At 47.3% G+C, this 71,525-nt stretch overlaps 2 protein-coding genes across 2 annotated transcripts; one reads left to right on the top strand and one right to left on the bottom strand.

The window, feature by feature from the left end:
* Nucleotides 1-13,721: 13,721 nt before the first annotated feature.
* On the top strand, nt 13,722-36,675 carry TM4SF19 (transmembrane 4 L six family member 19). The gene is made up of 6 exons (XM_045031219.1): nt 13,722-13,848; nt 20,109-20,305; nt 22,442-22,519; nt 32,517-32,686; nt 33,486-33,675; nt 35,814-36,675. The coding sequence occupies exons 2-5, from the start codon at nt 20,129-20,131 to the stop codon at nt 33,673-33,675; spliced, it is 615 nt and encodes a 204-aa protein (XP_044887154.1). The 5' UTR covers nt 13,722-13,848; nt 20,109-20,128; the 3' UTR covers nt 35,814-36,675.
* A 6,628-nt stretch (nt 36,676-43,303) lies between these two features.
* Nucleotides 43,304-46,211, bottom strand: NEU4 (neuraminidase 4). The gene is made up of 3 exons (XM_045030606.1): nt 46,011-46,211; nt 45,171-45,426; nt 43,304-44,391 (listed from the first exon to the last, which is right to left on the bottom strand). Exons 1-3 carry the CDS (start codon nt 46,209-46,211, stop codon nt 43,304-43,306), a joined length of 1,545 nt encoding a protein of 514 aa, XP_044886541.1.
* Nucleotides 46,212-71,525: the final 25,314 nt, after the last annotated feature.

Below are 71,525 nucleotides of genomic sequence, written 5' to 3'. Positions count from 1 at the left end.
CCCAGATGCTTGTCTTCTTAATAATGGCCCTTAACACATTTGAAGACTGTTATCAGATCCTCCTAAGTCTTCTTTTCTCAAGACTGAACCTGCCCAGTTTTTTTAACCTTTCCTCACAGGTCAGGTTTTTGAAACCTTTGATCATTTTTGTTGCTGTCCTCCACTTTCTCCAGTTTATCTACGTTTCCTAAAGTGTGGTGCCCAGAATTGGACATAGCACTCTAGCTAAGGCCTAATCAGTGCCACATAGAGCAGGACAATTAGTGACAATTACACTTCTGTTAATACACCCCAGGATGATGTATTTTTTTGCAACTGCATCACATTTTGACTTGTATTCAATTTGTAATCCACCATAACCCCAGATCCTTTTCAGCAGTACTGTTGCCTAGCCAATTATTCCCCATTTTGTAGTTGTACATTTTGATTTTTCCTTCCTAAGTGAAGTACTTCATACTTGTCTTTATTGAATTTCATTTTGTTGATTTCATACCAGTTCTCCAATGTGTCAAGCTCATTTTAAATTCTTATTCTGTCCTTCAAAGTGCTTGTAACCCCTCCCAACTTTGTGTCATCTGCAGACTTTATAAACATACTGTCCCCTTCATTATCCATGTCATTAATGAGAATATTGAATCATTCCAGACCACGGTGTGATCCCACTAGAGCCAGCCTCTCAGTTTGAAAGCAAACCATTGATAACTTCTTTTTTAGTCCAATTTTTCAACCAGTTGTGCACCCAGTTTATAGTAATTTAATCTAGATCACTTCCCCTGATTTGCATACGAGACTGTCACGTGGGACTGTGTCAAAAACCTTATTAAAATCAAAATATATCATGTCTACAGATTCCACCCATCCACCATGGTAGTAACTCTGTCAAAGAAGGAAATTTGGTTGGTTTGACATGCTTTGTTCTTAACAAATCCATGTTGGTTATTCCTTGTAACCTTTTACCCTCTATGTGCTTACAAATTAATAATTTATTCCAGTATCTTTCCATGTATCAAAATTAGATTGTCTGTCTCCAGTTCCCTTCCCCCCTTAAAAGGCTGATTCTGTGTTTGCCCTTATCCAGTCCTCTGGGACCCTCTTACCTATTCTGCATGAGTTCTTGAAGATAATCACTAATGGTTCCAAGATTGCTTCAGCTAGTTCCTTGAGTACCCTAGGGTGAGTTTCATCAGGCAACTTGTATCCATCTAATTATTCTTTAACCTATTCTTTCCCTATTTTGGCTTGTGTTCCTTCTTTCTTGTTTTGAATATTAATTGTATTATTTGCCCACACAACCTTTTTTGTGATGACTGAAGCAAAATAATCACTAAATGCCACAGTCTTCTTGGTGTCATCCATTATTACCTCTCCTTCCTCACTAAGTAAAGGACCTACACTTTCTTTTGGCTTTCTCTTGCTCCTAAAGTATTATAGAACGTCTTTCTGTTGACCTATGTCAACAGAATGTCCCTCGCTAGGTGTAAATCATTTCAACTCTGTGAAGCACAGCATTTAGATTGTGCTGTGACAAAGCTACACTGAAGTATCTTGATACAAATATGTGGCCATGGCATCTGACTTCCATCCCCATGCTGGTGATATATTAACCTCTGCCAAAAGGTATGCAGATTTCCTAGATTTAAGTGGCCACCAGCTTTTCAGCAGCTATTATACAACACTCAAGCTATGTTAACAGTGGAGAGAAAAAAATGAATGAAAACATCTTGCCACATCTGAGTAATTTGTAACTGTATATTGAGCTGTTCATCCAGACCTGATTATATTGGTGCTTTCACAACTGGAATTAATGTGAAAGGTGAACATTTCACTTCTTATTAAGAAAGATGTTGCCCTCCCATATAATTCTAAAAATACTTGTCTGTGTCCCTACATGAGGGAGGGTAAGAATGCTACAGACTTGTGAAGAAAAACTATTTCCGATGTTTCATACTGTGTGGTTTGCTTTGAGCCACAGCTGATCAGACCATTGGTGTAGCAATGCAGGCTGCTCACGCTGGTTTGACGTATCAAGGACACAAGATGAAATTGCAACACTTTTCCAGTGGAAAAAATCACTTCCTCTTCCTTCTGTAAAAAGAAACTCCTCGTGTTACTCTCCTTTGTCAGCTGTTTTAATACCATGAATTTTTTAAGGGAATGTTTCTTTGGTGCTGTCACCTGCCTTCTCAAGGTTAAGCTAATCACTAGGTTGAGCTGAGTAAGTCATGCTATCCGAGCATAAATGGGTATTTCCATGTTAGGGCTAATTCACATTTTCTCCTGGAGGAAGACAACTGACTCTCTGTGACGAACTGCCCATGTGGACTCCCACATTCAGGATAAGCACATTCCCCAGACCACAGGAGCTTCTAGAAAGCAAAGCAAGGTCCACTGAGAGCACTTGCCACCACCGTGCCTGTCATGCAAAGGTGTAAATAAGGAGCCCAGCACAAACCGCTCATCAGTTCCTGCTGACAACTGAAGGTGCTTAGAGCATGTTTTGTATTCTCCCTGCTTCCACTGGTGGTCACATCTAGACTGGGAAAGTTGATTATGTTTTGAAACATGTTAGCAAACACTATTTTAAATACTACTTTGCATCTAGTGTAGACAAGGCCAAGCTGTGTTTAAAATTCTCAGCTATTATGGTCAACTCTAGGCTTGCCCATTGCCTATGTTGTCTGGGGCCCTGCTGACTTGGAGGCACATTCATTAGTTCCCGTTTCCCAATGTCAGTCTTGTTCAGCCAGCTTTTCTTCATAAGTGTCCTCCCTGGCTGCAGTCAGCTCCCTAACAGATGGCCTCGCAGACATCGCTAAGCTGGCTTCAGGTCTTGTGCTTCATGCTTCAGCATGATGCCTGTTTCAGAGCCCACATTCAGTGTCTGGTGCCTGACAGAAGGTCACAAGTCAGAGAGGTGGCCCATCTGCCTCATCTCTGAACCCGTGAAGATCAGAAAGTTGTTTCAAACCCCTGCTGAACAGGAAGACTCTCCAGGCCTGAGCGACTAAGTCTAATACAGAGCATTCAGTGGCAATGCTCAGAGGCATATCTATTCCAAAGACCTACTTCCCAAAGTCTTCTTCTGTCCTGCACAAAGTGGCAGAGTCCCTGGTCTCATCCAATACCAAACATCAGGTATCGTTGACACTGAGCATCTCCACTCCAGCCTGTTCGCCCCAAGTGGCTTTTAACTCCAGCTAAAGGGGCATCAAAGTCCTGCCTCTGCTGACCAGGAGCACGAAGGTGGGTGCAGGTGCTGAACAGGCTCAGGACCCCAGTTTTGCATGGGGTGGGGGCATAGCTTGGGATCCTTCTTTGCCTGGCTGAAGGGAAAAAGAGTAGAGGCTCGGTTCTCTCAGGTCACCTCTCTGTGTTGCCCAAGGCAGAGAAATGCAGCACTCTCTGTTTCAGCAACTGAGGGGAGAGAAGTATCAATGATACCTCAGCATTTGCTCCTTCTGCTCTGGCACTGACCTCCCCTGATGGTCCCTCAGATGCTGGGAAGAGTTGAGGGAAAGTATCTCTTGTCCCAGAGAGCCCTGCATGAGGGGGGCAGGGCAACTGGGCCCAAGGTCACTGCTTTCTGGAGGTTGAGCTACTGTCCAGGGTGCAATCATCCCTGGGTGCGATCGTCTCTCTAAGAACAGCTATGATGGCAAATAACAGGTTTAATTCAGAAACCCAATTTTCCTCCTGACTGACTCTAGTCCTTGGATCTCAGCATTCCTTCTCATGCCACCAGAGAGCCTCATCTTTGAGGGAAGAGGAAAATCATCTCATTTTGCTCATTACGCCTGGAGGCATTCTGTGCCAAAAATTTAAAAATTCTGCACACAATATTTTGAATTTCTGCAAAATTCTACAAATTTTATTTGTCAAAATAACACTACATAATCATGCCAGTTTCAATTATTTTGGTAATTTATTTCAAAATACTGGTCAGCAAGTATATCTGTAACAATACAGACACAGACAAAAATCCCCCCCGGGAGTAGAGAGTTAAAGAAACTCGTATGACAACCCAATTCTTGTTTCTTGCCCTCTTCCTCCCTAGAAGGCAGCCAGGGGTCCAGACAACCACAACCCCTCCCCCCCCGAGCTCACCTGCAGGGCCCCCCCCCAGCCAATACACCCAAACCCTCTACTTCCCAGAGTCCAACCATGTCCCCACCCCGCCCAGACACCCGCCCCTCTTCTCCTGACAGCCCAGGGATCCAGAGGGAAAAACAGCCTGATGCTTAGTCCCAGGTTTGCACAGAGTTTTTTGTGCACTGCCCTCTCCTCCCCTCAGGGCATGCTGAGAACGGCAGCTGCCAGGAACCCTCTAGCTCGGGGTGGGCAAACTACAGCCGGTGGAACGCATCCAGACCTTCAGACATTTTAATCTGGCTCTCAAGCTTCCACGAGAGAGCGGGGTCCAGGGCTTGCCCGGCTCCAGGGCTCCTGGACTTGCCTCCACTCCGCATGTACCATGGCTCTGCGCAGCTCCTGGAAGCAGCAGCATGTCCCCCTCCAGTTCCTATGCCTAGGGGAAGCCAGGGGGCTCCGCACGCTGCCCCCATCCCAAGCACCTCCCCCGCAGCCGCCATTGGCCAGGAACCACAGTCAATGGGCGCTGCAGGGGTGGCGCCTGCGGACGCGGCAGCGCACAGAGCCGCCTGGCCTCACCTCCACATAGGAGATGGAGTGGGGACATGCTGTTGCTTACAGGAGCTGCTTGAGGTAAGCACTGCCCAAAGCCTGCCCCCCTGCCCCCCTCCTGCGCCCCAACCCATATCCCCCTCCTGCCCTCCTAACCCCTCGGTCTCAGCCTGGAGCACCCTCCTACACCCCCAACCCCTCATCCCCACCTCAAAGCGTGCACCTCCAGCTGGAACCCTCACACACACACACCCCTGCCCCAGCCCGGAGCCCCTTCACACACCCTGAACTCCTCATTTCTGGCCCCACCCCAGAGCTCGCACTCCCAGCTGGAGTCCTCACTCCTTCCCGCAACCCAGCCCCCAGTTTCGTGAACATTCATGGCCCTCCCATACAATTTCCATACCCAGATGTGTCCCTCGGGCCAAAAAGTTTGCCCACTCCTGCTCTAGCTCCCTCTCCCTCCTCACCAGCAGTGTCTTCTAAGGCCTGGTCTACACTAAGAAGGGGAGTCGAACTAGGGTACGCAAATTCAGCTACGTGAATAGCGTAGCTGAATTCGAAGTACCCTAGTTCGACCTACTCACCTGTCCAGATGCGGCGGGGTCGAACTCCGCGGCTCCCCCGTCGACTCCGCCACCGCCGTTTGCAGTGGTGGAGTACCAGAGTCGACCGCAGCGCTTCCGGAGTTCGAACTATTGCGTCTAGATCAGACGCGATAGTTCGAACTCCGAGAAGTCGAACTCACCGCGTTGACCCGGAAGGTAAGTGTAAACCTACCCTAAGTGTGAGCTGGGCTCTGCGGAGTCCCGTGGCCCCTAGTGGTGGCTAGCAGCACTGCAGCCCATTTCGAGCAGAGGGGGGAAGGAAATTTTTCATACACAATGTTAATTTCTGCAAAATTCTGCATTGCACAGTGGTGCAGAATTCCCCCAGGAGTAGCTCATTCAATCCTGGGCTTTTCTGACAGGTTAACGCTGTCACTTCCATTGGCCGGCATTGCTCCACAGCTGCATGTGTTTAAACCCAGAAAGGAGCATTCTCTCTAACCTTCTCGGCACTGCATGTACCTGCTGTCCTACAACTCATGGGGCTGTCCTGGTTCAGGCACTTGCTTCTGGGACAGAGAGAATACCTCTTGCTGTCTCACCTTTTTACCACCAGCCAGGACAGTAGGTGAATTTCTGGGCTTTGTTTCTGATACTTCAAGGGCCATCAGTGTAGTTCTTCCAATATTGTTCCTATGGGTGCTGTGCATCAGATGTGCATGCATTGCTTGAGCCCTTGATTGGAGCGTTCTAGTTAGCAGTGCCCGTTCAGCGCACACACATGCACTGTGCCTCCTCATAGCAGACACCGAGGCTATAAAGAGGTGTGTGGGTGAACCACCCTCAGTTCCTTGTCTACTGCCTTGGCCTTGGCCTGAGACAGAACACTAGTGTGTCTGCCTAGAGTGTACTCAGCTCTCTTTCACTCTTTTTTCTATCAAAGTGAGTTAGAGTTGTTGTTAGTGTTACGTCTAGTTAGTTAGTTTTAGGTGATAGGACCATTTCCCTCTTTTTTTCCCGGGAGACTTGTCTTTTCCTAGCAGAAGCCTGGTTCACTGGGCTTCAAATGCTGCTTGTCTTGCTGGGAGGCTATTACCAGTGAGTGACAGAGTGTGTCCATTGCCACATCTCCCAGAAGTGCTGCTTTTTGTTTAGCCCTTAAGTCCAGGGCTAGGAAGCACAGGGAGATAAAAGTCAGGTTGCTGGCAGTGGAATGGTCCCTACAACTATCCTCTGAGACAGGTCAGGAGACATTCCCCTCCCGTACATCTGTGCTCGAATAGATCCAGCATCCTGGATCCAGCCTCAGGGCATACTTCCCCTAAGAAAGAGAAGCCTTTGGAGCATGCTGGGAAGACTCCCTAAAAGAGGAGCCCAGACTCCATACCTAAGGAGCCAGCTCCAAAAAAAACCAGGTCCCTGTTGAGGTCCCTGGTCTCCGAGGGTACTGTTGAGGCCAAGGACTCGTGCTCTGATCCCAGCAGACCTGCAAAGCCCTGAAGCTCCAAGGAGAGGCTCCGGTATCCTCCACTAGCAAGGAGACTGGGCACAGGGTACCATAGAGCTCAGCCCCTTCATCAGCACTGAACATCCTGCTCAGTGTTGATGCCATCACGCACCTTAGCCCAGCCATCGGTACCAATGTGCTTAGCTCAGCTGGGGGTACCTGTACAAGCCATACCCACAGTGCTGAGCAAGCATCGGTGTCTGACATCTACAAAGCCTGCAGTACCCAGATCATCATTGGTACCTTTGGCTCCAGCCATGGCGAATTCGGCTATGATATCAGTATCAGTGTCAGAGTCCTTTCTGGTACCACAGGAGTTCTGATAATTGAGGGACCTCTCGGTGTCAGAGTCCCTGTTGCTGTTGGGGTTCTGCTACAACCCCTTTGAAACCATCCTTGTACAGAGAGGGCCTTGGAGCTCATCAAGGATGGTGGAACCAATACTGGATGCCACCTCCCTCCCTTACAGACCCCCGAAATGGCCATACTGGGACCCTGGACTGCCTATCAGCAGCAATTCAATAGACCACAGGTATTGTGCCTTAGGTAAACTGGGATTTCACACCCTCCCTCTACCCTGCCAAGGCAGGAGGAGATATTTGAGGAGTTGGAGGCTAGTCACCCCTGAGACTCTTATTTCATTGTCATTGCCAGATGAACCGCTCATGCCTCCTCTTCCATTGCCAACGATTTCAGACAGTTCCATGACCTCATTAGAAGGGTAGGGTTTTTTTCAGACTCAGTAATAAAAAAAAATGTAGAGTGGTCTCTATTCTTTACTGGACCTAAACAGAATAGAAACACAAATAAGGTGCTTTGCATGTTCTTGTCTTTTTGTTGTTGTTTCTTTTGCTTTTTTGGTTGCTTTTCTTAAAAAAAAACTTGCTACATAGTAAGTCTGCTGCTGTGAAAAGTGATATTTCTCTGTTTGTTAATATCACTTTTCACAGCATACTTACTCAGCCCCAGCAAGTCCAGGGATGAATTAAGCCCTGAATGGGGAAGGGGGCAGGGAAGCTGCAGGGCCCAGAGACAATGGCGTGGGTGGTGAGCCTGGGACCAGAGCCTACTGCTGTTTGGATGAAGCCCAAAGCCCTGTGGCTGAAGCCTGTCCCCCCGCCCCTGGAAAAGTGGCAAATTCACCAGCTGCCTGCACCTCCAACGTTTGTGTCTCTGGAGGAGGGCAGGGTCCAACCCCCACTGGTGGCCCCGGGAGAGGAGCCACTGCTTCCCTCAATCACTGCCCCGGAGGCTGTGGCCACAAGAAAAGCCCCTGGTGGCCACACGTGGCCACGGTGGCTGCATTTGAGAAACACTGCTCTAGACACTGTGGACACTGCTGCCAGATCTACCTCCATTGCAGCACAGGGTGTCCTGGCTCCAGTTTTTGGGGTTCCTATAGAGGACCTTGCCTTTGATGGTAATAAACTCTTCTCAAAGGCCAAGAATGACTCCTGGCATACACTCAAGGACTCTAGGGCTACCCTACGTTCCTTGGGCATTTACACACCTACAAGCAAGAAATGTTTCAGTAGGCCACAGAGTGAGCAAAGCTCATGCCCTGCTCAGTTCTTGGGGTACCAAAGACCCCAGAATCCTCCAGAAAGAGGCAGGTTTCAGAGGAAGAGGTCTGTCCATGCACCCTCCACAGCCACCAAGGTGACATCAAAACAGCAGTGCTGATGGGTTGGCTGAAGATCCCAATCCTCCCACTCCTCTGATTTTACAGTTGTGTCCTTTAGCCCATCTCCCGCACTCTGGTGGTGGCCTTGTCCATCTCCACCAGGCTTGGGAATGGATCACTATGGACCAATGGGTCTTGGAGGTCATAATATTGGGCTACACCATCCAGTTTTTGGTATTCTCTCCCTTCCACCCTCCCTTCAGGAAACCCTCTCACAAACTACTACTAAGGCAAAAAGTGGACTCTCTCCTCCAGCTAGTAGCAACAGAAGCAGTCCCTTCCCCTTACAGGGGCAGGGAGTTCTACTCAAAATACTCCCTAGTACCAAAGACGGACAGAGGTTTGAGGCCAATCTTAGATCTAAGACAGCTGAACATGTTTCTGAGGCCTCAGAAGTTCAGGATGGTGACTTTAGCACCTATAATTTATTCTCTAGAGGAAGGTGATTGGTTTTCATCCCTCGGCCTACAAGACGCCTATTTCCATATAAGTATACACCCATCACAAAGGAAATAACCATAGACCAAGATAATTTCTAGTACCAAGTGCTTCCCTTTGGCCTGTCTTTGGCCCCGATGGTGTTTTCAAAGGTTCTAGCAGTAATGGTGGCTTACCTTCAGCAGGAAGCAATTCTTGTTTTCCCATGCCTCAATGACTGGCTTCTCAAAGGCCTCTCTTTCAAAGCAATGTTGTCATCCACCCAAAAGGCCCTTGCTCTGTTCCGGGAGTTGGACCTACAGCTGAATGCAAAGAAATTCATGTTAGTACCAGTGCAAAGGATACAGTTTATAGGCGGTCTACTTGGACTCAGTGACAGCCAGAGCATACCTCCCTTTAGATAGATTCCTGACTCTGTTAAGAATGATAGGGATGATTCAGGGAAGCCATTGGACATCTAGAAGGAATTGTCTTCAACTCTTTGGTCATATGGCAGCATGCATCTTTGTAACCAATCATGCAAGGCTGAGCCTCCGCTGCTTCTAAGGTTAGTTGAGAACTGCCTATTCTCTTACCAGAAATGCCTTGGACAGGCAGATGGTGGTCCCCTTGCACATAAAGAACTCCCTAAACTGCTGGAAGGAGCAATTCCATGTTTGTACGGGCATTCCTTTCTGCTACCCAACCCTATCAGTGACTCTAACAACCAGTGCATCTCTGTTTGGATGGGGAGCCCAACTTGGGACACTCATGGTTTAGGGCAAATAAAGGGTCCACAAAATCAGTCTCCACATCAACCTGTTGGAGCTCAGGGGAGTCAGGAAAGCCCTGCCATTCATCAGGTGCAAAATAATCAGTCTTGATGAACGTGTCCTGTATAGTTTACATCAACAAGCAGGAGGAGCAAGATTCCCCCCTCCTTGAGCGCCAAAGCTATAAAAGCTCTGGAACTGGTGCATAAGCAACCACATCCAGATTTCAGCAGCCTACCTTCCAGGCCTCCGGAACACCACTGCCGATGCCCTCAGCAGACACTTCTGCCACGACTACAAAATGGGAGCTGGATGCTCAGGTCCCCCAAGACATATCCCAGAGATGAGGATAGCCAGAGATCAATCTTTTTGCCACTTCCAAGAAAAGGAAGTGCCTTCTCTTCTGCTCAGGGGGTCTGGGTCACCGCTCCCTAGGGGATGCCTTCCTTCTACTGTGGAAGAGGAGTCTGTTTTATGCCTTTTCCCCAACACCCCCAATTCTAAGGATGATGAACAAGATCAGGCCGGATAAGTTATCCTCATAGTACGTACCTGGCCGAGGCAAGCTTTGTACCGTTACCTACTTCAGCTGTGTCCAACTGCCAATCAAGCTCCCGACATTCCCTCATCTCCTGTCTCAGGATCTGGGTCACACACTTCACCCCAACCTGGCAGTTCTACACCTCAGAGTCTGGCTCCTGGATGGTTCTCAGGATTAAAGGTTTCCTGCTCTATAGAAGTGCAGCTGGTGTTATTAAACAGTAGAAAAATGTCAACCCACACTACTTACCTGCAGAAATGGAAGAGATTCATCCACTGATACAGTCGTCACTATCTCAGGCCTGAATTAGTTTCCCTTTCCCTCATTCTAGATTGGTTGCTGGATCCGAAGACATCTGGGTTACCCATCAGTTACATCAAGGTACAGCCTTTCATCCCCCAGTCAAAGGATTCTCCATTTTTGCTTACTGGTCTGGGTAATTTCTTACCCCTACATTAGACATCCCACCCCATCTTGGGACCTCAACCTGATTCTCAATCACCTCACAAGACCTCCATTTTAACCTGCATTTTTGAAGAACATCCCAGTATCTGAGCTATGTAGAGCCACTACCTGGTCTCCAATCTATATGTTTTCGAAGTGATCCACCCTGCTCCATGCCCTTAGAGCCGATGCAGTGTTTGGCTCTACAGTACAGTCTTCAGTTCTGGATTCTGTTCTGAAGCTCCTGCCCCCTTCATTGGATACTGCTCTGAAATGGGGCACACATAGGGATGGGATACGACTAGAAGAAGAAGGAAATGTTACTCACCCTGAGCAGTAACTGGAGTTCTTCGAGATGTGTATCCCGATGGGTGCTCCACTGCCCTCTGTCCTTCCCCTCTGCTTTGGTTGTTTCTTAGGGATGACTGAGTAGAGGAGGAACTGAGGGCGGGTTGCCAGAGCACCCCTATATATCCTCGGTGTCTGCCACCAGGAGGCATAGGGAACATGCATGGGCTAAATGGTCACTGCTAGCTAGAAATCTCCAATCAAGGGCTCGAGAGATGCAGGTGACCCTGAAGTGGAGCACGCATAGGGACACATCTCACAGAACTACAGTATGGCCCAGGGTGAGTAACGTTTTCTTAGCCATCAGTTTAATATTGGTTCATAAACTGTTAGTACAACGATTACCACTTAGACTGTTCAGCATACTTCCTTACCAACAGTGGCCAATTGAAAGTTGGCTAGGAAAACTAGTTTGTCATTGGTCCACACCCATCTATCCTCCTTAATAAAATTAAACATACAGGTAGGAAACCTAGAGCTGTTGGATAGCTGTTACATTCAATCAGACAGCATGAGTGAACATGCAGGAAACTAATACTGATCAGCATTTGAATGCATCACAAATTCACACAAAGGAACTTTTAAAATCATGAATATCTATTTACAGCAAAAAAAGTGGCATAAACAGACACTACTTATTGGTTTCATTTTAGTTTTTTCTAGTTTCAAAAGGGTTCTTTTTTTGGTGGTTTTTTTGTTTTGTTTTTTAAGTAGCATCAGGGTTGCCAGCTTTCCCAATACTGGATGTTTTTCTCAAAGCCCCAGTGCCTGGAGTCCCGTGAAGATCTCAGCTTTCATTGAAAAACAAAGTTTCTAGTCCTCATGGTTGTGGAGGAAAAATGGAAAACGTGAACCCCAATGGCTCAAAAACCAGAATGCAAACAAAAAGAATCCAAAACTTATTTCAAAATGTCATGCTTTTTGAATGCTTAGGGTTGGTAATGCTATAGCATTTTGGGAGGGGTTGGGGAAACACTGATGGAAGGAAGGGCCTATACATAATTTGGGATAGTAGTTAGGAAACTAAAGTTGCAGTGATGAGCTATCATAGCTGAGGGTAGCTTCACAAATATTTAAAGTGTGAGTATATGTATTGTAATGCAAATCTGCAGAATTTCAACAAATGTTAGTTTTCCAGCATGTTTTTAGAGGTACCTCCACTATCTCTCCTTCTGAATGGTGGTGTCCTTTAATGGATGCCACTCGTCAGGCATTCCAGGCTGCAGATGTAGTTTGAGACATGCAAATACAGTATTTGAATGCCAGAAGACTTTTCTATTAAGCTATTTACTTGTCAATCCAAGAAAAAAAATCCCAAAACACCAGGATGTGCCTCAATAGATTTAGAAGTCTGGTCTCCATTAACATTAACAGTACATTTACAAATAGCTTATAACGGGTTAGTACACAATGACTGTTTTGACAAACAGTTTATAACAATTGATAAGAATTAAGGCCAACAGGACAATGTGTTGCTTGTAATCATGGCTTATAAACTTTTAACAGTCTCTACTGATGTGCTTATAACCTACTACAATACATGCCATTAATGTCTGTAACATGCTTCTAACATCTGATAATCATTTATTAACCCATATGTGGAATCTTGCTACCAAGTGTGGCTGAAGGTTTTTTCTATTTAGTGAAATACTGACTTGAAACAGCTCTGTTTAAAAAAATTGTCATTATCTTATGAGGAATAGATTTCTCTTTAAGATGTCCATAGAGCTTTCCCAAGAATTTTGGATGTTATATCCCTTTCTCCTGCCCTTCGGATGTGTTGGCTATTTGGAGTGTAAGCTCTTCGGGGCAAAGCCTGTCTCTGAATGTGTATATACAGCACCTAGCGCAATGGGGCCTTGCTCTCAGTGGATCACCAGATATTACTGGAATAAACATAACTTGATGAATGCATTTTTCTTTAGTGACAAGTACTTGATAAATGTTGATGTGATACTTGTAAGGTAACTTGGGACGTTCTTAAATGCAATGGATCTCTCGCACACTGTTTTTGCATTTGATGATGTGTTGATAGAAGTGTGTGTGTAGCCGTGGTCTCTGTAGAACAGTCTTTCTGTGCTTCCTTAAGTGTTAGCAAGATCGGAACCTATCATGAACAAAAGTTTGCATCTGAGTGCTTCAATTTATTTCACATATATGGCACTATATGTGAGTAGGGTTACACACCTGCCTAAGTGCACAACCCATTCTGATAGTGTGGCTATCTGTCCGCTTCCAGAGTTTGGAGCACAGCATAAACGTCAGATCTGCTACTGTCTCTGATGTAATGCTGCTGCTTCTTTAGCTCCAGCAGTAAGAGAGTCATGGCTTTAACTCCAGCAGTCCCAGATCCAGTCCCCACAGATGGCCTCAGCAGGATGTCATTGGAAGTGTTTGCAGGATCAGGGCCTTGGGTGCCCATGCCATTCACATTTGCTTGATTAATTCACATGCCAGGGGCACAGAGGGAAGCTCCTTGCATAGACAATCAGCTTCAGCCTCTCTGCCTGGCTCTTGGCTGCTCACATCATTCCATGCAAATGTGCACACACACTGCCCCAACCAGGAAGCAGCTTTCTTGTTTAGTAACAATTCTCATTTCCTTCTATGAGTGTGAGGTGCTTTTTTGAGAATGGGTCATCACCACTTCAGAGCTGTCAGTCATGTGGAAGAAATGAGGCATATGACTGGTGTGTGGGTGACAGATGAATAGAACTTCAGACCATCTATGGGAAAAACTGGAGACAGCCTGATAGTCAAAACACGTATAAATATCCAATATCCATGACTCTTCAGGGATCTTCGCCTTTCCTGGGGATGATAACAAGCCTCATTAGATCCTCTCCAGTAACCTAGATACTGTCCATTGGGGGAGACAGGTGAGACTGCCCTTGTACTGGGAGACAACTCATTGCTTTTGCATCACATCACTTCATTTCTCTCAGGTAAGTGGAGAAGGAAAGCATTCACTGGGATTTGATATAACTGTGGGCTACTTGAGAAGGATGATTTAGGGACCGAATGCATCTGCTCTGAGTGATGACGATGATGATGATTTATTTGTATTACTGTAGCACTTAGGTGTAACATCAATGGAAGGTTACAGGGAGTGGAGAGTTTCTCTGGGGTTCCCAATCTGGGACTGATTCCCAAGCCTTGGGCATCTGTGCTTGTTGGTTTGTGATTGTTGGTGTAGAACAGGGGTAGGCAACCTATGGCACATGTGCCAAAGGCAGCACGCGAGCTGGTTTTCAGTGGCACTTACACTGCTCAGGTCCTGGCCACCAGTCCGGGGGGCTCTGCATTTTAATTTAATTTTAAATGAAGCTTCTTAAACATTTAAAAAACCTTATTTACTTTACATACAACAATAGTTTAGTTATATATTATAGACGTATAGAAAGAGACCTTCTAAAAATGTTAAAATGTATGACTGGCACATGAAACCTTAAATCAGAGTGAATAAATGAAGACTCGGCACAGCACTTCTAAAAGGTTGCCGACTCCTGGTGTAGAATCTTTCTCCCTTGTGGATTTCATCTCCTCTAGTGACCCAACAGTGGCTTGTCATGTATGAGATCAGCTGACACAGAACCTGTTTGCAGCTTGAGGGGAAAGGTTAATCAAAGCAGTTAAACTTCTGCTGGGAAAGAGATTGATGCCATTTCCAAAGCATCCCGAGGGATGTCCCTTTGTACAAGAAATGGGGAGGTTGTAGTGGTCATTGCCTTCCATCATGTGTAACTGCCAGTGTGCAATGAGCCTGTGGGCTCAATCCAATTCCTAGCAGGTGGTGCCCACATCACACTTGGCCCTGAAGAGCAGCTTCTTTGGAAGGCTAAGCAACAACTGGATGTTTATCACTTGTACTGTGGTAGTGCCTAGAGACTCCAACTGAGAGCTGGACCCTATTGTGCTAGGTGCTGTTCAAACACATAGTGCCTGCCCCAAAGAGGGGGGGCGGGGAGGATAGCTCAGTGGTTTGAGCATTGGCCTGCTAAACCCAGGGTTGTGAGTTCACTCCTTGAGGGGGCTATTTATGGATCTGGGGCAAAAATCTGGCTGGGGATTGGTCCTGCTTTGAGCAGGGGGTTGGACTAGATGACCTCCTGAGGTCCCTTCCAAACCCATGATTCTATGATAATCAAAATAGGCAAAACAACAGATTCTGCAGAAACAGAGGCACACAAGGGGACATGAATTCCTGAAGAGGGTATAGCAGAGCAGAGGCAAAAATCACACTGGACCTCCCAACGCTCAGTCTAGCACCCTCTCCAAGTCCATCAATGTCAGTGAATTTACATTAGCAAAGGGTTGAGAGCAGAGCATCCCAAGCAATAGTGCACAAATCTTAGAATGTGCAAATTATATTGTTGCTCTAGAGTGTTCCTGGCACTTGATTAGCTTATCACTAGTCAGTTGCACTGGCTGGCTTTTGCACTGTATGGGCTTCAGATATTAAGCTTCCTTAGAACATGAAATAGCTGGGCTAAGAGAATTCTCAGTAAGTGGCAGCTTGATGGGTTACATGTCCACTTCCTTCTGGTTTAGTTCTGGCAGGATGTCCACTTCAGCTCTTGCAAAATTGATGTGTTCCACCCTGATGCTGAGGTTTTTCAGGACTTCAGAGGTGTACAAGGGGTTGTTGGGTAATTATTTCGACTTTCACTTCTGAAATTTCACTTCACCAGTTCCAGTTCAGTCTATTTTTTTGAAGCAAAATTATTTTAAATTATTGCTTTACTGTGATTGCACAATAAATGCCATAGAATCCAGATGCGTCAAATACATTAGTTAAATAGTAACTACACAGTTCAGGCATGATACTATAAAAAGCACTGGAAATCTGTTTAACCCAAATGGGCATATGCTGATGTGAGTTAATTGAATGTCTCAACAAGACTGAATTTCATTTGCTGCAGCTGTTGTCTGCAAAACTTCTAGCCACAGTTAAAAATCACTGCATGTTGTAAGTATGCTGCCACTTTATTTGCACCAAAAAATGCTCAGAAGTTAACTTTATCTGACTATAATACCCCCAAAATGCAGTGTTGCATTGACCCTTTATAATTTGTAGTACCTTGTTATACAAAGTAAAGTGAATCTAGATTGATAGTACCCAATTTCAAAATAACACTGTGCTACTCTTACTAAATGATGACTAATTGTTTAGTAATTAAGCAATTCACAAAGAAGACACTAAAAGCTTGGGAAAAGGTTATTTGAGATACTGATCCACCCACACAACTATTGCCGATAGACAGGAACCCTCATTTTCTACTGATGTAGAGCCAAGTTTTGGTCTTTGATCTATAAGTTTAAACATAGGTGGCATGTGAAACGCCAGCTGGGGTTGGCTAGCCCCTAGCCCTGCCCCTTCCACCTGAGGCCCTGCCCTTTCTGCGCCTTCCCCACACCAGAGCCCAAACCACCATGGCTGCCCCCTCTCATCTCCCCGCCCCCCCAGGCTAGCACCACCAGCCCCAGAGTGCCAGGAGGATGGGCAGCGCGGCCCCAGCCCCAGAGCACCGAGAGGGCAGGCATCTCAGCCCCAGCCTGAGCCAGGACCACTGCACAGGGACAGAGCCACGCAGAGTGGGAAGCAAGAGAGGGAGGGCCTGAGGCCAGAGAGTGGGCAGGGCCAGGCCTGGCTGTTTGGGGAGGCACAGCTTCCCCCAGCCTATGGTACCCACCACCCATGAGTTTAAACAGAAGAAACTCTATTGAAATGAATAATTATTCCAAATGTATTCTGGTGTAACTGGGTGGAATTTGGCCTGAGGATTTTAGGAAGATGTGGCTAGGAGAGGAATTTGTGTAAAATGATGTATCTGAAAAAAAAAACCACTAAATATCCCGTGCACAGGATAGAAAGAGATATAAACTGGAAACCCCACCACTTTCCCAAAAGCTCCAGTTTAGACTGTATATGCTGGTGTGAAAACTTGTCCCTTAGACTAAATCTGGCCAGTGAGCTTCAAAACTCTCAGTAGTCACTGTATCACATTCTAATCTGCCACACCAATGTAAATCCATGGTAACTCAGTTGACTTCAGTAGCATGACTGGATTCATACTAGTGTAAATGAGATTAAAATTGTCAGAATGTTACCAAATGATGTTCACTGCTACTTTGTAAATATATTCCAAGTAAAATTTTGAAGAGACAATGCAAAGGGACATTAAGTGGAGCTGGTCAAAGTATTCAATACAAACAGCTTGGTTAGATTTGCCCCTTCTCTTTTCATATTGACGTTGAACAGATCATGATTTTCTTCTTATTTGTAACTGTTCTTGTACAAACACCTATGGGTTGCTATGACCAGTTTCATAACAAGTTCCTTTGAAACTTGCATCTGAAGAAGTGGGTATTCACCCACGAAAGCTCATGCTGCAAAACGTCTGTTAGTCTATAAGGTGCCACAGGATTCTTTGCTGCTTTTAAAGTTCCTTTGAGTATTCAGTCAGAATTCGCTGTTTGAGCTGTGTGGGTTGTTTGCAAAGTTGCATGGTTTAGTTTTTGGTCTTTGACAGGAGACCCTAATCATTATAAGCAAGGGCGGGAGAGTGGGGCAAGTGTAAAGAGATTGATAAATTGGTAGAAACTGCTCTGGAGAAGATCTTTTGGTTGGACCAACACAGGGATAATAAATAGACTTTAAGACCAGAAGGGACCATCATGATAATCTAGTCTGACCTCCTGCACATTGCAGGCCACAGAGCCTTACCCACCCACTCCTGTAATAGATCCCTAACCTCTAGCTGAGTTACTGAAGTCTTCACATAATGATTTAAAGACTTCAAGTTACAAAGAATTCACCATTTACATTAGTTTAAACCTGCTACCCCATGCTGCAGAGGAAGGCCAATAAAAAACCAGGGTAGTGACTACAGCCCCCAACCGAGATCAGAGCCCCAGCATGCTAGGCACTTTACAAACACATGTAAGAGACCGTCCCTACTCTGGAGATCTTAATGTAAACAGTGAGTTCCTTTTCTGGCCCTCTCTCATCTGTTGTTCTCAAACTGTAAGACATCTGGGGAGACAAACGAAATTTTGACCACAAGGCTGTGGAGATCATGTTTTAAGTTCCTATTTAAGGCGTTTCTCACTCCAGCAAAGCTTGTTGATTTTATTAGAGATACTTACCTTTCTCTGCCTGGGATGTGAGTTTCAAGAGGGGATTATTTAAATATATTCTTGCTTTTTCATAAGCTATGTGGGGTTTTTGTCAAGAAATGGTCTCCCTGATCTGGGACATTACTAAAGTTGCAATCCCACTGCAATATATTTACAAGATCTGTGCAATAGCCCCTGATAGATACAAAGATTTGTTCAGCTGTCTTTATGGATGGCAAAATGTACCCTTTAATTGGTTTGGAAATCCAAGAATCTACCCAGGAGCCAACTTTGGTGCAGATCAATATCTTTCAGTCTTAGCCCCCACTTGAAAGAAAGCCTCCAACTATTCCCAGTGCTGGACAGTAGAATCTGGCCATGCTGGGCTCCTTTCTTAGCTTGCTGTAACAGCAGAAGCTGCTTAAACCCAGGGACTGAGATCCTGGTGATCTAAGTATTATTCTCAACTTTGAATGGCCTTTGGCAATCACTGCACCTTTCTGTGCCTCTATTTCTTCCTCTGTGAAATGGGATGATGGTGCTCACCTCCTTTGTGAAGTGAGCACTCTGGCTGCAAAGTGCGAGGGAAGAGCTAGGTGTTGATTAGTAGCAATCTGGTAGTGTTGACTTATTGCTGTTCTTGGGCAGATGTTTTCATATTTTCATATCCTTTAAAAAGCTGTCTAAATGAGATGTCTCAGTATTGCACCAGAAGGTCACCCCTCTCATCCTAGGGCCAGGTTTTTTAGATTAGTTATGAATTATGTCTCTTTATCCATGGTATCTTTGGCCTGGTCTACACTGGGGTGGGGGGGGGGGGAGGATTGATCTAAGTTATGCAACTTCAGCTACGTGAATAATGTAGCTGAAGTCGACGTACTTAGATCGACTTACCATGGTGTCTTCACTGCGGTGAGTTGACTGCTGCCAGTCCCCCGTCGACTCTGCCTGCGCCTCTCGCCGAGCTGGAATACAGGAGTCAATGGGAGAGCGCTCGGGGGTCGATTTATCGCGTCTAGATTAGATGCGATAAATCGATCCCCGGTAGATCGATTGTTGCCCACCGATCCGGCCAGTTGTGAAGACATACCCTTTGTGTCATGAAAGATGAAGAGGTTTTGCTTTAATGACCAAATATTTTCTCTACTATATTTGGTATGCCCGGTCATAGCTGATAGATTTCAGGAAAGGGCACACTCAATCTAACAGCTTAAATCTCTTGGAGGTTAATTTTTCTCATGATGTGCAGAAAAAGGGCTATTCCTATCCTTGTTAGAGAAATTTTTCAGATGGAAGCTATACACTAGGCTCCAGATTTTTCAAGTGCTCAGAACTCAAGGGCACCAGAACAGGGGGGACCAGGGGACCATGGCCCCATCACTTTTTAAAGTATGAGGGCTATGCCCTCCCACTTTGTACTGGCCGGGAGGGAGGGAGCAGAGAGGAGGAGGAAGGGGGTGGGATCTTGGGGGAAGAGGCGGCACAGGGATGGGGCTTTGGGGGAAGAGACAGTGCAAGGGTGGGGCCTTGGGGGAAGGGGCAGCGGAAGGGTGGGGCCTCATTTCAGGCACTGGTGGCCCCCCCACTTTTAGGGAGCTTCCATTGCCCCTGTCAGAACTCACCATTGGGTTGGATTTTGAGAGCTCACCAAAATAAAGAGGCCAAGTTTTCGAAAGCATTCGATGTCTCCCTTGTTCTCCCTTGTGCCAGCCAGCAGTAGGCCTGAGGATGGAGAGTGGGAACAAAGCGGAAATACGTTGAGTATATACAGCTCTTTATTGTCGATGCTTTACCATAGTTATGGCAATGCTCTTACCCAGGTACATGCAGCTAGAGCAAAACCATCCAGCCCTAGCGAGAAGGCAGACATGACCTTAATAGCAAGCAAAGAGGCAAGTGCCCATGGCTTAAGTACCTAAGTAAGTCTTAGAAATGGCATTTAGATGTCATACAAACCCAGAAGGGGAGTCCTAGCCTCAGCAAAGCTCTGCAGAAGTCATTGGTGCTACGCTTCCTTCTACCAATGAGGATCTGGCCCAGAGCATGTGAAATCCAATCATTCCTTTTCCCCCTCCCCTCTGTGCAGGACTCACTGGCTTGACGACAATGTGCGTAGGGAAGTGCACTCGGATTTTGGGCCCATGCCTCATTGCCTTGGGTGTGCTTTCCATTGCTGCCAACGTGCTCCTCCTCTTCCCCAGCTGGACGTGGAGCTATGTGAAGGAGGGCCACATCACCAAACAGGCTATGCAAGTGCCAGGAGTCTGGGGAGGAGGCATAATTGTAAGTGGTGTGACTCCTTTGCCCTCCTTTCTCTTTCCCTCAGCATGTGTGCACTGTCTTGGACAGAACATTCACCAAAGAAGTCACAGGACCAAGACCTGGACACAGTGTGTCCAGTGGGTAGGGCATGATACCACTGGCCTCCTGGGTGACCTTGGGCAAGCCCATTCCCTGCTCTGTGCCTCCGTTTCCCCACCTGAGAAATGGGGATGTTGGTAAGCTGGGGAAGTGTTGGGCTCCATGCTAGAACCCCTGGCTGACATTCTATGGGCTGTGTTAGACAGCAGGGCAGACTGGATGATCAGGGTGACCCCTTACAGCCTTATGAAAGGCTTCTGGATGTCAGTACATCCCCTTTTTCCTCAGGGCTTTGTATACTGGTGTCTGACACTAACATACTTCTCATACCTACATACTGTGTAGGGCCTGACCTGAAGTCAGCTGAAAGACTCACATCGGCTTTAACAGGCTTTAAAGTCCTAAGGGTAACAGAAAAGAAAATTCAGATAGAAAATCACATATTTACAAACCTCTTGGAACAGTTAACAGATTAAAATAATTAGTCCTTTCCCCCATAATGTCCTTAGTTGGTATAATGACCATTAGCAAGAATCACTTCCATGTCTCATGGGTGGCACATGACCCACCGGCTGGGGGAGGCTAGCCCTCAGCCCCGTCCCTTCTGCCCCAGACACCACCCCTTCTGCCCCTTCTGCCAGATCCCAGAGCCCCACCACCACAGCCACCCGCCCAGGGAGGGCAGACAGTGCCACTGCAGCCCTCCCTCCCAAGCCCTGGAGCGACAGGAGGGTGGGTGGCGCGGTCCCAGCCCCTGGAGCCGGGCTGCCGAGCAGAAGCAGAGGACCTGGGGGCAGAGCATGGGCGAGGCCACGCCTGGCTGTTTGGGGAGGCACAGCCTCCCTCAGCCTATGGTACCCGCAGCCCATGCTGTGTTGCCATTTTGCCCATCTACTTGGTGCTAGTAATTTCTGTATTTGCTAATCCAAACTTCTCCATGCTGCTTTCTAATGAGACCATTTTGGGGCCTAGCCAGGTTCATGGTGACACATCAGGCCACTGAGTGAAATGATCATTATCTTCCAAGAAAGTTGCTCCAGAATCGCCACGCTTTGCTCTGAACCCCGGCAGTGCAATCAGCACCCTGGCAAGAGCTGGGATGGAGCTGGGTAGCCAACAATAGTCTAATAACATATTTGATGATTCTGGGATGTTTTTAAATTAACTTTTCTTATTGTTTGCCCAGCTCGGCTCCTAGATGGCTACTGGTATGTTGTGCTAGTGTCAGTATAATTAACAAAGTCTCCTGTACAATTGTTTGCAATGACTCCTTGGCTGGTTTTAAACAGTAATAATACTATTTTGCTGTTAGAGGAAAATCACTTTATGTGGCCTCATTGATGTCTTTGGCAAAATTTCCATAGACTTCAGTGAGTCCAGGGTTCCACCTTGTATCGCCGGCTGCTCTAAAGGCATGTGTTATGTTCATAACTGAGGCACATAGACATTAAGTGATTTTGTCATTGACAAAGCCCTGGTAATAGAACTCAGGTGTCTGTAATCCCAGTTCTATTTCACTGGGAATTCATCTTGCATTTTGCATACACCAATTTGTTATGGTTTATTTGTATTACTGTAGCTCCTAGGAGCCTTAGTTACAGCCCAGGACTAGGCGCAGGGCTCTGTACAAACACAGAATAAAGAGCTGGTGGTGGATAACGGCTTTTAAATGCTGGTCCTTCTGACATTTCTAATTTTCTATATGCAGCAAAACATTTATTATAAAAGCAAAGCACACGGGCATAACCAGCCACCTAGAAGTTGCAGACAGATATTAGATAAACGTGGTACAGCCTATTGCCAGGGTTCTAACTTTAGCCCTAATTCCACAAGGAGCACAGCACCTTCCAGAACCTCCATGAATGACTTCAATGGTGCTCTGCTTAGGTATGAGGATCTGTCCACAGATCTCGTTGCAGGATTTGGGGTCTTTAAGACTGGGATGAAGGGTAGTTCATAAAAGTTCCATGCTGAATAAGGGAAGGAACTCACTGCCAGATCTTGGTACCAGCAGACTGGATTGTACCATTCATCCTGAATCGTTTTCTGCTCTCTCAGGTTCTTCTGGCCGCAACTCAGATCACGGCTGTTGGGTGGCGCTGTGGCCGTTCCTCCGACTGTGGAACTTGCCGGAATGTAAGACAGAGATTCCTTTGACATGTGGAAAATGTTCTTATTTTAGCTGCAGAACCAGACTCCAGACCAGTGGTTTCCCCAGGAATTGAAATTAGGGGGGGGTGTTCGAATTTACAGGGGGAGGTGTCAGGACCAATGAGATATATATACAAGAGATATGAATAAAGTAAATTTGCATTATCCTAACAAAACATTTAACATAAGGATAATGCAAGTTACACCAAAACATATAACAGGCCTAGATTTCTAAAATCATAATTTTTTTTAAAAAATGTATTTAATTTAAATTGACTTTTGAAAAGTAAGCCATCATGGGATAAGAGGGCAGTCCTCTCATGAATCAGTAACTGGTTAAAAGATGAGAAACAAAGGGTAGGAATAAATTATCAGTTTTCAGAATGGAGAGAGATAAATAGTGGTATCCCAGAGGGGTCGGTACTGGGACCATTACTGTTAAACATACTCATAAATGATCTGAAAAAATGGGTAAACAGTGAGGTGGCAAAATCTGCAGATGATACAAAACTACTCAAGATAGTGAAGTCCCAGGCACACTGCAAAGTGCTACAAAGAGATCTCACAAAACTGGGTGACTGAGCAACAAAAATGGCAGATGAAATTCAATGTTGATAAATGCAAAGTAATGCACATTGGAAAACAATCTCAACTATACATACAAAATGAAGGAGTCTGAATTAGCTGTTCCCACTCAAGAAAGAGATCTTGGAGTCATTGTGGATAGCTCTCTGAAAACATCCACTCAATGTGCAGCGGCAGTCAATGATTCCCAACATTCTGTTTGCTTTTTAAAAAAGAACAGGAGTACTTGTGGCACCTTAGAGACTAACAAATTTATCTGAGCATAAGCTTTTGTGGGCTCCAGCCCACTTCATCGGATGTAGCCCATGAAAGCTTATGCTCAAATAAATTTGTTAGTCTCTAAGGTGCTACAAGTACTCCTGTTCTTTTTGCGGATACAGACTAACACGGCTGCTACTCTGAAACCTTTGCTTTTTTAAGAAGGGGATAGATAATAAGACAGAAAATATCATATTGCCTCTATATAAATCCATGGTATGTGTACACCTTGAATACTGTGAGCAGATCTGGTCACCCATCCCAAAAAAGATATATTGGAAATGGAAAAGGTACAGAGATGGGCAACTAAAATGATAAGGGGTATGAAACAGGAGGAGAAATTAAAGTGACTGGGAATTTTCAACTTAGAAAAGAGACGACTAAGGGGGGATATGATAGAGGTCTATAAAATCTTGACTGGTGTGAAGAAAGTGAATAAGGAAATGTTATTTAATCCTTCACATAACACAAGAACTAGAAGTCACCCAATGAAATTAATAGGCAGCAGGTTTTAAAAAAACAAAAGGAAGTACTTCTTCACACAACATAAAGTCAACCCATGGAACTCTTTGCCAAGGGATGCTGTGAAGACTAAAACTATAACAGAATTAAAAAAAGAGCTAGATAAATTCCTGGAGAATAGGTCCATCAGTGGCTATTAGCCAGGATGGGAGGGATGCAACACCATGCTCTGAGTGTCCCTAGCCTGTTTGCCAGAAGCTGGGAGTGGGCAACAGGGGATGGAGCACTTGATGATTACCTGTTCTGTTCATTCCCTCTGAAGCACCTGGCCTTGACCACTGTCGGAAGACAGGATACTGGGCTATATGAACCATTGGTCTGACCCAGTATGGCCATTCTTATGTAAAATTAATTATAATAATAAAAATGTTTAGTACAGAAACTCCCCAACATAATGACCTCTCAAGATAGAAACAATGTGAGATAACAACCTTGGCAAATAATGCATTTTAAAAATCTTGGCCTACTAGGAAACATATTTATATATATTTATATATATATTTCCATTCCCAGTCACAAATCTAGCATTCTAGAACAAAGTCACTAAAATATAGTTCAAAAAACGTTTATTTAACGTGCCCCTCACTTTTCCCTCCAGCGCACTCCACTCACCGGTGTTGTCCTTGGTCAGTGGAGACTCAGCGTTCAGAGGTGCTTTCATGTGAGTACACCTCTCAGGTGGGGGGCAAGAAGGCACCTTGCTCGTTCCTCCAGCTGCTCACTGTTCGCTCTGGCCACGGCTGTTCATTGTGCTACTATTCACTCCACCACTCTGTTGCCAATGGCCCTGCGCAGTCACCTTCTGCTGCCACCTGCCACTGTGACCTCTGCGAGTTGGTCTCTTGAGCTTCCACCAGCTCTCAGTGATTTCAGCTGAGCTCTCAGTGGGGGAACCTCGCTGCTAGTGTGGTCTGGGCTGTGTCTTACACAAAAACACTGTCCCCACAGGAACACTGTCCCCACAGCAGGACTAAGTATTTAGACTTGATTATCAGTGATTTCAGCTGCAGTGGTCACTTAACAGAACAAAAGACTATCTATGGAGCCTAATCAGCTGTCTTTAAACAGTGGAGAGGGACAGGTCCTCACCCTCTCTTTTGATGCCCTCAATCAGCACAGGCTAAGTACTGTTCTACTGCCCTTTACTCATACAATAATAAAAACATTTCATTCTCAACCCCTCACCCCCTGCATTCAAGTGATTTGTAACCCAACCCCAGCCAAAATCTATCACTTGGGCAACACAACTCTGTTTGCTGGATACCTAGGTAGATTAGGTGTGAATGTAAATACAATCTGGTCCTGAAGCCTTTCGCCCCAGCTCATCATTAGCTGTCAGGGAGAGCTCATTTAAACTTTGCTTAAATCATCATTTGAAATTATTAGGTTGGCCAACATCACCGAAATGAATGCATTGACATTGCCATAAAAAACAACAGCTCTATAAGGAAGTTAGTCTATGTTCACACTTTTCAAATATATTATACTTTCAGATACACGTATTTTTTATCATACACTGTATATGCTTTTAAAGTGTTTATTAATGTTTCAATTTCAATTCAAATTTCCAAACAGTCACTAAATCGGCATGTTTCAGAGTAGCAGCCCTGTTAGTCTGTATCCGCAAAAAGAACAGGAGTACTTGTGGCACTTTAGAGACTAACAAATGTAGTTGAGCATAACCTTTTGTGGGCCCACTTCATCGGAGGCATAGAATGGAATTTATAGTGAGGAGATATATATACATACAGAGAACATGAAAAAGTGGGAGTTGTCCAACCAACTCTAAGAGGCTAATTAATTAAGATGCGCTATTGTCAGCAGGAGAAAAAAAACTTTTGCAGTGATAATCAAGATAGCCCATTTAAGACAGTTTGACAAGAAGGTGTGAGGATACTTAACATGGGGCAATAGATTCAATGTGTGTAATGGCTCAGCCATTCCCAGTCTCTATTTAAGCCTAAATTGATTGTATCTAGTTTGCATATTAATTCAAGTTCAGCAGTTTCTAGTTGGAGTCTGTTTTTGAAGCTTTTCTGTTGCAAAATTGCCACCTTTAAATCTGTTACTGAATGGCCAGAGAGGTTGAAGTGTTCTCCTACTGTTTTTTGAATGTTATGATTCCTGATGTCAGGTTTGTGTCCATTTATTCTTTTGCGTAGACTCTCTGGTTTGGCCAATGTACATGGCAGAGTGGCATTGTTGGCACATGATGGCATATATCACATTGGTAGATGTGCAGGTGAACGAGCCCCTGATGGCGTGGCTGATGTGATTAGGTCCTATTATGGTGTCACTTGAATAGATATGTGTACAGAGTTGGCATTGGGCTTTGTTGCAAGATAGGTTCCTAGGTTAGTGTTTTTGTTCTGTAGTGAGTATTTGCTTCAGGTTGGGGGGCTGTCTGTAAGCGAGGACTGGTCTGTCTCCCAAGATCTGTGAGAGTGCGGGATCATCTTTCAGGATAGGTTGTAGATCTTTGAGGATGCACTGGAGAGGTTTTAGTTGGGGGATGAAGGTGACGGCCAGTGGCATTCTGTTATTTTCTATGTTGGGCCTGTCTTGTAGTAGGTGACTTCTGGGTACTCTTCTGGCTCTGTCAATCTGTTTTTTCACTTCAGCAGGTGGGTATTGTAGTTTTAAGAATGCTTGATAGAGATCTTGTAGGTGTTTATCTCTGTCTGAGGGATTGGAACAAATGTGGTTGTATCTTAGAGCTCGGCTATAGACAATGGATCGTGTGATGTGATCTGGATGAAAGCTGGAGGCATGTAGATAAGTATAGAGGTCAGTAGGTTTCCGGTATAGGGTGGTGTTTATGTGACTATCCCTTATTTGCACTGTAGTGTCTAGGAAGTGGATCTCTTGTGTAGACTGGTCCAGGCTGAAGTTGATAGTGGGATGGAAATTGTTGAAATCATGGTGGAATTCCTCAAGGGCTTCTTTTCCATGGGTCCAGATGATGAAGATGTCATCAATGTAGCGCAAGTAGAGTAGGGGCGTTAGGGGACGAGAGCTAAGAAAGCGTTGTTCTAAATCAGCCATAAAAATGTTGGCATACTTTGGGGCCATGTGGGTACCCATAGCAGTGCCACTGACTTGAAGGTATATATTGTCCACAAATGTGAAATAGTTGTGGGTGAGGAAAAAGTCGCAAAGTTCAGCCACCAGGTTTGGCATGTAACTAGTTCACAAAACTGGGGGGGTATTGGGGAAATTCAGGGGGGGGTGTAGGGAAATCACTGCTCCAGACCCACAGTTCCGGAGTTAACAGGCCTCACCCCTCTGTCACCAGGCCCCCATATTTAACAGTGCTGTGTTAGCATAGCCCTGGAAGGGAATGAGACGTTTTGCAGACAAGTAGAAAGAAAAATTCCTTGGTTTATGTTCCAAACAGGCCATTGTTTAGATGGGGAGTGAGACAGCTCAATAAGCAGCAATTATGTGACAAAGAGAGGAAGGGTGATCCAGTGATTAGAGCACTAGCCTGGAACTTGAAAGTCCTGGGTTCAGCTGCTTGCTCCGCCCTGGACTCCCTGTAGGGTTGCCAGGTATCTGGTTTTTGACTGGAACACCTGGTCGAAATGGGACCCTGACGGCTCCGGTCAGCACCACTGACCAGGCTGTTAAAAGTCTGGTCGGCGGTGCAGCAGGGCTAAGAAAGGCTCCCTGCCTGCCATGGCTCTATGCGGCTTCTGGAAACAACATCATGTCCCTCCTCTGGCTCTTACACATAGGGGCAGCCAGGGGGCTCCGCATGCTGCACCCACCCCAAGTGCCAGCTCTACAGCTCCCATTGGCTGGGAAATGTGGCCAATGGGAACTGCGGGGGTGGCACCTGTGGACGAGGCAGCACGCAGAGCCTCCTGGTTGTGCCTCTGCCAAGGAGCTTGAGAAGGGACAAGACGCTGCTTCCAGGAGCTGCTTGAGTTAAGCGCCGCCCAGAGCCTGCACAGCTGACCCCCTCCCATGCCCAACCCCCCTGCCCCAGCCCTGATCCCCCTCCTGCCATCTTAACTCCTCAATCCCAGCCCAGAGCACCCTCCTACACCCCAAACCCCTCATCCCTGACCCCACACCAGAGCCTGCACCCCCAGCCAGAGCCCTCACCCCCCCCCATACCCCAACCCGTTGCCCCATCCTGGAGCCCCATCCCGTACCCTGAACCCCTCAATTCTGGCCCCACCCTGGAACCCACATCCCCAGCACAGAGCCTGTTCCCCCTCCCACACACCAACCCCCTTCCTAGAGCCCCTTCCCATACTGCAAACCTCTCGGCTCCACCCCACAGCCCAGAGCCCCCTCGTGAACCCCAAACCCCTCATCCCTGGCTGAACCCCAAAGCCCACACCCCCAGCCACAGCCCTCAACCCCTTCTGCACCCCAATCCCCTGAGCCAGCCCAGTGAAAATGAATGAGTGAGTGAGTGAGGATGGGGAGAGTGAGTGACAGAGGGAGGGGGGATGAGTAAACGGGGCGGGGCCTCGGAGAAGGGGCGGGACAGGGGCGGGGCCTCGGATAAGGGGTGGGGCAGGGGGCAGGGCAAGGATGTTCAGTGTTGTGGGAGTAGAAAGTTGTCAACCCTAACTCCCTGTCAGGCCCATCAAGGGAAATTTGGGGCCCCGTACACCATGTTTTCTGAGGCCCCACCCCCTCCCATTTCACATCAGTTACAGGCATTTTGGGGGGTTCCCTCTTGTCAGCCCTGCTTCTTGTGTGAGCTTGGATAAATCGCTGAATGCCTCTGGGCCGCCATTCCTCCTCTGTGAACTGGGGATCACCCCGGCCTCACAGGGGCATTGAGGCTAAAACCATTGCAGCGTGTGGGGGGCTCAGCTACTCCAGTAATGGGGGCCAGATCCAGGGCTGCCCAGAGGGGGGGGCAAGTGGGGCAATTTGCCCCGGGCTCCGCAGGGGCCCACAAGAGAACAGCTGAGGCTCCCGCCCCGGCCCCCTCTCGACCCCACCTCTGCCCCTCACCCAGAGCCTTAGCGCATCCAGGAGCATCCCTGAACAGCTGCAGTATGGCTCCGGTGGGGCCCCTGAGCTCCTCCCCGCTCAGAACCGCGTAGTAAGGGGGTGAGGCTGCGAGCTCCAGGCCGAGCAGAGGAAGCTCAGGCCCCACTGGAGCTCGCAGCCCCGCCTCCTTACCATGCGGCTCAGGGATGCTCCTGGATGCGCTGAGGCTCCCTGAGAGGGGGGAGCCGGGGGTAAGAGGCCAGGGAGGTGGATAAGGGGCAGGGAGTCCTGGGGAAAGTCAGGGGACAGGGAGGGGGCAGAGGTGGGGGGGACAGGGAATGGGGGGGTTGTATCGTGGGCGTTCTGGGGGTCTGTCAGGACTCAGTGGGGGTGTGTGGCTAGGGGTCGGGGCAGTCAGGAGACAGGGAGCAGGGGTGGGGTCCCGGGTTGGTGGTTGGGGGCGGGTCTCTGGAGGACAGTGAGGGGGCAAGGAGCAGGATGGGTCAGAGATTCTGAGGGGGGCGGGCAGTTGGGGGACAGGAAGTGGGTGGGGGTCAGATAGGGGGCAGGGCCAGGCTGTTTGGGAGGCACAGCCTTCCCTACCCTAAAGCTCATTCAGCAGTTTGAGGCTTGCAGAAGAGCCAAGCTGTTAGGTTTTCCATTAGGGCTAACATCCCTTTCACTTCTCAAATGCCAAATTATAGTCTATATTTAATTTCAGTGCCATAGGGAGATTCATGTCAGGTGAGGGTAGCTTCATTTAAAATTAGCCACTGGGAGAGGGATCACATGAGAAGAGCAATATCCTACACCATTTAGCTCCTTCCCAACCCTACCAAGGGAGACCCCCCCCTTCCCTGCATTCCCTGAGGCTCCAGAGGGGTTAATTCAGTGGTTCTCAAACTTTTGTCCTGGTGACCCCTTTCACATAGCAAACCGCTGAGTGCAATCCCTCCCCCTTATAAATTGAAAACACATTTTAATATATTTAACACTATTATAAAGGCTGGAGGCAAAGCGGAGTTTGAGATGGAGGCTGACAGCTTGCGACCCCCAGTAATAACCTCATGACCCCCTGAGGGGTCCTGACCCCCAGTTTGAGAACCCCTGGGTTAATTTAATTTTAGCACCCTGTGTCCATTCACATGCATGTGCTATTTTGAGCATTTCAGTTTTCACAACATAGGCTCATCCCAGATTCTGGAACAAGCTTAAATGCTCAGTTCGTGGAGTATGTACATAAGCTATACTAAAGACAAACCCACAGTAACCGTCTCCAGTTTGTGAGGGACCCCATGGAGCCAGTCTCTAGGAAACAGATAAATGCATGGAGGTTAAGTCCATTAATGGCTATTAGCCAGGATGGGTAAGGAATGGTGTCCCTAGCCTCTGTTTGTCAGAGGGTGGAGATGGATGGCAGGAGAGAGATCACTTGATCATTACCTGTTAGGTTCACTCCCTCTGGGGCACTTGGCATTGGCCATTGTCGGTAGGCAGGATACTGAGCTGGATGGACCTTTGGTTTGACTCAGTATGGCTGTTCTTATGTTCTAACCTAAATGAACCCAAAGTTATGGAGACAGATATAAGTCAAGGAAGCCATCAGAGTATCAGAAACCTGGAAAAATCTCTGACTGGATGGGCTCAGGTCACAAGCTGAGGTGGTTCAAAAGTTTTGGGTTTTTTTAAAGCAGAACTTTTTTATTGTTTCTTTAAACAATCAAACACAGCAAGCAGCAAATATTTGGACACACTTCTGAAACCCCAAACCATATTCAGGTTTTGGCAGACTAATTTCAGCTTTTCAATTAAAAAGCCACAACAAATTTTGAAGGAAAGCAGACATTGTCCGTGATTTTTTTCTGCTTTTTAAAAACCCCTAGTTTTCGATCCAAAAAGTTTTGATGGAAAATATTTGTCCAACACTTGTAATGAGCTTTAGTGCCTTTTAGCACTAGCTGATGCTGAGAACCAGTGATACCTTGTAAAGAAGTTTTCTCAAAACTGGGTTTATGCTGAGATGCAGAAGGTTTATTTTTCCCAGGGCCGCCCGTGGCGGGGGGAGCAAGTGGGGCAATTTGCCCCAGGCCCCGCAGGGGCCCCCATGAGAATATAGTATTGCAATTTTTTTTATGGAAGGGGCCCCCAAAATTGCTTTGCCCCAGGTCCCCTGAATCCTCTGGGCGGCCCTGGCCAGATTGGTACCACGTCTGGCTGGTCCCAGGGCTTTTTTGCCCTCCCCTTGTGCACCGTGGTGTGAATTGCACAGCACCAGAGACTTGCAGTCAGCGTGTTTGTGTGGGGTAGGGACCACATGCCACCAACCCAGCGATTCACGTTCTGCCTCTATATTTTACTAACAGCCCCGAGCATAGGAGGTTTTGGATGAGAATGATGATGGGCTGCTCGGTAAGCTAAGTCCCTGTTTTGCAAGTCCCCTTTTATCTGCATCTCCGCACCCACCCGGCAGGTTGAGGGTGGTGGGTCTCTAATGGTAAAAAGGTCACAGCCCTTTCTCCGATGCAGATCTGAATGTTATTTTCACAAGAGCTGGAATGTTATTTTCACTGCTCCGACCCCACCTGCTGTTCTGTTAGGCAGGACAAAAAAAAAAAATCCCATGCAAGAGCTTGCGGTTTGCCTCTAGCCTGCAGAAGCAAGGAACCTGCCTTTTTCGGCATTGCAATCCTGATGGGAGTTTCTGATCCTTAGGCCTTTTAAAGGGCCATGCCTGACAATGGCAGGGAAATAGCCAGTGTGCCTGCCCTAAAGGAGCTGGAAGGGTAATGCCCCCTAGCCCTCTCCTAGGGTATCTCATGCAAATCCAGCTCTCCAGGAGAGCATAAAACAGGCTGCCCAGGGCAGCATATGCTCCCATCACAGTAATCTTGCACACTAAGGCCAGGCTTTCAAAAGGAGCCACTGAATTTGGATGCCACCTGGGCCTGATGTTCAGCGGTGCTGAGGACCTGCAGCTCTCCTGACCTCCAGCTGGAGTCATGGGTGCTCAGCACCTCTGCAAAGCCAGCCCACTCAATCAACTGCCACTTTTGCAAATGGCCTTGGTGCCTTGCGTCTGAGTGTGGATGAGCAAGTTGAAGCAGAGGAGGAGAACCACAATGGCAGCCTTGGCTCCTGCCAGCACTTTGTGTTGGATCAAGCCATGGGACTGATGTGATTATTTTCTGAGTGACTTCCTGTGCACATGCACCTAATAATGTGTTGGAAGGGGATTAAGTGCACAGGGTCTTCTGCCTTGTGTATTTTCTTCCAGCATGCAGCAAGCTGCTGATCTGATCTGTCCATGTTTTGCAGCCACGGCACGCAGCTGTAACCAGTGGTGCAAGGTGCAGGGCAGTGGGGGATCAGGATTCATGTTGCAGTTGTAAAGAAGCTCTGGCTAGGAGCCGAGACACAGCGCTCATCTGCAGTGACTCCTTTGGTTGAAGTCACACAATAGCTGCAAGGGTTTTCCAGCTTCTTCCAGCAGTTGTAACTGCAGCATCTGAGGCCATTAGAGTTCATTTGCCCCCTTGGCGGTTTCTTATTGCTGCAGTCTCTGCCAAGGTAGGCCCATCCATGCGGGACTCCTGACATTTGAGGAGAGAAGCATGATCACCTGGAATTACAAGTTCGTTTCTGTGTCTTTTACCCACAGATGTTCCTTTCCATTGTATTGTCGGGGCTGGCGTTGCTGGGATCTACTGCTTGCTTTATCCTTTCGGGTGTGGGCTTGACAAATGGACCCCTCTGTCTATACAATCAGACTGAAGTCCTGCAGTGGGATTACCCTTTCATAAACATGGAAAACCCGGCCTTCCACACCAGGTAGAAGGAGCTTGTGCAATGTCCAGGCAGCAGTAGAGCTAAAATACCCACAAAACTTCATCTCTTCCCTTAATCTAACAATCTCAGGGAAAATGTTAATGATTCAGCATTCAACAGACAGTAACACTGAGAATGAAGTTCTCCTCCTGATGGTAAAACCAGCATTACAGCAAGCTGGCTTGCCGTGAAACAGGGAGTGGAGCAGTCCAGGCTGAATGGCCACTAAAGATGACCTGAAAATGGAGGGATGGGGGGAGGGGACTTATTCCCTCATGGCTTTATAATACATAAAGACAGGTCTGAAAGGTGATTTTAAGGGTGGGAGTTTTTACCTGCTCGTTTTTTCCATTAGAAATTCAGGTCCTGTCTAGCTGGGATGGCTCTGTGGTGGTGCCTGGAGAAACAGTGAAATTATTACATTAACAAGACCCATGAGCTCAAGCTGAGCGGATGTCAGTGTATGGCATCTTTAGCGTTCTCTTCTTTTGCTATTTAACTTCAGTGGCTACTGAACGTTTTGGAGGAAGGAAGTATTTGTTGATGTTTTATAATTCAGACCTAATAGATCACAATACACACATCTGAGACCCCTATGAGGTCCTTCAGAAAAGTCAAGGAAGATCTGATCAGATTCATGTTATTTTTAAAATTACGAAAGTAGCAGGCTGCCTTTATCCATCACAGTGAAGTGAAAAGGGAACACACGCACCCCCCCCACACACTTTTTACACAATCAACTGCATGTCACCCCTTCAGATGTCTTTGTCCTATCACTGTCTCATCAGAGTCTCTTTTTAAGGGCTCAGAATTATTTGTATGACCCATCACTCTGGAATTCAGTCTGCATCGAGCCCCCAAACGTTGTAGCCTGGAACATCTACTTGTTTTCCGTTCTGCTGGTCATCAGTGTGGTCGAAATGGTCCTGGCTTCTCTTCAGGTCATCAATGGCTTCTTTGGATGCCTCTGTGGCTTATGTGAAGGCAAATAGGTAACTTCAATTCCTAATAATTCTCTGTGACTGCTTTTCCTCATCTTCCCTCCCTATGCGAATGGTGCCACCAAAGATTTCAGGCAAAAACTCCTGCAGGCTTTCCCGCATGACCTGAAGGCATCATCCTATTGCTGAGATTTCGCCCAGATGTGATGCACAACAAGGACTTGATCCTGTACAGAGTGGGAGTGGAGTTATGTATCTGTGCAAGGTAAAATGTGGTGGACAGGACAGGAAGTGGAGGACAGTATGAGAGCATGGCTGGCTGACCCCAAGTTACTGCCTTCTACTGGATTGGAGTAAAGGGTTAGGAGTCTATCTATAGACCAGCTGTGTGAGAGGCAGCGATGGGTTGAAATGTAGTGTTCAAAGCTGATGATGGGTCGCATCTGGACTAAGATACACCCTGCAGTGCACCATGCTACACTGGATCAACGGATAGTCTCACTGCAGGCCCACAGTGGTGGTCAGGGCCGGCTCCAGAGCCCAGCGGGGCAAGCACCCGCCTGGGGCGGCCCTTTCCCGGGGGGGCGGCAGGCTGGGCCGGCGGACCTGCCGCAGTCATGCCTGCGGGAGGTCCACCGGAGCCCCGGGACGACCGGACCTGCCGCAGGCATGACTGCGGAGGGGGCGCTCGTCCCGCGGCTCCAGTGGACCTCCCGCAGGCATGACTGCGGCAGCTCAAGCGGAGCCGCCGGACCTGCGAACCGCCCGCAGCTGCGGGAGGTCCAGCCGAGCCGCGCGACCAGCGGACCCTCCGCAGTCATGCCTGCGGGAGGTCCGCTGCTCCCACGGCTCGGGGGCGCCTCCCGGGCATGACTGCTTGGGGCGGCCAAATTTGTAGAGCCGCCCCTGGTGGTGGTGCAGTGTAATGAGGCTCTGGAATGCTCAGATGTAGCCAGTGCTCAGACAGGGCTGAGGCATGCTCCCTTGGCCGCCCTTTCTTCCCACATGGTTAGGTCAATCCCAGCATTAGGAACCCAGTAGCAGAAAAAGAAATCTCCCTGAATATTTCTTCCAGGCAGGGTTTATTTCAGCCAGTGGCAAATGCTAGTGGAGATAGGCAAGACTGTGATGATGGATTCAGCCAGTAGAATATCAGGCCTTGTCTTGATGAGGATTTAAAGGGGTGATCTATTTTAGGTAGGCTTGGAAGGATTCAGTTTTTATCAGTAAATGTTGATTTCACTGTACACACACACACCCCGCACATGCACACACACACGTGCACATACATGCGCACACCGCCTGTGTTTGCACACATAGAGCAATGAAAAAGACATTCCTATCGATCATAATTGAAATTTACAGACAGGCAAAATAAGAAAAATACTGCTTGAAAACATAATAGTTTGATTTAAGGATATTTATTTTATATATTTTGATGTGATAGAGACAGTTTGTTTTAACAGTTTTGAATTTTACCATTTACTGTCATTAAATAATTATAATCTGATAATTTCCCCCATAATTTCCCACAACTATTAACATTTAAATAAATAAAAATTGGGAAAAAATTTAAACTGTCCATAATTTTGCATAACTGTGAAAGTTAAAATAGATATAAATCAGAAAAAAATGCTTTAAAATAAACATTAGCATCCATCAAAATTATAAAAAAAAAATTCTGCCACATTTAATTTTAGTATATGCTGAACTGATCAAGCTAAAACTGGAGGGGAACCTACACTATCATTTGATTTGCTAGAAGCGTTAACTGTGGCTATCTTGAAAAACCTACTTAACACCAATCGAGTGAAGCTAACTCTGCAAACCTGCTATGTTTCCCAGTCATGCCCAGGCCTTACCAGGCAAGAGAGGGAAAGCTGAACAAAAATCCGGATGGTGTTGTAAAACCTTGTCTAAACTGAAGATTTTCAAGCAATCAAACTTCCAATATTTCCCTGGGGCTGCTCCACCGATGCTAGCACTGGTGGGAGGGCTAGTAGGTACTGGCTGCTGCCATTTTCACTGCTGTGCCATCGAGAGCTGTTCTGAGCACATCTGGGAAGCTGCCAGATGTTTAGGTCTAGGAAACAGATCATTTAGAGATGGACTATCCTTGCTCTCCTCCTGCTACAGGTGAGGCTAAAGTGCTATCATCTAATCTGATATGCTGTTTGATTTTGTTGCAGGTTCAGTACACATCAGATTCCTGAGTTGCCTGGATTTTGCTATGCTGAGTAGAGGTGGCATTTACAAAGGGGTGATCATCCCAGAGCTTTGAGCTTCCTGCATCAGCTACACCCGTGCAAATATTAAACCGATCATGGTCTCCTGGGTAGCCATATTAGCTCATCACTACAAGGACATTTAATACACACTAGAATCACTGCCACCATTTTATTCCGGGGTGGCAGCTAGAGCTGGATATCAGACTTATGCTTTTGTGTTATGGAGCTACAATGTAGTTTCTGTATGAACACATTGTACTGAATTGATGGGGCCATTATATGAATACCCTCTGATTTCTACAGGAGCAAACCCAGGGGGAAGCGGAAATAATCCATGCTAGCTGTTTACCTTTGTCTGGTAATGGTGTGATGTTCCTTAGCACCAGATTCAGGAAATGCATAGACCTTTTGTCAAGGGAAGAACACTGTGCAAGCCTGGGGCACTAGACACGACAGATTCTGCACGTGCAACGGATCGCTTTGAAGAACAAATGAATCCCGAGTCATCAGATCTGGATTTTCCCACCCTGTGGTTTCGTCTGTGCTGAGGCAATGCCTCTGGATAGTAGCTTGAAACTGGCCTGTTGGAGGGCTGCTGATTAACAGAGAGATTATGGATGGACCCTGTGACCCTTAAGATGACATTTTTGCTAAGGACAAAGAGAGGGAAGGGGGCATCAGTTGGGACCAATAACCTTTCAGACCTTTATTCATCATAACAAAGCAAAATAGCCACAAGCCCCATTTTTTCTGTTTGCACAACCCATATGACTGTAGCCCATGTAGCGATATTTATCGTGACATTAGTCCAAAATGTGGTTTATTTTTTCACTGTCTTTTAATTTATTAATTTATCTAATAAATCTGCTTTTAGACAAACTGAGTTGGAGCCTTCTGGATGCTTCCATTGGGTTTGATCATTGTTTGGCATCTCTGAAGAGTGAGAAACCAATTCCTGGGCTCTGGGTCATGCTCAATGTTCCCTCTATTTTTTTCCATCCATGTGCTGAATCCAGTAGAAATAAAACACCTAGATATAACATATATTTCTTAAAAAATTACCATAGGGATAATTACTCCAGCCAGGACAGGTTAGGCATTTTAGAACTCACTATTCAAAGAATTAAAATTAAGTGTAATAGAGAAATAAAAATTATGAAATGCATAGACCAGCCAAAAAACAAAAATAACACACTTTGAAAGACTAAAATTACAGAGAATATATGTGCATTGCAGGAAGTACCAAGAAGTAACAACAATATTACAAGTATGTGTTGGGAGCTGGGAGTGTGAAAGACTGTGTGTGTGTGTGAGACACAGAGACAGTGTGTGTGAGAAACACAGAGTGTGTGTGTGTGTGTGTGTGAGAGAGAGAGATAGTGTGTGTGCTGGCTGCTGAGGAAGTTTCTGAAAGATGCTGTGTGCTGTCTCTTTAAGGCACTCACTGAAAGCTCTCCTGCTCCTGAGCCCTGTCCCCTCTGTCCTGCTCTGCAGAGATGGGGTACATGGGCAGGAGGGTTGGGGTGTTTGTGAGAGAGAGAGAGAGAGAGAGAGAGAGAGAGATGGCTGCTAGGGAAGTCTCTGAGAGACCGTTCACTGTCTCTTTAAGGCACTCACTCGCTCACTCACCTGGAAGGCTCATTCAAACCTGAGACCACAGCAGCTCTCTCCCACTCAGAGTCCTGAGCCAGGCTGTCCCCTCTCCCCTGCTCTGTGGAGATGGGGTACAGGGATGGGGGAAGGGAGACACCCTGACATCAGTACCCCACTCTCCTGCCCCTTCTGCACAGGCAGCAGGAGGGTCCTGGGAGCAGTCGCAGGTGCAACGTGGCTGCAAAGTAGCGGGGGGAGGGGCACCTGAACACATGCTGCCAGATGTGCACAGCTCTGCTAATTAAGTGCGTGGCACTTGAATCACTCCTGGGTGGCCGCCCGACCGCACAGCTTAGAGGGCACCCAGGTCAGGACTGAGGTATGCTTTCTCCAAAGGCATAGTGAATAAAGTCATCCCTTCCCCATTCCCAAATCTTGTCTGCCTACAAAGACTAGAATGATATAGTTTACGACTTGTAAACCCAGTGCCCATTGAAGACAGTCGGGTACGTCCATTGATACTTAGTAGGTACTGAAACAGATCTATGCTGAACTGCTGGACAGAACTGATACAGCCACAATTTTTACATGTGTATCAATGCTGCATATGTTTTATTGGACGCTTTTTGTCAAAAGAGGACACAATTTTTAATCATGAGGTAATGCCTATCCAAGAATGAAGTGACTTTAAAATCAAGCCCTGTCCTTCAACATTAAGGCAGTCTGGGGCCATTCATTTCTCTCATCATTGAGGCTAAGATTTTGTCATGGTTATTTTTGGTAAAAGTCAGGGACAGCTCATGACAATAAACAAAAATTCATGGAAACCCGTGACTTGATCCTGACTTTTACTAAAAATATCCTGGGAAAAGGGGGGGCCAAACAGAGCACTGCCGGGGCTTGCAGCTGCTCCAGCCCCTCTGCTGCTCCTGTGACGGGGCTGACAGCTGCTGCTCCAGCCCCAGGAGAGCTGACCCAACCCCAGCTGCTGCTCTGGCAGCCCCTGGGCTGACAGCTGCTCCAGCTCTGCCCCAGAAGAAGTCACAGAGGTCCTGGAAAGTCACAGACTCTGTGACAGAATCATAGCCTTACTGTGAATTCAGAACTCTCCTAGGCACCACCAGAGGGAGCTAAAACCACAGCAACTGCCAAGCTTTGCTACGGCTGCTTTTCTCCATCCCTAGAAGGCAAAAGAAAACTAATTCTATTGCAACTTTCTTCTCCTGAGCTGTTTGTAAAGGAGCATGCAATACCACACATGGCAATTTTAGGGGGGCGGAGGAGTGGGGGGTTAAAGGGTTAGAGGGATTCCTCTGGCCCAGGTGTGGTGTCTTCACCTCTAGCCAGAATATGATGGAGAGTCCAGGGGCACGCTGCCCACATATGTAGAATTTTCTAACTCAGACTCCTGTTTGCTAGCAGGCAGATAGAGTCTTTGTCTATTACTTTTGATGACATCTTCAACTCTACCTAAAAGATTAGCCTCTCTCTCATATCTCTGCCTGCTTTCCCACCTCTTAGGCAGCCAGTAATCTCCTCCCCCCACTGATAAGGTCAGAAATGTGGTGCCTAGATCTAAGAGGTGGCAGCACTTGGGACGGGTCAGTTTAGTGGTCACAGCCTACCCCCAGTGGAGGTTTATCATTATCAGTAGCAATAAATAACCATTATCAATTTACTTCCATGGTGTTGTCCTGCCATTCAGTCAGCTTCATGTACCCCCAGCCCCTCCCTTCCAACCCTTGCCAGAAAACTGCAGGCAAAATAATAAGGGCTCCAGCCACACTTCCCGCATGACATTCCTCCTACCCAACCTTCATTAGCTATATAGCTTTACCTCTGCTCCTCTCCCCCAACCTATTCTCTGCCCTCATCTCTCTGCTACCCACCCACTTTGCCTGTCTTGTGACAGATTTCTGTTACCAATCTGCCTGAGGCATCAGGTGATCAGGCTGAGGCCACAGGATCTTTAGGGGAGGAGATGATGAAACACACCAAGTGTCTAAATTTTAAAGCTTTATTAATAAAATAATAAAATAACAGCGGAGAGTGATGGGTGCTCCCCACATCACTCAGAGGAAGGAAGAACGTGTTAGTGCCCCAAGCCCTAACCCACTTTCATACTCACACAAGCTCTACCCGAGGCTGGCCAAGCCTGGGTATAATGTAAGAAGAAGAGGGGGAAGGATGGGAGTTCTGTCCTGGGCCCAGGTCGTCCGGGGTCTGCTGTAATCTCTGACTTGCTTTGGCTCTCGGGAGATTTTTAAGTCCTGGGTTTCTTTGGGGGTGTTTTCCTCCAGTGCCCTCTGTTCCTGGTGCTCTTTGTACTTGTCCAAACTGGCTCACTGTGGCCTCCTTGGCTTCCCAAAACACCCCGGCTCCAGAGATTTGTTTCCCCCCCCCCATTGGCCTTCGCCATCTCATTCACTCTCACTGCTTTCTCTACAGCCCTGCTCAACTTCGTTCTCCTCTTCTTATGGCTAGACAGCTGCAGATTTCTTGTCGTGTCCATGACCTTGGACTGGGGCCAGCAACTTATCTTCACACGGAGCTAGCTGAACTCAACCATCTCATGGTCACTGCCTCCCAGGTTCCCATCTACTTTTACTTCTACTACTAATTCTTCCCAGTTTGTGAGCAGCGGGTCAAGAAGAGCTCTGCCCCTAGTTGGTTCCTCCAGCACTTGCACCAGGAAATTGTCCCCTACACTTAACAAAAACTTCCTGGATTGTCTGTGCACCACTGTATTGCTCTCCCAGCAGATATCAGGGTGATTGAAGTCTCCCATGAAAACCAGGGCCTGCAATCTAGTAACTTCTGTTAGTTGCCGGAAGCAAGCCTCGTCCACCTCATCTCCCTGGTCTGGTGGTCTATAGCAGAATCCCACCACAACATCACCTCAATAGAGATTGATCTCCGCAAGTCTATCTATTTAACTTAACAAAGAGAAGGTTAAGGGGAGACTTAATTACAATCTATAAGTATCTACACAGGGAACAAATATTTAATAATGGGCTCTTCAAGGAAGCAGAGAAAGGTCTAATACAGGGGTCAGCAACCTTTCAGAAGTGGTGTGCCGAGTCTTCATTTATTCACTCTAATTTAAGGTTCCATGTGCCAATCAGACATTTTAACATTTTTAGAAGGTTTCTTTCTATGTCTATAATATATAACTAAATTATTGTTGTATGCAAAGTAAATAAGGTTTTTAAAATGTTTAAGAAGCTTCATTTAAAATTCAGTTAAAATGCTGAGCCCCTGGACTGGTGGCCAGGACCAAGGCAGTGTGAGTGCCACTGAAAATCAGCTCGCGTGCCGCCTTCAGCACATGTGCCATAGGTTGCCTACCCCTGGTCTAATATGATTCAGTGGCTAGAAGCTGAAGCTAGATGAATTCAGACTCGGGCTGAGGTGTAAATTTTTAACATGGAGGGTAATTAACCATTGGAACAATTTATCAAAGGTCGTGGTGGATTCTCCATCACTGGAACTTTTAAAATCAAGATTGGATGTTTCTTCTAAATTTCTTCTTCACACCCCATCAGTAAAATTTTTTTGAGCATGCACCCCCTGCTCCCAGCCAAACTGTCGAAGCAAAAAATAAAATAAAATAAAATAAAATAAAATAATAGCCGCTAGGCCTTCCAGCCGACCTGCCAAGGGAGGGGAGGGGGGAAAAAAACGGTGCTGCTCCGGTGGCACTCCTCCTGCCGCGCACCCCGAAGGATCCTCTTGTTTAGTTTAAAAAAACCAGAAAAATCTTAAGAATTTATGGCGGCTTTTTGTATTTTCTTAAATTTATCTAATTAATTTTAATCAAAATTGAATAAAAAACTATCGTACTGATGTTTATTGAGGATTAGATACTGATCCCCTTACTCAGCTCTTATGTTTTGTAGCATCGCTCATTGCAATGGGACTGTTCTTACAGTAAGGTGATAAGCAACATGAGTGAGGGTGTCAAAATTAGGACATACTTAACCATATCATTAACAAAAGGACAACAGAACAGATTTATGATGAATAGTTTCCTTCTGAAATTCACCATTTTGTGAATTGTATTCTTAGAAGTTGTGTTCCTTTCTCAGGTATTTCCTTTATGGGGTTTGAATCTAAATATACCGCATGATGTGGCAATAAATTGTCAGCACTGCAGAAATGTCGTCCAAATGTAGCCGAACTGCCGAGGGAGGGGGAAAAAAAAAAAGCCTCTCAGACTCCCGGCTGAACTGCCGAATGGGGGGAAAAAAAAGCAGTGCTGCTCCGGCGGCGGTCCTCCTGCCGCACACCCCAAAGGATCCTCTTGTGCACCCCCTGAGGTGCGCGCACCCCACTTTGGAGACACTGGTGTAGATGATCACAATGTTTGCTTCTGGCCTTGGAATCTCTGAATCTTCTCCTTTAAAGCCCATCATTTGCAAAGCTGAGCAAACAAAGTAAATCAGCCTACCTTCATCATTAGGGGCCTAAATAAGTAGCCTGATTAGCATGGTTTGAGGTGGCAAACTCTGTGTATGTCCACCCTGGGGTGCCTGCAGCATGAGTAGCCCTACCCAAGCGAGCTTTAATCTGGCTGTCCTGAACAGTAGCAGCAGGGCGGCAGCAGTGGCACAAGTGGCAGGCTGGCTTGTACAAGCCTCACCAGAGTCCTGGGGAGCCACTCCAGCAGCTAGCCAATCTGCCACCTGTGCAAGTACCACAGCTTCATGACTAGCTGTACTCATGCTGTCTTGAGCCAAGCTAGATCACTACAGTGCTGCAGTCACACCTCGGACTGCAGTCTAGCCAGACCTCGGCCAAAGTGTTCAAACCTGAGGGATGTGCCCATGGCCACACATTGCCTGTGGCAGAGCTGTGACTGATGCTGAGGCAGTCCTAGTTCCTTCTCCTCTAATCCTTCCTTGGGCTTATACCTGCTCTTATGGCCAAAGTTCACTTCACTTGACAACAAGTCTTCACTAGCTGGGGAATTTTACATAGCAGAACCATCCCTCTGATGAGGCCATGACAGAGACTAGCCCCAGGCTTGACAGATTAAAAAGGGTGTTTTCACAGTTCCTATACAAAGGAGCCATGGCTAGTTGCAGCTGAAGTTTCTGTAGGCTTTCTGATGCAGTGGTACAGATGCCACAACTGGGCACATCTATTCTAGCTGGTAATAAATGATCAGCACGGATCATTTTCTGTAACGTCTAGTTTTCTTGCCATTGGGTTTCTGGGTCTCATGCCGCATGGCACATTGTGGTGTCATTTACACCTGTGCAGCAGGGGTGCAATATTGTTACCCCGGAGACTGGTAGGAGCATTTTGCAGTGCTGCATACTACTGCACAGAGCTCAAGGCACTGCTGAATCAGGCTCTCTGTATCTTAGAGCAATCGCACATCAGGATGTTTCTCTCTTATTTAAAAGTGAGTCCCCTTTAAGTAAAAGTGCACAATGTTTTGTGATTACTTGTAAAAATGTACAGTGTTCCTGCATAGCTGCACTGTAATATATGGGTAACAGATCCTTCTAGGATATTAAACCATACATTGGGCTTGAGCCTGACTGCAAGCGTTTGCTTACACAAGCGAGCTCTATTATGCATGTTCTAGTCCCGTTGACTTGTGTAGGATATGTGAATATGCGTCTGCAGCTTGGGCCTTTGATGTTTTCACCAATGAAGGTGTGGGTCAGCTCCTCAGCTGGTGTAAGGCAGCATACCTGCACTCATGGCAGGGGAGCTATGCTTGCTTACAGCAGCTGAGGATCTGGCCCACTATCACTCTGAATACAAATAATTAGGCATCCTTCATGACACCGTGTAGCAAGTTCCATCCCACACTTCTAGCTCCTGAGTGCTGTGGAGTTGGAGCTTTAGGAGGTAACACAACTCCTCCCCCTCTTTTTCTTATACAAGTGGCGCTTTGGGTCTGGTGATGTGGCTTTCAGGGGGATGTTCTGAATCACATCATACAGCGTGAATATGCTGAAGGAGATCTGCTCATAGGGGGACCTCGTCCCATTTTCATACAGGCAAGCAAAGGCTATGGCTGGGATCCCAGTGGCTGAGAACTCAGAGTAGGCCAGTTCAATGTAGGCCAGATCTGAGTAGGCGCTGGGGCCTTCATAAATAACCCAGGGCTCTGTCCAGCTATCTGCATCCCTGGGGAACGTACTGAGATAGACGCCCATGTTGACTCGAGACCTGGAGCTGGTTGGATGGGAATAGAGCACCCATGTTGGGGTCTGGAAGAGGAAAGTGGATTTGGAAGCAGCTCCTGGTTCAGGCTGCCCCTGACCTCCACATGACACAGCTGAGGACATGGAATCATGGATCTCATGATGGCTGCTGGAAGGACTGGGCTCTTTAGACCCCGCCTGCTGTTGATGGTCCTGCAGCTGGCTGCCCAAAGACATGGCTGCTGGGTTTTCAACAGCCATATCACAGAGAGGGAGATAACAGTGTCTAGTGTTTTTTCTAGACAGCAGTAGGCAATCTGGGCCATTGATAGACCAAAGCGTGCTCCACCGTGAATGAGGGCTGCTTGGGGCATAGAAGAGAGGGGCTGGGAAGCCAATGATACTGCCATGACAGCCATGGGGGGGCTCTACAAGCCGCTGAACAAGCTGCCCCAAGTGGAAAACTGCTCCATCATCCGTGCTCAGCGCCTGCACTCTGAAGCCCAAGGGGCTCCTGGCATTGCAGTAGAGGACATTGCTGCCATCCTCCTCATCCACGGAGACCATCTGACATTCCACAGTGGGCAGGTTGGGGATGAACTCGCCGAAGCGCCATCTTTGGCCGTGGTCATCGCTGTAGAAGGTGAAGGAGTGAGGGGTTGTCTTGCAGAGCTTCCCAAAGCACTCCTTGCAGTCGATGTGGTAAGTGTAGGCTGGAACCAGTAGTCGTCCTGACTTGAGCTGAATTCCATGTCCAGGGCCTAGAGCAAAAGTGGCCCAATCTGTGCAGAAAAGAAAAGACCAATGTTGGGAACCTTCTCATCTACCCTCTCCATCTTCTCCCCCTAACTGTCTTTCCCTTAGAAATGCACTTAGTGCCAGAGCCAGGGGCTGAGCCTTTGAGTTTGATGTCCCCAGCACAGCATGTGGCAGCATCAGCATCCGTTATGCACCACTTCATTGTGCCTCTTTCCTGAGCTCCAGAGACCAGTTCTCCAGGGAAAAGGGTAGTTCTGTCTCCAGCTTCATTCACTCCTCAGCCTCTTTGCCAAGGATGTCATTGATGGTGCTACTTGTGAGAAGCCCAGCTGTCCACTGGAACCTGAGCTGAGAGCCAGGAATGTCATTGAGCCCTGTGTTGTCATCTCAGCCCACCGAGCATGGGATGCAGAGCCTAAGGCAAGCAAGGCTTCTCCAGCAGCAACTGAGGGGATGCACAAGCCCAGCTGATCAGGCTCTTTCCCCTAAGTATCTTGCCATGGCAACAACTGATCAAAAGAGAGAGAACCTTGCAAATATTGACTTTCTCCCATGCTCCACCTCCTCACCTTCTCTCCTGACCCTGGTGACTCTGCTCATTCTTTCCTGCTGTTCCTATTGCCTTGGGCCTGGCCATTTACCAATGCTGGGCAAGCAAAGCTCCAGGCTGCAGGAAGTGCGCTTCCTTCTGACTGACTCCCACACACAGCTTCCTAGGAAGCCAGGAGACAGCACTTTGCCCCAGCCACCTCTGAACCCCTTCGTTCTCCCCTGCCCCCTGCCTAGCTCTTGAGATCTTTACCTGTGATGGACCTGCCAATGACCTGCTGTGTCAGGTCAGTAACCTTGCTCCAGCTCCGCCCCTGGTCGGAACTGGACACGTAGCACAGGCGGGCGACATTCTGGCCTGTGATGATCTGATAGGCCTCGGGAGTCTTGCCCAGCACAGCAGTGAAGAAGAGGAAGACAATGCCTGTGAATTCATCGTAGACAGGACAGGGGTTCATGGACCGATGGTGCTTCAAGGTTGCAGTCTCCAGTGCTCTCATGTCTTCCCACTAGCAGAAGAGGGCAGGATGGGATTACTGGCTCTCACTGACTCTCTCTCACCCATCTTTTCTCCTGAACTGTGGCCTTTGTCTGTTCCCTCACAAACCAGGTCACCTCAGCCATTGTCCCACGCTGACTCCATAGCTCTGGCCAGTCACCATCCTCTTTTTGGTTGCTCTCCCTGCTGGAGCTGGAGGTGTTGCTGCCTTTATGAAAATGGCAGTTCTGCACACCTCACAGCAACTTGCACAACAGACAGGCACATTGGGCCTGCTCCTTGGGTCATGTCATGCCCGAGGCAGGACCCATGGGTGAGAACAAGATCAGGTCATGTCATCTTTATCTATCCTTCCTCATTTGAAAGCCCCACAGAGGAAACCCTTCAGGCTGCTCTAAGTTATATCATGTTACACAGGGTTGTCTGTTCCAGCCACACAACCCATTGGTCCCCTGTCATGCCCCACACCAGTGGGGTGGGAAAGGGTGATGTACAGCCAGCCATGGGGACTCCCCCAGATCTGGCCCTAACTATTTGGTTGTTCCAGGCAGCTGACCCATTAGTTGATTTAACAGCATCGGCCTTGCCACTCACCTCTACGTAGTTCCTGTAGAAGGTCCCTCGTCTTAGCACCAGCAGGTTTGCATGGGCATCATCAATACTCAGTCTCTCCTCAGCAAAGGCCAACAGCTTTGCCATGCAGGGGATGTAGAGCAGTGCTGGGATGCGGTAAGTCACTCCGTTTGGCTCCCTCTCGAACAGCACAGTGCGAGCTGGGAAATGGCGCGATCCCATCACAGCTGCAAACAGGGACAAAAAACATGTAAACCCCCAACAGATGAGATATAATAAAGGGGAAAATACTGGTGCAGTTACCTGTGTCTGTATCCTTCCTCCCCCCACCACACACACATTCCCTTGGGCCGCTCCAGCAGTGCCCAATCAGGTCTCCAGTCATTGCCGGTCTCTGGGTAGTGACCCATGTCCCACTCCCTCCTGACCAGAGGTTTTAAAGCTGCCTTAGACTGGAACAGCCCCAGCAAGCTGCCTGCCTAACTTCCGGCACCTGTGCATTGCTGTCTCTCTGAAGGCTGTGAACAGTGTATTGTCAGCAGTCCCACACAGCTCTTCTTAAGCAAACACATTTATTCTTCAGGTAAAAGCATTACAGAGAAAACATGTAAAAACAATAAACAGATTTAAAACATACTAAATACCACAATCACCCCATAGTCTTACAAACCCCTAGCAGGCCAAAGTCTTGTCCCACCCTTCTGCTAGGTTTGGGCCTCTTCCCCTGTCACTCCCACCCCCCGGGACAGACAGCCCCAGCCATTTGCTGGAGCACAAAGAAGGCCTGTATCCGTTTAAACTCAGTCTTTTTACACCAAATCTTCATTTGACTCTCTGGAAAACCCAGTTTGACCCAGACATCCCAAGGAGTGGGGCTTTCCTGGAATTGTTCACAATCTCCAAGGTAATCACCCCCCCCTAATTTTTAGTTCCTGGAGGTGCTGTGGTAACCTTCCCCCACAGAGGAAAACATAATCATACATCAACCATTTATAAATTTAATACAATGGTCCCCAGAGATACTGCATGGACTTGCAACATCTGGCACAATCACCACCTACTCAGCACATGACGTAGGCTGTTCGGTGCTGCAGGATGGTGCATAGTCAGGCATGGAACATTTTCCTAGCACAAGTGAGAACACCAGGGAATGCTTTCATCTAGACAGCTGGATGCATGAGCCATGTCCAGGGTAGCTGCTTGTCAAGGCCATGGGGCACCTCCAGACAATGACCTGCCTGATGTCAGCCAGGAACTCCAGGGAAGAACCTTGGCCATCCTTGTCTTCTATTCATTCGGCCCAGCCTGGACCAGTCAAGGCCCTGATATGGAACCCAGGGAGCATGAGGTTCCAGTAGCATATGCATGGGTCAAAACATTGTCTATAGTCTTCACTGAATAATTTATATCTCTTTTTTAAAGATCATTTGTATTAAGTTTTCAAGTGAACAAAAAGAGCTGCCACCACCACCTGGACCAATCCCTGTTAAATTCAAAATCAGTATGCGGTTTGTGATGCAGTGCTGAAATTTCTGTGAGCGTAGCACAACACATGTGGACACCTTGAAGCTACTGAGCATAAGACATGGCTAGAATCACAAAGGGACTGAGGTGTTGCAATGCTCAGTGTGGCTCCTCCTTGTTCCTAGCCCCCTTGCTGCACAGTGGACTCCTCAGGCCCCAGGGAGGCCACCCAGCTCCCCATATAGTGCATGGGGTGAGTTTGGTGCCAAACACAGGGATTATCAGAAACCAACATGCTGAGCAAGGAGCTAGGAATGAAATGCAGAGGAAAGGGGCAGGGCTCAAGGCCCAGATCCACAAAAGTTCTCAGGTATCTAACTGCCATTGATCTGGGCCTCTAGGCAGCTGACTGAAACCTAGATTCAAATCCAAGCTCTGACTGACTTGGAGTACGGTTCAATGCAGGTCTCCCACCTCCCTGGTGCGTGCCCCAACCATCAGGTTATGGGGTATTCAGGAGGGGCCTCTCTCTTGGAGAAGTTATTCCAGTTTATATGAATAAATATTCACTGGAGCAGGGACTTGAGCCTGACTTTCCCACATCCCATCTGAGTACTCCAGTCACTGGACTACAGTGGAATAGCTTCAGCAGGAGAAATTCCTGTCACAGTTTAGGGCAATTGCATCTATATTCCCCCTCCATGGTCCACCAAGGACACCCACTCTATGTTCCTCAGCCATCACCTCTCTTGCATAGAGATCTGCACCTCTCTCCCTTCTGACCGAGTTTTTTCCAGGCTGTACAATTCCCTGCCTACACTGTGATATCCTGAGCAAGCCAGTGTTTGCACGTTGCTTTCTCTCTGAAGGCTCTGAACAGCTGTAATTGCCAGCAGTTATAAGTTACCACACAGCCCAGTATAAGCAAGCACCTTTATACTTATGGTGAAAGCATTACAGAGAAAACATTAAAAACAACAAAAACTTACATGCAGGCTAAAAACCTTACCACAGGTCCTCCACAACTCCAACCCTGGTCACTGGTGTGTGTCAGTCCTTCAGAATCCACAGCTAGGTTTTCCCTGTGGTTACAAGTTCATGATTGTCTCTGATTCGGAATCAGAACAGCCATGAACAGTTTAGTCTTTCCTTTATACAGCTTGGGCCTTTGATCCTGGCCTCAGGTAATAGGTGATCAGCAAACAAAGGCCCGCTCTGTAGCTTTAAAAGCCTGGCTTTTTGCATAGCCAGAGGGAATCTGCATTCATCTCTCCCTAGATATTCCCCAGGAAAACGACTTAACATGCTTTGTTCCAAGAAACCATAGTTGTCTGGCACATAGTTTAGCCCCCAGGTCTCAGGTCTGTCATGTCTCCCACCTTGAAAGGTTACATACAATCCTGGCCCACAATAATACATAAACCCTTCATTTAATACAATGGACCCCAAAGATACTTAATTCAATAAGGTTTCCCTAGGATGTGGCAGGAGCTTGCCATGTCTGTCACAATTCCCACCTCCCATTCATCTGGGAGACTTGTGATCAAGACCCTGCTCCAAGTCAGGCAGATCAGGGAAGTGAATCTGGGTCTTTCACCTCACAGGTGAGTTCCCTGGCCACTGAGTGTCACTCATGAATATGCCCACTCCTGCCCTGTGATGCCCAATGAAACGTTAGATGTGGGGCAGGAGCTGGACTCCGGTGGTTTTGCACATGCCCATGAGCAAAACTTAGCTGGCAGCTGAGCTGGTGTTTTCAGAATGTCAGTGGCAGCTAACTGTTGGATTTAGGCACCTTCGTCATATTGTGGATCTGATTAAATATGTTTCGATATAGATTAAATCTCAGGGAAAACTTCCTAAATGTAAGAACAGTAGGACAATGGAATAGACGCCTAGAGAGGTCGTGGAAGCTCTTTCACTGAAGTTTTTTCAAAGGGAGGCTGGATAGTCACCTGTCTTGGATGGTTTAGAAACAACAAATCCTGCATCTTGGCAGGGAGTTAGACTAGATGACCCTTGCAGTCCCTTCTAACCCTGTAGTTCTATGATCTAGCCCACAGTACGTAACCAACCCCAGCACGCAATAGCAGATAAATATTGATAATCCGGAGAACCTGCAAATAATTTAAAGGACTAAACATCACAAATACAAACTTGTGAACAGATGCTGTATGTATTCTTCACAAGATAATAAATCCTTCAGAACTTCCCTCTGTCAAATACATTAAATATCAGTTCTGAGAGATATTGACATGGCTGAACTGAGCTGACTCCAAGGATTAGCTGCATATCTTTGTCACATGTAAACAAAACTATCCTTTGGGTGAATCATCTTAAAATAGTCAAATCCTAGAGAGCTTTCTGCTTCTTTTGGTTCATGTTTAAAGGTGGTGCACCCTCTATAACATTTTGGGAACACAAAAAGAGGTATTTTCCCAGAATGTATTCTTTGACCATCCAAAAAACATGTTGGTAGTCCGTCGCTAGCAATGATGACAATGATGATGCAATTCTCATCTATGGCCATGCATATGGATTCACCAAGGGCAAGTCATGCCTGACCCACCTGATTACCTTCTATAATGAGATAACTGGCTCTGTGGATATGGGGAAAGTGGTGGACGTAATATACCTTGATTTTAGCAAAGCTTTTGATACGGTCTCCCACAGTATTCTTGCCAGCAAGTTAAAGAAGTATGGATTGGATGAATGGCCTATAAGGTGGATAGAAAGCTGGCTAGATTGTCAGGCTCAACGGGTAGTGATCAACAGCTCAATGTCTAGATGGCAGCCAGTATCAAGTGGAGTGTCCCAGGGGTTGGTCCTGGAGCCAGTTCATTAATGATCTGGATGGTGGGATGGATTGCACCCTCAGCAAGTTCGTAGATGACACTAAGCTGGGGGGAGAGGTAGATACACTGGAGGATAGGGATAGGGTCCAGAGTGACCTAGACAAATTGGAGAATTGGGCCAAAAGAAATCTGATGAGGTTCAACAAGGACAAGTGCAGAGTCCTGCACTTAGAACGGAAGACTATAATGCACCGCTACAGACTGGGGACTGACTAAGAGGCAGTTCTGCAGAAAAGGACCTGGGGATTACAGTGGACGAGAAGCTGGATATGCGTCAACAATGTGCCCTTGTTGCCAAGAAGAATAATGGCATATTGGGCTGCATTAGTATGAGCACTGCCAGCAGATCAAGGGTAGTGATCATTCCCCTCTATTCGACACTGGAGAGGCCACATCTGGAGTATTGCCTCCAGTTTTGGGGCCCCCACTACAGAAAGGATGTGAACAAATTGGAGAGTCCAGCAGAGGGCAATGCAATTGATTAAGGGTCTGGGGCACATGACTTATGAGGAGAGGCTGAGAGAACTTGGCTTATTTAGTCTGCAGAAGAGAAGAGTGAGGGAGGATTTGATAGCAGCCTTTAACTACCTGAAGGGGGGTTCCAAAGAGGATGGAGCTAGGCTGTTCTCAGTGGTGGCAGATGACAGAACAAGGAGCAATGGTCTCAAGTTGCAGTGGGGGTGATCTAGGTTGGATATTATGAAAGACTATTTCACTAGGAGGGTGGTGAAGGACTGGAATGGGTTACCTAGGTTGGTGGTGGAATCTCCTTAGAGGTTTTTAAGGTCAGACTTGATAAAGCTCTGGTTGGGATGATTTAGTTGGGGATTGGTCCTGCTTTGAGCAGGGGGTTGGACTAGATGACCTCCTAGATGATTCTATAATATGACTCTGAAGTCCGAACTCTGATGTACAGAGTCGGCCACATTGAGGACATGGGAAGTCCACATCTATGATGTTTGATGGTGCAGCTCTGTGGTGCCTTTCATGTGCAGCCTGGAGATGATTTCATAGATCCCGCTCAAGCCTGTTACATTCTGATCTTGTCAGAGGCCACCAGTGAGCCCTGTTACGAGCCATTTACTCGAGTTCTTGGATATTGATGGAAGCCCACTGGAGACTGCTCTTCAGGTTATCTTTGAAGTGCTTATATGGACAACAATTCTTTCTTTTGCCATGCCTCAGCTCCCCGTACAAGACCTGTTTTGGGAGACGGTGGTCTTGTATTCTGACGACATGTCCAGACCACCTAAGTTGTGCTCTCAGTAGCATTTCCTTGATGCTGGTTGTGTTTGCTCTGTCAAGGACCTTAATATTGGTCTCTCTGTCCTGCCAGCGAATGCTCATTATTGAGCAGAGGGAGCGCATGTGCAATTGTTCAAGCTGTTTAATGTGCCATCTATAAAGAGTCCATGTCTCAGATCCATACAAGACAGATGTTAGAACCACTGCACTGTATATCTTCAATTTGGTGGAGAGATTAATGTTGTGTTGGTTAAGGGTTTTGGTTTGGAGTTGGCCAAGGGCCTGGCTGTCTTTACTAATTCTGGAGGCAATTCCCTTATCAAGGGACCCATCACTTGAGATGGTGCTTGAACTGATCCACATTTTCCAGCTATCTACCTTGGATGAAGATGGCTGGTGCTGGGGTATTGGAATGAGGTGCTGGTTGGAACAAGACCTCTGTCTTCCCAAGACTTATGGTAAGGCCAAAGAGCTGGGATGCTTCAGAAAATCTATCAACAATGACATGAAGGTTGTCATGTCTATGGGCCATCAAGTCACAGTCATCTGCAAAAAATGCCTTGACGAGAAGCCTCTCCAGTGTTTTGGTCTTAGCATTGAGTCTTCGAAGATCAAAGAGGGAGCCATCGAGTCTGTAGCAGATGTACCGTATATACTCATTCATTAGACTGTTCATTTATAAGCTGACCTCCCAAGATGGTTACGTAAAAATAGCAAAAACTTTATGATCCTTTCATAAGCCGACCCTATATTTCAGGGGTTGGCAAACTTTGGCTCCCAGCTGTCAGGGTAAGCCGCTGGTGCGTCCGGATGTTTTGTTTACCTGGAGCATCTGCAGGCATGGAGCCCCTGAGCTCCCTGTGGCCACGGTTTGCTGTTCCCAGCCAATGGGAGCTGCGGGACCCCACAATTCTCATTGGCTGGGAACGGCCACAGGTTGCTCAGGGCCTCCATGCCTGCAGATGCTCCAGGTAAACAAAACTACAATATTTAGATATTCAATTCAATGATTCCATAGAGTTTAAAATCATCAAATTTTGGTGGACACCCAATTATAAGCTGATCGCCGCTCTTTGATGCGTCACTTTTTTACCAAAAATATTCGGCTTATGAAGAGTATATACAATATATCCCCTGATTCAAGTCCCTTGTGGCATGGCTGAGGACACAGGCAAAGAACAAGTTGAACAACACTGGAGCAAGTATGCAGTCTTGCTTCACTACGTTCGAGATTTCAAATGCGTCAGAAGAGTCATCACTGGCGAGCACTTGCACTGTCATGTGGCCATGGAACAGATGGATGATTTGTATGAACCTTCTTGGGCAGCCCAGTTTATGTAGAATAGCCCATATATCCTTTCTGTTGACCATTTCAAAAGCTTTGGTCAGGTCAACAAAAATTGCATACAGGTCTATGTTCTGCTCTAAACATTTTTCCTGGACCTACTTTACGACAAAGATCATGTTCATAGTACTATGACCTGGTCTGAAACTACACTGAGCTTTTGGCAGATTCTCCTCAGATATGTTTGCAATGAATCTGTTCAGTAAAATGCTAGCTAGTATTTTCCCTGCTGTACATAGGAGAGAAATTTCTGTAATTTCTGTAATTTCTGCAGTCAGCTTTGTTGCCTTTGTTTTTGAACAGTGATACAATAATAGCATATTTGAAGTCTTGTGGCATTTCTTCTTCCTCCCAAATGCTTCTCAAGATGTCATGAAACACCTCTACAGTCTCTGGGCCTGTTACTTTGTACAATTCTGCTGGAAGACCATCCATTCTGGATACTTTGCCATAGTTCAATTGTTTGATGACTTTCATGACTTCTTCAATTGATGGAGAGAGGTCGAGATCCTCTTTGATGGGTTTCTTGGGTAATTGATCAAGGACACGCTGATTGACTGTGGATAGTCTTTTGAATAAAGGTGTTAGGCCCATCTCTTTATGATTCCCTCCTTGTCTTTGGTGAGGGTTAAGCCATCTGCTGACTTCAGGGGCACTGTGCCAGATTTAAATGGTCCATATACTGCTTTGAGAGAGTCAAAGAACATCTTTGCATTGTTTGTATCTGTGTAATGCGGAACTTCTGCAGCTTTCCTTTCCCATCATTCATCCTGCATTCTCCTCAGTTCAGACTGGGCCTTGCTCTGTAGTACTTAAACCTGCCTTTCTCTGACATGGAAGTGAGATCATTCTGCCATTCAACAAATGCTTTTTGCTTGTCACTTAGGATTTTGAAAATGTCCCCATTGTTGTCATCAAACCAATCCTGGTGTACCCTTTTCTTTGGCCCCAGCACTGATTTATCTGTGTCAATAATCACATCTTTGAACAGGGATGGAAGCTGGAGGCATGTAAGTAAGTATAGCGGTCAGTGGGTTTCCGGTATAGGGTGGTATTTATGTGACTGTGCTAATAAACGATGGTCACATAAATACCACCCTATACCGGAAACCCACTGACCGCTATACTTACTTACATGCCTCCAGCTTCCATCCCGGACACACCACACGATCCATTGTCTACAGCCAAGCTCTAAGATACAACCGTATTTGCTCCAATCCCTCAGACAGAGATAAACACCTACAAGATCTCTATCAAGCATTCTTAAACCTACAATACCCACCTGCTGAAGTGAAAAAACAGATTGACAGAGCCAGAAGAGTACCCAGAAGCCACCTACTACAGGACAGGCCTAAAAAAGAAAATAACAGAACACCACTAGCCATCACCTACAGCCCCCAACTAAAACCTCTCCAGCGCATCATCAAAGATTTACAACCTATCCTTAAAGATGATCCCTCACTCTCACAGATCTTGGGAGACAGGCCAGTCCTCGCTTACAGACAGCCCCCCAACCTGAAGCAAATACTCACCAGCAACCGCACACCATACAACATAAACACTAACCCAGGAACCTATCCTTGCAACAAAGCCCGATGCCAGCTCTGTCCACATATCCATTCAAGTGACACCATCATAGGACCTAATCACATCAGACATGCCATCAGGGGCTCATACACCTGCACATCTACCAACGTGATATATGCCATCATGTGCCAGCAATGCCCCTCTGCCATATACATTGGCCAAACCGGACAGTCTCTATGCAAAAGAATAAATGAACACAAATCTGACATCAGGAATCATAACATTCAAAAACCAGTGGGAGAACACTTCAACCTCTCTAACCACTCAGTGACAGACTTGAAGGTGGCAATTTTGCAACAAAAAAACTTCAAAAACAGACTCCAAAGAGAAACTGCTGAACTTGAATTAATATGCAAACTAGATACTATTAACTGTGGCCTAAACAAAGACTGCGAATGGTTGGGTCATTACACCAATTGAATCTATTTCCCTATGTTAAGTTCTCCTCACACCTTCTATGGGCCATCTTAATTATCACTTCAAAAAGTTTTTTTTCCTCCAGCTAACGATAGCTCATCTCAATTGATTAGACTCTGCCTGTTGGTATGCATACTTCCACCTTTTCATGTTCTCTGTATGTATAAATATCTCCTGTCTGTGTGTTCCATTCTATGCATCCGAAGAAGTGAGCTATAGCTCACGAAAGCTCATGCTAAAATAAATTTGTTAGTCTTTAAGGTGCCACAAGTACTCCTGTTCTTTTCACCCAAGAAATGTACATGCACCACTACCTTGGAAAAACAATTCAAAATGAGATCATACAGTTACTGGCAACAAAAGTCAAACAGAAGATTGTGGCAGATCGGAAGTCAGCAAGATATTACTCTGTTTTCCTGGACTGCACACCTGACATCAGCCATATGGAACAAATGACTTTAATGGTGCATTTTGTAACAACTACAGAACCTAGTGAAAATGTCCATGCAATGGTGACTATCAGAGAGCATTTTCTAGAATTTATTGACATTGATGTTACTACTGGAGCTGGTATGACAAATATGCTTCTTAAAAAGCTGGAAGATACAGGAATTGCGATAGCTGACATGAGAGATCAGGGTTACGATAATGGTGCCAACATGAGAAGAAAGAACAGAGGAGTGCAGACACGGATCCGAGAATTAAACCCTCAAGCTTTTTTTTTTCCCCATGCAATTCTCATTCATTGAACTTGGTGGTCAGTGATGCAGCATCAGCTTCTAGAGAGGTTGCTGAATTTTTTAATGTAATTCAAAACATCTATGTATTTTTTTCTGCATCAGCTCATCAATGGCAAATTTTGAAGCAACATCTGGGAACACCCTCTCTGACACTGAAACCACTGAGTGCTACACAATGGGAAAGTCAAGTGGAGGCGATAAAGCCTATCAAACACGAAATTGGAAAGATAGATGATGCCATAGTTGCCATTATGGAGGATAATGCTATGACAAGAACTGTTCGTGGGAGAACAGTGGCAGAGGGAAATGGAATCACCAGAAACATACATAACTTCAAATTTCTGTGTGGCTTAGTGTTGTGGCATGACATACTGTTTGAAATAAATGTTGTAAGCAAGAGGCTCCAAGGTGTTGACCTTGATATATCTGGAGCAATGGAACACCTGGACAAAGCAAAGTCATACCTACAGTCTTACCGGCCAGTTGAGGGATTTCAAAACATTCTGAAGAGTGCACAGAAGTTGGCAGAGGAACTTCACACTGAAGCTATTTTCCCACCCATTCAAGAATCACCAAAGAAGAAGACATTTTGATTACGAGGCACGGGATAATCCCATAAGAGACCCCAAACAACAATTCAAAGTTGAATTCTTTAACCAGGTGCTCGATTGTGCAATACAGTCAGTGGAAGAATGTTTCATGCAGCTCAAGGAACACAGCAGTATATTTGGGATGTTGTATGATATTCAAAACTCCTCACTATACCTGAAGAAGACCTACATCAGCAATGCAGGGCACTAGAGACAGTGTTGACAAACGATGACGTGCAATATTGATGCAAGTGTTTTAGCTGATGAACTGAAAGCCCTTTCAAGATACATTTCTTGTATCTTGAAATGGCTGTTCTGGAATATATGTGCACAAATAAGATGACCACCCTCTTTCCAAATGCTTTTGTTGCTCTGCGCATACTTCTACCACTTCCTGTAACAGTTGCCAGTGGAGAATGCAGCTTCTCCAAGCTGAAGTTAATACAAACATATCTACCCTCCACAATGACACAAGAGACTCTGGTCGGCCTTGCAACCATCTCAACAGAGCATGAACTGGCCCAGACTGTGGACCTTCAGGAAGTAGTTCAAATTTTTGCAACCAAGAGGGCACGGAAAGCACCACTTTGATTATTCAAACATATAAAAATGCCAGTGTTTACTATGCAGACAAGAAAAGTTGCATTTGCTGTTCAGGCATTTGAAAGTTAAGTGTTACTTAAAATTTTTGAACAAGGCATTTTAAGTTGTTAGTTCTCCTTTATTGGGGTAGGTAGCAGAGCAGTACCATGAGAGGAGTAGAACAGAAAGAAGGCAGAACTGAGACCTTTCAAAGTTTTGGCCCAAGTGAAGGAGCATGGGGATGTCATTTGAGCTCCCCGCCTCAGGTGCCAAAATGTTGTGGGCCTGCCCTGGGCTCCATTTAGGTCTTTGGAAGAAAGGGCAGGAAAAGTCACTATGATAAACCTGGCTTTTGATGTCCTCTTCACTCCAGGATCCAAATGTTATTTTTAACTCAGTCTGATCCAAGGCCTATTTTATCCCACACCTACTTTAGAAAGGCGTGGGATAAAAACACCATCTTCAACCCGAACCTACAAATGGTGTATGGCTCCTGGAGTAAAGAAGGCATCCAAAGCAATAAAGGTCAGTGATTTTGTGTCCCACATTTCTCCCTGATCTAATGTGAAATTTGGATGTCCAATGTGTGCTCCCAAACAGATCAGCAAGACAGACATGGTGTAATTAAAAAGCACGTAGTAAATTCCGGTCTGGGATTTCTCTGGGTCTGCCACACATGAACTAGTTCAGTTAGTTATTTAAGTTCCATTTGTGACTCTAGCCCTTATTGCTCAATGACAGAGAGCCCATCCCTCTCTTACACCAAGCTACATTTTGTTCACAAACGTGTTTCATTTGGGGCACTTACTCCTGGGGTAATTCTGTGCCACTGTGCAAGTGCAGAATTAATGTCCTCTGCAGATTTTACTCTTTCCTTGCAGAAAAATTGATTCATGTGCCCCTCTGGGCGGCGGTCGGTATGTGTGTGTGTGGGGGGGCACGTCTGGTTTGGGCATTGGGAGCAGCTGGGAAAGACAGACATCACTGCCTTGGGAGGTGGGACTGGGCTCTCTCTGTCCCTCTCACTCACTATCATGGTATACCCAGAGATGGGGAGGGTCAGCACTGGGGCCACCCCTACCTGGGGCTCCTACCATGTGCCACCCTCCAGCTGCTTGTCCCAGTTGGGCTAGCGGGGAGATAGGACTTCTCTTCCCCTGCACGGGCTGCTCCCAGGGTGGGGGCTGGGTCAGAACCACCTCCGAGAACCTCGCCTCCCTGCAGGAAGCTCTACCCACACACCCTGCTTCCTGCCCCCAGCCACGGGGGAAAGGGTCACTGTGCAGGGAGCTGCCTTCCCGTCTGCCCAACCCTTGTGCATCCAGACCCTCCTTTGCACCCAGACTCCCCACCACGCCCCACCCCATTGCATCCAGACCCCCACTTTTGCACCCAGACCACCCCCCTGCTAAGACCTCTGCACTCAAGCCCCCCCCCACACACACACTGAGCCCCAACTCCCTTGCACCTGGACCACTCCATTGAGCCCACTGCACCTGGACCCTCACCCCACTGATTCCCAACCAGCTGCACCCAGACCTCCACCCCTCCAAGCCCCACTCCCCAGCACCTGGACTCTCTCCCCACTCAGACACCCAGACCCCTCCACCGAGCCTCCCCCCCCAAACTCCTCACCCCCACTGAGCCCCAACCACCTTCACCTGGACCCCCACAGAGTCCCGTTCTCTCCACACTTAGAATTCTCCAACAAGTCCCTGTGCATCCAGATCCACCACACACCCAGACCCCCCACCAAGCCACTCACTCCCAGAGTGTCCCACACAAAACCCTCTCACCCCATACCTGTATCTCCCCCACACTAAGCCCCCCCTCACATTTGGATCCTGCCAGGCTGAGCCTGCCTGCCCCACACCTGGATCAGGACAGGGGGAGCAGGGCTGGGTGTGCATAGGAAACTCTATCCCTCTTGCTCACTGTGGAGCCATCTGCTAATATGCCTAGTAAGGCATCTATTTGTCAAAAACCATTGCCTGACTCTTTGTCCGTATTGTTACAGACACACTTACTGACAGGTATTTTGAAATTAATTACCAAAATAATTTAAAATGGTGTGATTCTTTTGTGTTAATTTGACAAATAAAATATGCAGAATTTTTAATTTTTTGGTGCAGACTTCCCACAGGAGGAAGCACTACAGAGATGAAGGGAAATCCTGACAGGGATTCTTGATTAAGTGTTCTATACTCTGCTCCTTATTGTAAGTCACTGATGTCAATGGACCTATAAGTGACTTACATCAGATGAGCATCTGGCTCATTCTCTCTGCATTCAGTATATTGGTTTTTTTCTTTGTTTAGTCTCCTTTAACTGTATCTGTTTCTGATTTGAATACTGGCTACCTCATTGCATTAATTATACATTTCAGTTAACCAGGAAAAAATTCCTAGCTAATGCCCCTAGGTTAACTGATTCAGAATGCTTTGACCTGGAGCTCCTGTAGGAAGGGAACTGGTGATAGCTGGCAGGAAATGTCCTGTTGTGACCTATGGAATGGAAGGCTAAGGGTGGAAAATTAGTGGTTTGCTAGTAGAATCTGCTACTGAGCAACTATGTCTTTGACTAGAAGTTTCCATGCAACAGAGAGCTGTGACAGCCAGGGAAACACATTTCATCTCATGCTTAGAACTAATCTATCAGGTGCTCACTACAGGAGTAGTGGAAAAATGAAGTAACTCACCTGATCCCCCTCTCAGTTTGGCGTGTTCTTCTTCCTCCCCAAACCCTGAACTGACAGATCAGAGCACACTTCCAGCACTCTCTCCCCAGCGCTGGTTGTGAACTGGCTTATATGTTATCATCATAGTAAGTCTTCCAATCTCCTGATTTTTCTAGGATGCATTTCATCCATTGTGTTCTCTCTTTAGAACCATCACTCCAGCCTCCCTCTCCCCTGCCTGGCCCCCTGTGGCTCACTCACATGGCTTGCTGACAGCAGAGATCTTCAGTGATCAGGAAAAAACTCTGAGTCAGCAACCCTTGGCTCAAGCAGCAAAATGAGACCAACAAAGGCCTCATTGTCCGAGAGCAGTGAAATAGTAATCAGCAGTGACCCATGTTCAGGTCCCCACAGCTATCCATTTGCAGCTTATTTATTAAGGAGGGCCTGGGGATGGAGGAGATTCTCAGGGACATGCCTAATGAGTTATGCCTCCCTACCACAAAGCTCTGGGGTTCCCTGTGAGATGTTCACAGGCCAGGGGCAGCTCTATGTATTTTGCAGCCCCAAGCACGGCAGTCAGGAGGCTTTCGGCGGCGCGCCTGCAGGAGGTCCGCTGGTAACACGGATTCGGCAGCATGCCTGCAGGAGGTCCCACAGTCCCGCGCCTTCGGCGTACCTGCCACCAAATTGCTGCCGAAACTGCAGGACTGGCAGGCTGCCCCCCCAACTTGCCGCTCCAGGCACGCGCTTAGAGCGCTGGTGCCTGGAACCGCCCCTGCCACAGGCAAAGACTGTCACTCAATATGTTATAAAAATGTGGGGGCAAGACAACTGGCGCCTTCCATGTCTGGATACACAGAGTCCTATTCTGCGTTCACACTGGTTTTACAACTGTGTTGCTCCACTGACCTAAGAGGCGCTACTCCTGATTTACACTGGTATGAAACGAGAATCAGGCCCACAGGTTTGATTCTCCTTAGGAAACAGTTTGGTGTAAAGCAAGATAAATTGTCTCCTAGTTCCCATTTGTGTCTATTATAAGCCCATCACACAATTTGTATCAAACATCTGTTTGAGGGGCCAAGGCCTGGAATAACTAGGGGAAAGGGAGAAGAGGGACAGCTCAAGGACCTATCAATAGAAAAATGAGCGGACAAGGTGTTTCTGGACAGGGATAAAGGCTCATTAACAAAGCTGTGTAATAAAGGTAATAATTGGAGATATACCAATCTCCTAGAACTGGAAGGGACCTTGAAAGGTCATTGAGCCCAGCCCCCGGCCTTCACTAGCAGGACCAATTTTTGCTGCAGATCCCTAGGTGGCCTCCTCAAGGATTGAACTTACAACCCTGGGTTTAGCAGACCAATGCTCAAACCACTGAGCTATCCCTGCCCCCACTGTGTGGAAGCTTGCACAGTGCCCACCTCCACTATGCCTGGCTCCATGTGGTGCTCTCAGCCTCTGACTTGTAAGCACTGAAATCCACCCAACCTTTGATTTAAAAGCATGCATTTCTGAACACCTTTGTGGTTGGAGAAAAGCTAAATAGCAATTCAGGATTAGCTAGGATTCAGGATATCAGTTTGGGATACTAATCTACCATAGCATTGCAAGAACTGTCATGATGCTGAGTTACATAGATATTATGTAAAAAGTTGCTCATGTACCACATTTATATGGATTGTGCCCCTACGCGCACAGGTTGCCAAGAAGGCTGCATGGATAATGCACTTGCACCATGGCCCCATCTTTCTGCTTATGAGACCTGTTCCTAAAGCAGTTACCCAAATGCAGTGTGATATGTCAAAGCCAGAAATTTGAAGTGAAAGATGCTAGAGTGGTAGTAGGGCAGGAGATCCCAGACTGTGCTCCATGGCATTGTCTAATTCATGGAGGTGCAGCATCTATCAGCATTCAAGTAGTACTGCTACCTATTACCCAATCTAAGACTCCTTCAGGTTCTCCAAAGACTTCTCTGAAAAACAAGTCTCTCTCAGCAGTCCACATGGCTGTTTGATGTCAGAGGTGTCTTTGGTTAAGTGGGGATGATTAGAGCAGTAGGGGCTACAACCAGTTAGGTAAGAAGATTTAGTACCAACAAGTGGGAAGTGCCACACCCAGAGAGGAAGTGAACAGCAGGTGCAGCATGGGGGACATACCAGTAACAAGGCTCAGGAAGCCAACTGCAGTGCATAGCAATAATTTTATGGAGCCTACCAAGAACAATGCTACATGTTAACATAAGAACTGTCATGGTGGGTCAGACCAATGGTCCATCTAGCCCACTCTTCTGTCTTTCCACAATGACTGGGGTCAGATGCTTCAGAGGAAATGAACAGATCAGGGAAATTATCAAGTGATCCATTCCTTGTCACCCAGCTCCACCATCTGATAGTCAGAGGTTTGAGATACCCAGAGCATGGTATTGCATGAACAGCCATTGATGGACCTTGTGACAGGTTCCCCCCAGGGCGTCACCTGGAACTGGGGTACCACTGAGCCTTCTGACCCACCAGTCTGGTTTCCCTCTCACACTGTGCTGCTGCTCCAAGCTTGCACTTTCACCAGCATTCACATAGGTAGAGATACACCCAGCTGCAGTTACATGCAGGCTCTCTAACCACCAGCCTCCCAGTTTAGGACCTCAGAGCAGTACTATCCTGCCCTGGTCAAATCTGGCCAGTATATGGGTTTAGCACCCGGTCCGCCACTCCCTCAATGTGAAGAGGACCATGCACACTTGTGGTAGCCAAGCTGAGATTTTCCCCAGAAACCTTAGTCAAACACACACTGGCTTGGATTAAAACATAAAATAAGTTTATTAACTACAAAAGATAGATTTTAAGTGATTATACGTGATAGCAAACAGATCAAAGTAGACTACCTAGATAGGTAAGACATAAATTAGCAAATTCTCACCCTGAGTGATAAACGGCTGGCCGATTCTTAAGGCACAAGCTGCCTTTGCTTTGCAGCTTGATTTTCCCAGATTTTCATACACAGGCTAGAAATCCCTTTAGTCTGGGACCATCACTTCCTCCCGTCCAGTCTTTATTCTTCAGGTGTTTCCAGGTGTGTTGTTGTAGGGAGAATGAGGTAACATCATGATGTCATTTCCCCCTTTTAGATCTTCTTCCCACTTGCTGGAAAGCAATTTTGCTGTGACCTGGGTAAAACAGTTCCTATTGTGTAGTGCTATCTCTGAGGGCAGGTCTACACTATGGGGGAAAATCGATATAAGATATGCAACTTCAGCTACGTGAATAACGTAGCTGAAGTCAAAGTATCTGATATCGAATTACTTACCGTCCTCACGGCGCGGGATCGACATCTGTGGCTCCCCATGTCGACTCCGCTACCGCCATTCGCGTTGGTGGAGTTACGGAGTCGACATGAGCGCGTTCGGGGATCGATATATCGCGTCTAGATGAGACGCGATATATCGATCCCCGAGAAATCGATTGCTACCCACCAATACGGCGGGTAGTGAAGACGTACCCTGAGAGGTTTCTATTGTACACAGCTCCTGGGATAATCCTTGTGTTTGTGTGCATTTCCTCAATAAGCTATTAACATTGTTTGGTCTTTTTACTGTTTTATCTGAAAGGCTGCTTATGGGTGTTTTCAACCTCACAACATGTTTCAGTAACACATACAAGTCAAATGTCATAACTTCATATATGATGATAGCCAGTGATGAGCTGCCAAAATCTTAACAACTGGTTCCCTATAAAAAGTTCTGATTTAAGGGGCGAGGGGCGGGGGAGGGGCCAGGGTGGGGGGAGACATACTCGTGGGACCGGGGGCCCCTGCAGGGCCTGGGGAAAATTGCCCCCCCACCAGCAGCCCTGGAGCTTGCAGCCCCCCCCCCTACCTTGCCTGCAGCTCAAAGCAGCAGGACAACTCAGGAGCTCAGCTGAGCTGCCCAGCTGGTGTCCACGGCTGGCCACACTGCAGCTGGGGGGAAACGGGGGAGGGGCCAGGGGAACCTCAGCCTCCCCAGCTGGGAATCCTGGAAGCAACAGGATGGTCCAGCCCATGGACCGGAGTTCTTTGCCCACCCCTTAGCCCTTTAACAACCGATTCTCCATGGTGGTCTAATTTTAGCAACCAGTTCTTGGGAACTGGTGGGAACCTGCTCCAGCTCACCACTGATGATAGCACATGCAATCCAATGAGCTATTAATGTCTATCTGATCTTGACTTTTAGAATGATACCTCATAAGGAATATTTTGTGCAAAACGTAGCCTAATTATATGACAATGGTGACTATTGTGGTACCAAGGTGTCACAGGCCTATCCCCCATGAACTTCTCATTCTTTTTTGAGCCCAGATATACGTTTGGCCTTCACAACATCCCTCTGAGTTCCTCGGGTTGACTGCATTGTGTGACGAAGTACTGCATTGTGTGACAAAGTACTTTTTGTTTGTTTTAAACCTTCTGCCTATTGATTTCAGGTTCTTGTGTTACATGAAGGAATAAATAACACTTCTTTATTTACTTTCTTCACACCAGTCATGATTCTATAGACCTTAATCATATCCCCCTTAGTTGTCTGCTTTCCAAGTTGAACAGTCCCAGTCTTTTTGATTTCTCCTCATATGGAATTGTTCCATATCCCCATCATTTTTCTTGCCCTTCTCTGTACTTTTTCCAATTCTAATACACGTTTTTTGAGATGAAGCAACCAGAACTGCATGCAGTATTCACAATATGGACACACCATGGATTTATATGGCGGTATTATGATATTTTCTGTTTTATCTTTCTCTTTTCCTAATGGCTCCTAATATTGTTAGCTTTGACTGCCATTGCACATTGAACAAAAGGTTTTCAGAGAACTATCCACAATGATGCCAAGATCTCTTTCTTGAGTGGTAACAGCTAATTTAGACCCCATCGTTTTGTATGTAGCATTAAGATTATGTTTTCCAATGTGCATTACTTTACATTTATCAATATTGAATTTCATCTGCCATTTTGTTGCCCAGTCACCCAGTTCCTACGTGCCAGACAATGGCACTTTTTGTGTTATCTACATATACTCATGTGTACAGACATCTCTTATATGGCTTTCGCTTAACAGGCAGGACCTGTAAAATCCCAGGAACTGTGGCAGGCTACAGAGGAGAGGTGACTCAGGGCCACAACACAGAAAAGGGGTTCCAATTTCTTTCTGGACAACAGAGAACTAGAAGGGAGTCTGAAACAAATGTGTTTGGTTCTCACAGTTTATAATTGCTCCTCAGATTTAGTGTCATGCTGAGGCCCATAATATTGACAAATACACACAACCCACCACAAGAGGTAAGACCAGGGGTGAGCTCCAGCCGGTTCGCAGCGGTTCGCGCGAACCCGTTGTTAAATTTAGAAGCCATTTTAGAACCGGTTGTTAACTTCCAGGACAACCAGGTTCTAAAAAGTTTTTAAATTTAACAAAGCTCAGGCAGCTGTCCACCCGGCCTCCAGCCCCAGCTAACCTCCTCCTCTCCCCTGAGCTCCGCCCTCCTTCTCCTCCCCCTCCCCTGCTTCCCGCGAATCAGATGTTCGCGGGAAGCCTGAAACGAGGAGGAAGCAGGTAAGCCGGGCGGGGTGGACCGCGCGAGTGGCCCACTCCAGGTCCACTTTGAGCGCCTCCCCCTGGCCCCGGCCAAGCTCCCCAGCCCGGTCCCTGCCAAGCACCCCCGGCTCGGTATGGTCCCGGCTGAGCGGCTCCGACCCGGCCCAGCTCGGGACCTGCAGCATAGGCTTCGGTGCGGGCCGGGAGAGTCGGGTCCCGCGGCAGCGGCTCGGCCCCGGTGCCGGCCCGGGGAGTCGGGTCCCGCGGCGGCGACTCGGCCCCGGTGCCGGCCCGGGGAGTCGGGTCCCGCGGCGGCGGCTCGGCCCCGGTGCCGGCCCGGGGAGTCGGGTCCCGCGGCGGCGGCTCGGCCCCAGTGCCGGCCCGGGGAGTCGGGTCCCGCAGCGGCGGCCCGGCCCCGGCCCCGGTGCCAGCCCGGGGAGTTGGGTCCCGCGGCAGCAGCCCGGCCCCGGCCCCGGAGCCGGCCCGGGGAGTCGGGTCCCGTGGTGGCGGCCGAGCGGCTCCGGGAGTTGGGCCCCCCGGGGCGGTCGTGGTCCTGGGGGAGTGGACCCGGTCCGGCCCCAGGCAGTGTGGTAAGGGGGCAGGGAGGGGGTGGGTTGTCGGGGGGTGTATAGGGGTCAGGGTTGTCAGAGGGCAGGGAACAGGCTGAATGAATGGGAGCAAGGGTCCCGGGGAGCAGTCAGAAAAGAGCAGGGTTGGATGAGGTGGTGGGGGCACTCAGGGACAGAGAGAAGGGGTAGTTGTATGGGGTAGGGGTTCTGGGGGGCCATTGAGAATGAGAGGAGGGGTTGGGTGGGGTGGCAAGGGGCAGTCAGGGGACAGGGAAGGGGGGGATGGGTCGGGGTCGGGGGGTGTGTGTGTCAAGGAACATGAGGGGTTGGATGGGGCACGACCCCCCCCCCGGGGGCGGGGGAGGGAACCGGTTGTTAACATTTTGGCAGCTCATCACTGGGTAAGACCCCACCCAAAAAGGAAGCCATAATCAGCCAGAATGTTTAGCAAAAAAGGGGTGTCAGTACAAAAATACTTGCATGTGCTTGTTGGAGAATAACTCAGTTCTCGCTTTTTGTTTGGATGCAGCAGAGTCAGATACTTTATTCTGTTTAGCAGCTACAATAGGGAGAGAGTGCACTAGGACATAAGGTCTCCCCTTCCTAGACAGGTCTCTCAACAGGTAAACAATTACAGCAGCATTTATACTTTTGTTACAGACAATAATAAGCAACAGCTGCATTTTGTTTATACATAGGTCATCCTGATATCTTGTTTTTCTCACTTAAGAGATGCCAGTCTACATATTGTATTATCTACACAAGGTCGAAAAACAACTTCTCACACAGTTCTTTTCCACTCGCCTCACATAATCCTCGCTTCTACAAATCTCGCGTTATTAGGGTTACAGCTAGCCTAACTCTTGCTAACAAAGACTGTCATGCATTAAGATCCCCTACAAATCCCTACAAATTCCTGTCAGTTCTTTCTGTACTTCCACACGCTGTACTCAGGCAATGACACTGCAGAGATCCAGGGCCACCTAGAGGATTCAGGGGGCCTGGGGCAAAACAATTTTGGGGGCCCCTTCAATAAAAAAAATGCAATACTATATTCTTGTGGGGGTCCCTCTGGGGCCCGGGCAAATTGCCCCACTTGCTCCCCCCCACGGACAGCCCTGGGAAAAATAAACCTTCCGCATCTTGGCACAAACCCAGTTTTGAGAAAACTTCTTTACAAGGTATCACTGGTTCTCAGATTCAGCTAGTGCTAAAAGGCACTAAAACTCATTAAAAGGGCTGGACAAATATTTTCCATCAAAACTTTTTTTGGATCAAAAACTAGGGGTTTTTAAAAAGCAGAAAAAAATCACGGACAACGTCTGCTTTCCTTCAAAATTTGTTGTAGTTTTTTAAATTGAAAAGCTAAAATTAGTCTGCCAAAACCTGCATATGGTTTGGGGTTTCAGAAGTGTGTGGCCAAATATTTGCTGCTTGCTGTGTTTGATTGTTTAAAGAAACAATAAAAAATTCTGCTTAAAAAAAATCCAAAACTTTTGAACCACCTCAGCTTGTGACCAAATGCCTGAGCCCATCCACTCAGAGATTTTTCCAGGTTTCTGATACTCTGCTGGCTTCCTTGACTCATATCTGTCTCTATAACTTTGGGTTCATTTAGGTTAGAACATAAGGACAGACATACTGGGTCAAACCAAAGGTTCATCCAGCCCAGTATTCTGTCTGCCGACAATGACCAATGCCAAGTGCCCCAGAGGGAGTGAACCTAACAGGTAATGATCAAGTGATCTCTCTCCTGCCATCCATCTCCACCTTCTGACAAACAGAGGCTAGGGACACCATTCGTTGCCCATCCTGGCTAATAGCCATTAATGGACTTAACCTCCATGCATTTATCTGTTTCCTAGAGACTGGCTCCATGGCGTTCCTCACAAACTGGAGATGGTTACTGTGGGTTTGTCTTTCATATAGCTTATGTACATACTCCACGAACTGAGCATTTGAGCTTGTTCCAGAATCTGGGATGAGCCTATGTTGTGAAAAACTGACATGCTCAAAATAGCACATGCATGTGAATGGACACAGGGTGTTAACATTAAATTAACCCAGGGGTTCTCAAACTGGGGGTCAGGACACCTCAGGGGGGGTCACAAAGTTATTACTGGGGGTCACGAGCTGTCAGCCTCCACCTCAAACCCCGCTTTGCCTCCAGCATTTATAATAGTGTTAAATATATAAAAAAGTGTTTTCAATTTATATGGGGTGAGGGGTTGCACTCAGAGGTTTGCTATGTGAAAGGGGTCACCAGGACAAAAGTTTGAGAACCACTGAATTAACCCCTCTGAAGCCTCAGGGAATGCGCGAGGGGGGGGGGTATCTCCCTTGGTAGGGTCGGGAAGGAAGTAGGTGGTGTAGGATATTGCTCTTCTCATGTGATCCCTCTCCCAGTGGCTAATTTTAAATGAAGCTACCCTCACCTGACATGAATCTCCCTATGGCACTGAAATTAAATATAGACTATAATTTGGCATTTGAGAAGTGAAAGGGATGTTAGCCCTAATGGAAAACCTAACAGCTTGGCTCTTCTGCAAGCCTCAAACTGCTGAATGAGCTTTAGGGTAGGGAAGGCTGTGCCTCCCAAACAGCCTGGCCCTACCCCCTATCTGACCTCCCCACTTCCTGCCCCCCAACTGCCCACTCCCCTCAGAATCCCCAACCCATCCTGCTTCTTGCCCCCTCACCGTCCCCCAGAGACCCCCCCACCACCATCCCAGGACCTCACCCCTGCTCCCTATCCCCTGGCTGCCCCAACCCCTATTCACCGCCCTGCTGAGTCCTGACAGACCCCTGGAACGCCCACAAGCCAACCCCCCCATTCCCTGTCCCCTGATGGCCCCCCCAACCTCTGCCCCCTCTCTGTCCCCTGACTGTCCCTGGGACTCCCTGCCCCTTATCCAACCCCCTGGCCCCGGCCTCTTACCCCCGGCTCCCCCCTCACCCGGAGCCTCAGCGCGTTGTATCCAGAAGCTTCCTGGACAGCTGCAGCGTGGCTCCTGCAGGGCCCCTGAGCTCCGCCCCGCTCAGAGCCGTATGGTCAGGGGGCGGGGCTGCAAGCTCCAGGCCAAGCGGAGGGAGCTCAGGCCCTGCTGGAGCTCGCAGCCCCGCCCCCTTACCACACGGCTCTGAACGGGGCGGAACTCAGGGGCCTCGCCGGAGCCATGCTGCGCCAGTGCTCAGGGATGCTGCTGGATGTGCTGAGGCTCCAGGAGAGGGGCGGAGGTGGGGTCGGGCCGGGGCAGGGGCGGGAGCCTCACCCGTTCTCTTGGGGGCCCCTGCGGAGCCCAGGGCCTGGGGAAAATTGCCCCACTTGCCACGCCACGCCTCCCGGGCGGCCCTGCAGAGATCTGAACTGAGGTATTCTATGGATCTGTAATGAGTGCAACATCAAAAGTCATTCTTCCTCCAAGTCTTCATATGCCTCATTACTGTGTTGTTTGTCTACCGTTTCATTGTCAGAAATGTAAAAAATAGCAAGAACTGGGGGGAGGTGGGGCAGGAGAAGTGACATCACCAGAGCAGAATGGCTGCTTAAGTTGGCACAATCCTCAGCCTTCACTGCTCTCCAGCCCACCCCCCATGACTCCCCAGAAAGTCTCATCTAATTCTTTGATAGGTCTCCTTCATATGGAGTACCCATCTGTCAACATGGATTTGTCAAGAACAAATTATATCAAACCAACCTAATATCCTTCTTTGACTGGATAGCAAGCCTTGTGGACAGGGAGGAGCTTTGCGAACAGGGGCTGCTAACAGGGAGTTTCGCAAGGGAGTTTAGAAAGGGAGTGTGAAGGGAGTGGGAGCCCCTCGCCAGCCCTAACCCCTTCCCCGTGGCTTTGCCCTAAAACCTATAAACCGAACCACATTCCAAAACTACTTTCCGTAAACCACCCTTTCACTAACTAGGAGACAATGCAGGCAGAAGCCCAGCAGCAGAGTGGGTGCTATCCAGTTTATTGCACTGAGTGTAGCATGTATGATTACCTGCCCTGTGGGCGAGTGGCGTATGTGTGCAATCGGTGCAAGGAGCTCCTGGCCCTCAGAGACCATGTACGGACTTTGGAGGCCAGGGTGGCGGAACTGGAGGAGCTGAGAGAGGCAGAGAGGTATGTTGATGAGGCTTTCCGGGACACTGTAGAATTGTCCCACCTCCGCTTAGACAGCTCCTGTGCTGTTGAGGAGGAAGAAGGGCCCAGGGAAGTAGAGCAGTCAATGGGAGCAGAGGGAAACCTTCCCGTAGTTGGGACCCTCCTTCCAGATGGTGCTGGGGTTGCCTCTCGCACTGAGGTTGCCTCTCCGGGGGAGGGAACTCCAGTTTCTAGGAAAAGGCAGGTGTTAGTAATGGGAGATTCGATTATTAGAAATATAGATAGCTGGGTCTGTGATGACCGGGAGAACCGTATGGTGACTTGCCTGCCTGGTGCGAAGGTTGCGGATCTCTCGAGGCATCTAGATAGACTTATGTGTAGTGCTGGGGAGGAGCCGGTGGTCGTGGTACATGTAGGTACCAATGACATAGGGAAGGGTAGGAGAGATGTCCTGGAAGCCAAATTTAGGCTGCTAGGGAAGAGACTGAAATCCAGGACCTCTATGGTGGCATTTTCAGAAATGCTCCCAGTTCCACGCGCAGGGCCAGGTAGGCAGGCAGAGCTTCAGAGTCTCAATGCGTGGATGAGACGATGGTGTAGAGAGGAGGGGTTCACATTCATTAGGAACTGGGGAAACTTCTGGGATGGGAGGAGCCTATACAGGAGAGATGGGCTCCACCTAAACCAAAGTGGAACCAGACTGCTGGCACTAAACATTAAAAAGGTTGTAGAGCAGTTTTAAAACTAGGAGATGGGGGAAAGCCGACTGCTGCAGAGGAGCGTGTGGATCGGACACAGACTTCTCTTAGGGTAGAGTCTGATGATAGAGAATCTCCAGGTTATAGTCAGGAGCAGAGGAATGAGAAATATAATGTAAGGGCCGGATCAGATGATGAACAGTCACATAAAAAAGAATCTGGCACATCAGAAAAAGGCAGGCTAATAAACAGGGACAAGTTTTTAAAGTGCTTGTACACAAATGCCAGAAGTCTAAATAATAAGATGGGTGAACTAGAGTGCCTTGTGATAAAGGAGGATATAGATATAATAGGCATCACAGAAACCTGGTGGACTGAGAGCAATCAATGGGACACAATCATTCCGGGGTACAAAATATATCGGAAGGACAGAACAGGCCATGCAGTGGGAGGAGTGGCACTATATGTTAAAGAAAGTGTAGATTCAAATGAAGTAAAAATCTTAAGCGAATCCACAGGTTCCATAGAGTCTCTATGGATAGAAATTTCATGCTCTAGTAAAAATATAACAGTAGGGATCTATTATCGACCACCTGACCAGGACAGTAATAGTGATGATGAAATGCTAAGGGAAATTAGAGGGGCTATCAAAATTAAGAACCCAATAATAGTGGGGGATTTCAATTATCCCCATATTGACTGGGAACATTTCACTTCAGGACGAAATGCAGAGATAAAATTTCTCGATACTTTAAATGACTGCTTCATGGAGCAGCTGGTACGAGAACCCACAAGGGGAGAGGCGACTCTAGATTTAATCCTGAGTGGAGCGCAGGAGCTGGTCCAAGAGGTAACTATAGCAGGACCGCTTGGAAATAGTGACCATAATACAATAGCATTCAACATCCCTGTGGTGGGAAGAACATCTCAACTGCCCAACACTGTGGCCTTTAATTTCAAAAGGGGGAACTATACAAAAATGAGGGGGTTAGTTAGACAAAAGTTAAAAGGTACAGTGACTAAAGTGAAATCCCTGCAAGTTGCATGGGCCCTTTTTAAAGACACCATAATAGAGGCCCAACTTCAATGTATACCCCA

The sequence above is a fragment of the Mauremys mutica genome, chromosome 9, assembly GCF_020497125.1.
Source record: "Mauremys mutica isolate MM-2020 ecotype Southern chromosome 9, ASM2049712v1, whole genome shotgun sequence".
NCBI lineage: Eukaryota > Metazoa > Chordata > Testudines > Geoemydidae > Mauremys > Mauremys mutica.
This window is presented reverse-complemented; position numbering and strand designations above follow the sequence as displayed.

Bases quoted from the DNA above. Each gene is read 5' to 3' on its own strand.
- TM4SF19 (XM_045031219.1), top strand. From the start codon at position 20,129: ATGTGCGTAGGGAAGTGCACTCGGATTTTGGGCCCATGCCTCATTGCC. The intron at 20,306-22,441 runs GTAAGTGGTGTG...CTGCTCTCTCAG, and splicing joins TCTGGGGAGGAGGCATAATT to GTTCTTCTGGCCGCAACTCA. The intron at 22,520-32,516 runs GTAAGACAGAGA...TTTTACCCACAG, and splicing joins ACTGTGGAACTTGCCGGAAT to ATGTTCCTTTCCATTGTATT.
- NEU4 (XM_045030606.1), bottom strand. From the start codon at position 46,211: ATGGGATCGCGCCATTTCCCAGCTCGCACTGTGCTGTTCGAGAGGGAG. The intron at 45,427-46,010 runs GTGAGTGGCAAG...CTCTTCTGCTAG, and splicing joins TCTACAGGAACTACGTAGAG to TGGGAAGACATGAGAGCACT. The intron at 44,392-45,170 runs GTAAAGATCTCA...TTTTCTGCACAG, and splicing joins CATTGGCAGGTCCATCACAG to ATTGGGCCACTTTTGCTCTA.